The 69,509-nt window shown below is 47.6% G+C and overlaps 6 protein-coding genes across 10 annotated transcripts in view; 5 read left to right on the plus strand and 1 right to left on the minus strand.

The window, feature by feature from the left end:
* Nucleotides 1-3,650, plus strand: part of LOC112889931 (NAC domain-containing protein 75-like) — a 5,362-nt gene extending 1,712 nt beyond the window's left edge. The window contains exons 3-6 of the mRNA XM_025956734.1: nt 1-220; nt 1,632-1,913; nt 2,039-2,140; nt 2,752-3,650. The exon at nt 1-220 is cut by the window's left edge and continues 331 nt beyond it. Coding sequence (XP_025812519.1) covers nt 1-220; nt 1,632-1,913; nt 2,039-2,140; nt 2,752-2,841 — 694 coding nt within the window. The 3' untranslated portion in view covers nt 2,842-3,650. The remainder of the gene's footprint in view (nt 221-1,631; nt 1,914-2,038; nt 2,141-2,751) is intronic.
* Nucleotides 3,651-7,154: 3,504 nt separating this feature from the next.
* On the plus strand, nt 7,155-18,060 carry LOC112888616 (solute carrier family 40 member 1-like). The gene is made up of 8 exons (XM_025954881.1): nt 7,155-7,688; nt 7,995-8,145; nt 15,891-16,087; nt 16,192-16,635; nt 16,717-16,888; nt 16,981-17,229; nt 17,372-17,499; nt 17,624-18,060. The coding sequence occupies exons 1-8, from the start codon at nt 7,546-7,548 to the stop codon at nt 17,637-17,639; spliced, it is 1,500 nt and encodes a 499-aa protein (XP_025810666.1). The 5' UTR covers nt 7,155-7,545; the 3' UTR covers nt 17,640-18,060.
* Nucleotides 18,061-20,038: 1,978 nt separating this feature from the next.
* Nucleotides 20,039-22,655, plus strand: LOC112890672 (acid phosphatase 1-like). Its single transcript, XM_025957520.1, has 3 exons — nt 20,039-20,543; nt 21,312-21,521; nt 22,130-22,655. The coding sequence occupies exons 1-3, from the start codon at nt 20,128-20,130 to the stop codon at nt 22,305-22,307; spliced, it is 804 nt and encodes a 267-aa protein (XP_025813305.1). The 5' UTR covers nt 20,039-20,127; the 3' UTR covers nt 22,308-22,655.
* A 103-nt stretch (nt 22,656-22,758) lies between these two features.
* LOC112890673 lies at nt 22,759-24,318 on the minus strand. The gene is made up of 2 exons (XM_025957521.1): nt 23,753-24,318; nt 22,759-23,216 (listed from the first exon to the last, which is right to left on the minus strand). Exons 1-2 carry the CDS (start codon nt 24,133-24,135, stop codon nt 22,976-22,978), a joined length of 624 nt encoding a protein of 207 aa, XP_025813306.1. The 5' UTR covers nt 24,136-24,318; the 3' UTR covers nt 22,759-22,975.
* A 3,012-nt stretch (nt 24,319-27,330) lies between these two features.
* On the plus strand, nt 27,331-31,927 carry LOC112888650 (LRR receptor-like serine/threonine-protein kinase HSL2). Its single transcript, XM_025954924.1, has 2 exons — nt 27,331-30,085; nt 30,177-31,927. The coding sequence occupies exons 1-2, from the start codon at nt 27,451-27,453 to the stop codon at nt 30,521-30,523; spliced, it is 2,982 nt and encodes a 993-aa protein (XP_025810709.1). The 5' UTR covers nt 27,331-27,450; the 3' UTR covers nt 30,524-31,927.
* Nucleotides 31,928-62,503: 30,576 nt separating this feature from the next.
* Nucleotides 62,504-69,125, plus strand: LOC112888745 (nuclear poly(A) polymerase 4-like). 5 transcript variants are annotated; one of them, XM_025955059.1, is made up of 12 exons: nt 62,504-63,111; nt 63,236-63,316; nt 63,519-63,626; nt 65,308-65,370; nt 65,471-65,632; nt 66,192-66,305; nt 66,408-66,470; nt 66,549-66,878; nt 66,959-67,123; nt 67,472-68,350; nt 68,438-68,515; nt 68,613-69,125. In XM_025955059.1, exons 1-11 carry the CDS (start codon nt 63,007-63,009, stop codon nt 68,465-68,467), a joined length of 2,100 nt encoding a protein of 699 aa, XP_025810844.1. In that variant the 5' UTR covers nt 62,504-63,006; the 3' UTR covers nt 68,468-68,515; nt 68,613-69,125. The 5 variants fall into 5 exon arrangements, with proteins under 5 accessions (XP_025810844.1, XP_025810845.1, XP_025810846.1 ...); XM_025955060.1 differs by having other exon boundaries at nt 68,735-69,125; XM_025955061.1 differs by having other exon boundaries at nt 63,239-63,316.
* Nucleotides 69,126-69,509: the final 384 nt, after the last annotated feature.

Raw genomic sequence — 69,509 nt, forward strand, 5'->3', positions numbered from 1 at the left:
GCTCGTCGTGTCCAAGATCTTCTACCAGACGCAGCCGAGGCAGTGTGGCGCCGCGGCGGAACCTGCCGCCCCCGCCTCCTCTGACACCGTGGATGGAGCTGCTGACCCGGCGGCGGAGGCCGTGGTAGCCCCACCCGATGTCGGCGACGGCGGTGTGTTCCACGGCGCCACTGGCATTGACGAGTTCAACTTCGCGCAGTTCAGGAGCAGCTTTGAGGAGGTGAGTCTAATTTATTTGGTAACCTTTATTAACTAGCTCAGTACTCCACTCTAATTTGCTCATGGTCCTATTTGGTTGTACTGAGTTCTTTTCCTTGCATCACAAGGGCAGCTTCAATTAACAATTTATAAAAGAGAGAAGTGATTAGCTAGCGAGCAAGGGTCGAATTCTCTAGGATTTAATTTGAACCTGGGTGAGCGAGCAAACCGTGGCCCACATACCAACCACATGGCGGTTACCGGTTACTGCCTTGTTCTAAGTTTGTCGGGTCTCGGTATTAGTTGGTTATTTAAATCATTTACAGTGTGTTAATAAGGTATACGATGTGGTATTTGACACTTAAGAGGGGATTATTATTTGGACATGCATCATAAAATAACGCCCACATTAATCTTGAATATTAAAATGCGATAATGTGCTAAACTTGTGCCTATATTCTGTGGATTAATTGTTAAACAACTTGTCAACGTTTAGTATGCATTTAATGATTTTCAATGCTATTAAGTTTCTTGTTCATGAAGGGTTACTTTTTCCTATTCGCTGAAATATTGTGGTAGGAATAGATTGAGATGTTCTTGTTTGGGAGGGTGTATCGGCTTAGTCTGATCAATGAATTATAGAGAGAAAATTTAATTTGTTGCAGAAATGCAGTACTAGCTAGGATTGAGGCCTGAGCTCTTACCTAAAATTGATGGGTGTCCCCGACCAACATGCAATGCAGAAGTAACTTATTGTTCATGTGATCTATTATGTTTGAATAAGGAGAAAGATGGCTAGACAGCTTTATACAAGTATCCAATCTGCATGTATCAAATCAAATCCCCTAGTGCTGTAGGGTGGCATTATTTTTGTTCAAAAATCAAGAATAATCCTGATCTGAGGTTGCATGATGAGACAAGGACATCCCGGAAATTTGCTCGCCATGTAATCTACTTTCCTAATTGGGCCACCTTCCCTAACTTCCGATGTCTAATAAACAGTTGTTCCTTACAATAACTCATATTATAATGGTAGAAGCCGATGAATGGTTAAGTGACTGAATGTCCCACCAATTGTTTTTTGCCTATACGTAGAAATGTATATAACCATAAAATTAAGTATCGCTGTATTAATCATGAAAAATACTTCCACAAACTGTAGTGTGTCTAGAGTTTGATTTTACTTGAAAAATATTTTAAAATATTTTATCTCACAATTATTAAAAGTTTTCAAAAAACATGTTTGAACGTCTTTAAATTGTTACCGATAATAGAATCTTTCCTAATGTTTGGTAATTTTTCCTCATTTTGGTAAATTTTCCTGATTTTGGTACCTAGCTAGTTGTCTCTGTCAGTGAGACAACTTTATATTGCAAACACTACTTACAAACTACTAATTACACTTTGCAAGTAATTATCGGGCGTATACACAGGTGGGCGTGGGAACATCAGTTCAGGTTCCGGCTAGGGCTGACGAGGAAGTGCATACAGGCCATCTTCACCTTCACCAGGAGCATGATCTTCAACAACATCGATACACCAACCACCAGGAGCAACAGCGCATGGCTGCAGCTGCGGCAGCATTTCAGATCAGCACACCAGCAGAGCCTATAACCACGATGATCTCCTCATCGCCGATGGTTCACCATGGTTCAGTCATACTTCAACAGCAGGAGCCATATGACCATTCTGCGAGTTACCGTCATCATCAGCAGGTAGTAGTATTAAATGGTCTAATATATTTTGCATGATCAACGTTACAATTAATTTTTGTACATGATCTATTTTTATAAAAGTATTAATATTACTGTTTGGTTTGATTTTTGATAAAATGAATTAGGAGGATGAGCAGCCACACCAATCTAGAAATTTTGATGGTCGGTCAACTTCTGGGCTCGAAGAGGTGATCATGGGATGCACTTCCAGGAGGTCCAGAAGAGGGGTAAGCATAAACAAACATATTGAATAGCTCAAATTTTGATGGAAGCATTGTTCAAAAATTGTGCTAGTATACTACATGTACAGTATTTATTCATTCTTGTTGCTGGTGCTGTTTTTTTTTTTGAAGAAAGCTAGTCAAACGGTATCCTAATTAAATTCAGATACTACTCTCAAGCTGTAAATGTAAAATTTACCCGTATCTTTGTTGTTCTAAAAAGCTGATACCATTATGTAAAAATATATTCGCCATACTGTAGGAACCTTAAATTACCCATTCTTACATTAAATAAATAAAATAATCTACAACCGCAATGCATTTTAGGCATTTCAAATTCCAAAGCGTCACATTTTTTAAGCCTAAGATACTACAAACAAAGTTTAGTCAAAACTAAAATAGATGGAGCACACACATCAATAAGATCAATTAATTGGTACCAGAAATAGTCTTATTATGTATAATTGGAGGAGAGCAAATGCATCATATATAGATGTCACGTTTAAAAACAATAATAGGCCATAAACTCATTTTAGCTCCTTTTAATTTTTTTTCTATGGTTTGAACCTTCCGTAAACCATCATTTCTAGTTTCCCACCTCTTTTTTTTTCGTTCAGGAAGCATCAGGTTCAGGTGGTAACAAGGAGAGCAGTGACTGGCAGTACCCATCCTTCTGGCCATCTGACAGCCAGGATCATCATGGGTAGACGAGCAACAACCTGCAACCACACCTTGAGTTGCAGCCAACCTTGGAGAGGCAACCAAAAGCAAACCAAGAACCTGACACCATCATTACTACCATGATAGTGATCAGCATACATACACCCTATATCGTACTACCATATAGGCTACAAGACTGAAAGCAGGAGTGTCCATGGCTTCGAAGAAGCAAACAAAAGGCAAAGTTATAGCAACAAAATCCAAACCCAGCTTTTAGCGCTCTCTCTCTCTCTCTCTCTCTCTCTCTCTCTCTCTCTCTCTCTCTCTCTCTCTCCCCGCTCGCTTCTTTCTCTTCAACCTATGCGTCTGGATAACGGGATGGAAGTTTCATTTGAGTGCTCAAATTTACATGCATGTCTAAAGAGACAAAGATGATATTGGAGGATAAAGCAAAAGGGAGAATCAGAAAAGGAAAGCAAGAGACATAAAACAAAGGTGACGTCACATGAGAACGGTCAGTTAACCGTCGGTTGCGCACAGTGATCGATGCAGAATCATTACAGCAATGATAGTCCATCTTGGGCTGGGATTTTCTTCAACAATCCCCCTCAAACTGTTTGATACTACCGTTATACAATTCATTGATTTCTTATTGTACTTGTTTGCATATTGGTACACCATTTTCCTTTGGGTGTATACTGAGCAACTTAAGCGGCTAATTACTTTTGGGAAAAGAATGAAATTCAGGATGTAATTGTAAAGCATTTTATGTTGCTATATGGAGTTGATCCATTTTACTATATCTTTAATTATTTGAAACCATATTTTGCGGTTTTTATATGATTCACTTGGTATTTTTTTCAAAGTGTAAATTCATTTTTGAAGAAATATTCCCGGTGGACAATAGAACTGTAAAGATTGCAAGGTAAGGTGATGGCTTTAGTTTCAAAATCTTCCTTTTTCCGCGGGGATATCTTAGTAGGTTCCAAAATCTCATTAGTGACGTGCATGAGGACTTATTCTTTTGTAATTGTCACATGCAAAAGAACCAAAGCTTGTCATGTCTCCTACTATAAACGAAAAAGCTTGATCTCATCTCTTACTCCTATATATTTTCCTTTTCCCCCCTCTTTTACCTTTTGTAAAAGATTTTGATTGGACCATGCATGGCTGGCCCATTCTAGGCAGAACTTTATCTCAGTTGCATGCATGTGTCTATTTGGGTTCCGCGTGCATCCTGTCAGAATCGAAGCTAGCAAAGAATTTTTTTTCCCCCGCTTGCGCAGTGGAAGAAGCATATGAGCGCGGCATCCATGGACCTCATGTTATGCTGATACTGTACTTCGTTTTCACATTCTTCCATGCTGTGATTCCGAGAATTCATTACTGGAAAATATACACTTTAGTACATGCTCGAACTCTCATTAATACGGGGTATAGTACGGGGTACCAACTGGTACTTTTTTCGACAAGGGAATTTTATTAATTTTAAGCAATATCACATCAAGATGATACATCAGAACTTGAAAAGAATCGCATCATCTCCTTTAGAAGCATACAACCATACAAAACAGGAACAAGCACTCTAATGACCATCAATTCGTAGATTAGACCACCTCCCATGTGCCCGGGTAAAAAAGTCTATGACTATTTGCGCCAAACGCTAAGATGCCACTGCAACTAAATCATATGTAGTAGACCTCTGAAGGATGTCCCAATACAGAGCCAACATGATATTGTGAAGATAAACCGCAAAAAGTAAGTTTGTTTGTTTACAAATATAAAAGCATTGCGAGTCAACCATAAAGACCAACATATAGCCGCTATTCCAAATAACACAAGGAATTTAAATTCATCAATAAACCCCATCAGCCACCACTGACCGAATATATGTCTCATACTGCGAGGCTTCAGAAGGCCGAAAGCCGCATGTATAACCGCCCATACCAAGAAGCCTAAGGGTGCGTTTGGATGTCGATATTGGAGGCCTTGGCATTGAATTTGGTTCAATACCAATTGAGCCATGAGCCATAGTATTGAAATGACCCCAATTCGAATTCTATTGTTTGGATGGCTATTGCATTCCCTTTTGAAATCGTTAGAAGCAGTCAAATTCAATTCACGTTTGGATGTGCAAATGGAAGATATTGGACTTTTCTTATCTATCTTCCTCCACCATCCGACCCTCTGCTCGACGCGCCGCTCATCCTTGAGCTCCTGCCGCACGCCTCCACTCATCCTTGAGCTCCAGATCCGCCATCCATGGAGCAGAGGGAGGGCGTGGCCCGCCGGCGGAGGGAGGGAGGGAGGGAGGGAGGGAGGGTGGCGCAGCCAGCTGGTGGAGGTAGGTGGAACGCAGCGTGCTCACCGGCGGAGGGAGGAGAGGGCAGCGCGCCTCACCGGCAGAGAGAGGAGAGGGCGGTGTGGAATCACTGGCGGAGGGAGGAAAGAGCGGTGCGGCTCACCGACCGAGGGAGGGGGAGGGCGGCCCGGCCTACCGACGAAGGGAGGGAGAGGGGAGGGCGACGGGCAGCTCAAGCGGAAGGAAGGGATGAGAGAGACGCGAGGGACAGGAAGAACCAATGCCAACGAGTACGGAGGGGTCCGGCTCGGCATCGAGGATGACGGGGAGAGGGTGAGACAAATACCGCTTGGTACTGATGTTGATTTCCAATTCTAAATTTTAGGACATCCAAATAATTGGTATTCGGAGCTGCCAATGCTAATTCCAAAGTCCAAGCCTGAATATCTACATCCAAACGCAGTGTAAACGACATTCAAACAATAGATATTGAATTATCTCATTGTGGTGATGAAAAATAACAAAGTTTACTCCCTTGCCGGTTTCTCTTAACTAAATTATCTTTAGTTAGGATTCCAACCGGTACTGAAAGCCAAGGTGTCTAAAAAATTCCAAAGAGTTGTTTCAGATTTGGGAAGAAGCATTCATCAATAATATAATCTATAGTTCGCCTTGCTCCAGTCATAAGGAAACGAAATGACACGGCCCACTTGGAAAGGCCCAGTAGTAGAAAACCTAAAGTTAGAGAGCACGGCTCGGCCTCGCTGAACCAAAATTGAACGGGCCTGCAACCACACTAACAACAACACTTGACGAGAAAGAACATCATCTATCTGAAAACGTAGACACAAGCCTAGTTGTTGTGCCGGGAAACAGGCCCAGTGACATGCAGGTGAGCAGCCTTGTGTTGTGCCGGGGAACAGGCCCAGCGTGCTGCTGTCCCACAGCTAGCACCCGCCATGGATCTCCTCCCTGTCGTGTGTCTACGCATGTTTGTTGGAGAATCTTTACAACAAAGACTCTTGCGTTCAGGATTACCTATGATTGCGATCTGCAGATTGCACATGCATCTGATTTTATAAACTGATGTCTAGAGGACGGCTAACGGTGCAGATCTAGTGCACACTCCACACTTACCTACTGTATAGCTGAAAATTCAGTGATCACTAGAGGAAAGAGTTCAAAGAAAAATATATGTAGCCACTGCCAGGATTAATAAAGGATATATACCCTGACATGGATCCACTGATCCACATTTGGATCATCATCTGACCTCCTTCATAACCTCCATTGGTTTCAGCACCGAACTTAGTCAGACAAGTAGAAACCATACTAATTTCCTTTCCTTTCTTCACCATGAACTGTCATGGTCATCATCCCTAAATGTAAGACCTAAAGACCCATAAGTAGAGAATTACTATTTAAACTAGGACCTATTTGGATGGATTAAAACTAAAGTTTAGCTATGACTAAAGTTTAGACGTCAGTTGGCTAAAATTTGTCCTATCCTTTTTTATGATGTTCGGGCTAAACTTTAGGTGTTGTATTGTGAAAAGTCATTTATACCTATGTACCAAGCACATGTTGCGAGAGGATAGCGTTTGGGAAGGGTATTTTGCTATCCGCTACCAGAAATTAGCTCTCATTAACTGGGTTGGGAAGGTTAATATACTAAACTTTAGTGGGGGAGTTGCTAATTTTTAGCCCATATTTAGCCCCTCTGTTTGGATCATTTAGAGCTAATTTTTAGCTAACTAATCTTAAAACCCATACAGGACCTTACATTTGTTTGTATAACCTATAATCGAGTATACTACTAGAGCAGATGTTGGCTGAAGTTTGCCACAGATAGATTATCTTACTTCCACTATAATAGTGTAGTATTGAATTGAAGATGAGGTAGCAGGAACAGCGAATCTCTCTGACCCGTAGCTAGATCCATTTAATGATGTAAGAGTGAGTCAGCCAAACCAATAAAGCAAAGGAGACATACTAAAAGGAAACGCTGCCCCGATCGTCATCTATACTGCCGTGCATACATCGCCTGCTGGAGCAGGTTGGAAATGTTGGATGGATCCGCCGCGAATCCCAGTGCCGCCACCGCCGCGCCAGAGGTTTTTGGTTCTTCCTCCGGACAGCTCCTGTATCTTTCCTCTTGTTTTGAACTGCCTCAGGCGACGTGACAGTCCCGGCGCACGTCACCCTAATGCTTTTGTATCTTGCGAGTTGGGGGTTAGCGCTTGTTGGTCTGTCATCTCCTCCATGTTCCATGCCGCCTCGCCACGAGAGGAGGATCGAAGGCAAATCTGTCTCCTTTTTTATACGACCGAGGACTGATCGAGTGGGATCGGAAGAAGAAGCTGCAAGACAGGGCGGGTCGTCGCAGCAGTAGTTAATTGACAAGTGCGGATCAGGTCAAGGCGAGGGCGCGCCGCCCGCGGCTGCGGACATGGAGGGAGATGCAGCGATCGAGGGCGGCCAGCTCGCGCCTCTTCTTGGAAGCAGCTGGAGCGGCTCGGGCTCGCCGGCGCCAGACGCGTCCCTGCTCCGCCGCCTCTATGCCGGCCACGCCCTCGCCAGATGGGGCGCCAGGTGCGTTCAGTCCGTTTCTCGTGTTCGTGTGATCAATGGAGAGAGATCAAACCATCACAGAGATGAATCTTGGTCGGGAGATCCCGGTTGCTGCTCCAATGTGTCCAGCCTCGTCTCATTTCCTTTTTTTTTTGTTTCATTCTTATTTCAGAATTTCACCTTTCAAAAACATCTGACAGAAAGAAGAGTAGTCCCCTTCTGGTTGATTCTGAATTCAGATCAGCCAAACCCATGCATGAATACTGAATGCTTATTAACTCCTAACGCAGTAAGATAAGATCATCATTTCATTTTTGTGTGGCAAAGGATGTGGGAGTTCTCAGTTGGGCTCTACATGATCCGCATCTGGCCGGGCTCCCTCCTCTTCACGGCGATTTACGGGGTCGTTGAGTCATCCTCGGTCGCCGTATTCGGCCCAATGGTTGGGACACTCGTCGACAAGCTCACATACCTTCAGGTCAGCTATTGTCACCATGTTTTTACTATATTATGCTAGATGAATAAACGACGCCATGGAGTCATGGAGAAATTATTTCATGTTACTACTCTATTATAGTGCTTGGCTTGGTCTGATTGACGAAATAGCTTTGCAATTGCAAAATGATGCTTACAACCGAGCCATTCAACATTGGGGACACGCAGCCATACTGCAAAAGTAAACAAAATGAATTGTTTCCATTAGCATGCATGTACAGCGCTAGACATTTGAAAGGAATAAAGCCTGTTACATTCCTCATGACTGAAGAAAAATAACTTCATCTTCCAAAAGTAAGATTCATAGATTCAATGTGAGGAAGGTGAAAATGTTGGATGCAATTAAATTAATGAACAACGAACTGCTACGTACCTCCGATGACAGAGAAAGAAACTAGATAGCCAAGTAGAAAAATAGCAATACCAAACCATCCATACACAATTACACATAACTGAAAATGGAAACACAAGTTGGTGGTGAGAGCACAATACCATTATGTGAAGCAGTTTCCTTTTCCCTTTGAAAGAGGTGAGAATCTGAGAGGAGAAGGAGAGCAAGAGTTGGATCAACCGCACAATTCATTGATCACCGGAGTGCTGCTTATATATAGAGACGAGCTGCAACTGCAGCCGGGATTGTAGGCGGAGCGCGAGGCATCGTGCGGAGCGGGCGACGCGGGCATGGCGAGCGCGGACATGACGCGGAGGCGAGCGGGTCTTGCGGACGGCCGTTGTGTCAGTGCTAATACCCCCTCAATCTCGGCGTTGGCGACGTCGACGCAGAGGTTGTTCCGGAAGTCATAGAAGAGGGCCGTTGGCAGCCCTTGGTGAACACGTCCGCGAGCTGGCGTGCGCTTGGCACTTGGACAACACGGACCTCGCCTAGGCCCACCTTTTCCCGAACGAAGCGTATGTCAAGCTCGATGTGCTTCGTGAGCTTGTGGTGGACTGGATTCCGAGTCATGTAGACCGCCGATACATTGTCACAGAAAACGATCGTGGCCTTGGAGACGCCGGAGTGGAGTTCACCGAGGAGATGTCGGAGCCAGGAGCACTCTGCGACGGCGTTCGCAACACCTCGATACTCGGCCTCAGCGCTAGACCGGGAAACCGTTGTTTGTCTCTTGGACGACCAGGAGATCAGTGCGTCGCCGTAGAACACGCAGAAACCCGACGTCGAGCGTTTGGTGTCTGGGCGACCCGCCCAGTCCGCGTCTGAGTACATAGTCAGCTCTGGAGACGGAGCGGCGCGGAGGGCGATGCTGAGAGTAGGTGTCCCCTTGACATAGCGGAGGATGCATTTGAGCATGGCGAGGTGGACGTCCGTTGGTGAATGCATATGGAGGCAGGTTTGTTGAACGGCGAAGGTGATGTCGGGCCGTGTGACGGTGAGGTATTGCAGTGCGCCGGCCATGCTGCGGTAGAAGCTAGCGTCGGCGATCGGCTTGCCGTCAGTCATCGAGGTCTTGGGCCTCGTGTCGGCTGGTGTGGCGACGGGCTTGCAGTTCGACATTCCAGCTCGCTCGAGGATATCATCGACGTAGTTGGCCTGGGAGAGGTAGAAGCCATTCGCGGTGCGCCTGATGTCGATGCCCAGAAAGTACTTGAGGTTGCCCATGTCCTTGACGGCGAAGGCTGACTTGAGCTTTGCCATAATATGTTCTAGGAGGCCTGTGGATGACGCCGACAGAACCATGTCGTCCACGTACAGAAGGAGGTACACTGTGCCTATGGAGTAGTGGAGCACAGACAGGGAAGAGTCCGAGCAGGATTGCGAGAAGCCGATGGATATGACAAACTCGGAGAACTTGGTGAACCATGCGCGTGGGGCTTGCCGGAGGCCATAGAGTGAGACACCGGGGCATTGATTCAAGCCTTTGACCACCCACCGGGCCTTGTATCGCTCGAGGGAGCCGTCAGCGTTTAGCTTGTGCTTGAACACCCATTTGCCGGAGATGACCCGTGCGCCCGGAGGACGATCGACCAGCGTCCAGGTCCGGTTGCGGAGCAGAGCGTTGTGTTCGTCTTGCATGGCGGCGAGCCAGTGAGGGTCCTTTAAGGCGCTGCGCACCGACGTTGGTACCGGAGAGATGGTGGGTGTAGTCGCCGTCATCGCGTACTTTGGATTCGGCTTGGAAATTCCGTCTCGTGCACGCGTGACCATGTGGTGTTGACGAGCCTCGGGTGGGGAGACGGCTGCGGTGTGGGCGGAGGAGTTCGTGGCGGTGGCGGCGTTGCCGACGATGTGGCGTCGTTGGCGCTGGAGGGCGCGACGTCGTGGGTGTTGGTCGGCGGTGCAGCTTCGCATGGCGTGAGCGGTGCACAGTCACGATTTCGTGGATGGCGCGGTTGGGGTGGAACGACACGGGTTGCTGGCATTGCGTCATCTGCTGGTGACGGCGTGATTGCTGCTAGGGGAGGTGTCGACAGCGGGGGAGTACGGAACGGGTACTGGTGTTCGTCGAAGACCACGTGACGGGATGTGATGACGCATTTTGTGGCGAGGTCGTAGCATCTGTAGCCGCGGTGGTCAGGCGGGTAGCCTAGGAAGACACATGTGGTGGAGCGCGGGCAAAGCTTGTGTGTCGTTGTGGCTGAGAGGTTGGGGAAGCAGAGGGCACCGAAGACGCGCAGTGTGCTGTAGTCGGGCGCGACGCCAAACAGCAGCTCGAATGGGGTGATCGCGCCGGTGGCGCGACATGGGCGCCGGTTGATGACGTAGGTTGCGGTTGCCAGTGCTTCGGCCCAGAAGGAAGCTGGGGCACCGCTGTGGAGGAGCATCGTGCGCAGCGAGTCGTTGACAGTGCGCGGTATCCGCTCAGCCTTCCCATTTTGCTGGGAGGTGTACGGGCACGACAGCCGGAACGCAACGCCGTGGTTGTCCAGGAACAAGCGTAGCGCTGTGGAGTCGAACTTGCGCCCGTTATCTGTCTGCAAAGCAAGTAGACGAACCCCGAACTGGGTGCCAATGTAAGTGTGAAAATCGCGAAGGATGGGGAGGACGTCGGATTTCTGTCGCATGGGGAACGTCCGTACGTAGTGGGTGTAATCGTCCAGAAGAACGAGATAGTATTTGTAACCGGAAAGGTTGAACACAGGTGATGTCCAAACATCGGCATGTATTATCTGGAAGGGAAAGAAAGTAACAGTAGTGGAGGAGGTAAACGGCAACCTAACATGTTTGCCTAATCTGCATGATTGGCAGGTATATTGGTGTGTCTTATTATAGTGGAAATCAAAAGCTAACTGAGACAAAATGTGATGCCCTGGATGTCCAAGCCGCAAGTGCCAAGAGGTCTGCCTCCGAGGACACACTGAGAGCGAGCTGCGGAGGCAAACGCAGGGGGTAGAGGTCGCCTGTGCTTTCACATTGGAGCGTCACCTTGTGGGTTGGAATATCCTTTACAGAGAAGCCATGAGGATCAAATTCAATGGATACATTGTTATCTCGAGTAAGCTTACGAACAGAGACCAAATTCTTGACAAGGGAATTAGAAACAAGGACATTGTTCAAGAGAAGGGGAGAGGAATTTTTAGGAATGGAGGTGGAGGCTGAGTGAGAAACAGCCAGCCTGGCACCGTTTCCAACAGTGATAGAGGTGGAGGGATGAGCCAGGACGCGGGTGTGGAGATTACCGGAGCTGTTGGACATGTGCGTGGAGGCACCGGTGTCCAAGTACCAGTCGGAGGAGCTTGGCGGAGCTTGGGTCTGGGTGCCGGCGGTGGAGAGCGCGTTGAAGAAGGCGTTCTGGTCTCAGGTTAGAGGCGCTGGAGGTAGCTGGCCGGAGCTGTTGGGCAGGTGCTGGGCTGTCATGGCCTGCTGCGGCTGGAACGAAAGCCGCGGGCCCAGCATGCCGACTCCTGGCGCGCGGAAGGGCATGGGCCAGGCTTGCACAAGTCCGGTACATGGATTGTCGCCAGCGGCCCATGATCTGGATCCGCCACCACGCTTCTTGTGGCGCGGCTTGTGGCGGTAGGAGCCGGATCCGCCGGAGTTCTCGGTGGTGCCGTTGCTTGGGGAAGAGTTGTGGCCGGCGTTGTACACCTAGCCGGCCTCCGCCGCCGAGTCATGCTTGTCGCAGAGTTCCTCCAACAGGAGATATGAGCGAGCGCTCATGAAAGTGTGTGGAGGGAACTTGGAGGTGATGACAGGCTTGATGTGGCGGTACTTGGGGTGCAATCCGCGAAGGAGGTTGAGCACCTGGCTGGGCTCGGAGACGGGCTGTCCGAGATCACGAAGGCTATCAGCGAGGGTCTTCAGGCGGGCGGTGTAGTCGGTGACGGTCAGGTCGCCTTGCTGCAGGGTGCGGAACTCGGCTTCGAGGTAGACGGCACACTGCAGCTCGTTGTCACGGAAGAGGCCCTCGATGTCGTTCCAGATGGAGTAGGCGGAGGAATGTGGCTTGTAGACAATGTCGAAGACGCTTTTGTTGATCGTTGTGTAGAGCCAGTTGACGATGCTGTGCTCGTTCTGGAGCCACTTGGCATCGCGGTCGGCGGTCGGCGGCGGCGAGAAGACATGCGGCCCGAGACCAATTTGCTGAGGACGGAGTTAAAGAAGCACCTCCACTGGTTATAGTTCGATTGATTGAGGTCGAGAACTACAGGCACGTGGGAGCGGATGTTCACTTGCTGGACCACCGAGGCCGGAGTAGGGGGCAGGGCGACGGCGCCGGTGGTGGAGACGGAGGAATCAGAGTGAGATGGTGAGGAAGCCATGGCAGCGGAAGGACGTGAACAGGTATGATCGTCCGGTCACTGATACCATGAAAGAGGTGAGAATCCGAGAGGAGAAGGAGAGCAAGAGTTGGATCGACCGCACAATTCATTGATCACCGGAGTGCTGCTTATATACAGAGACGAGCTGCAACTGCAGCCGGGATTGTAGGCGGAGCGCGAGGCGTCGTGCGGAGCGGGCAACGCGGGTGACGCCGTGCGTGGTGAGCGCAAGTGACGCGGGCGTGGCGAGCGTGGACGTGACGCGAGCGGGTCTTGCAGACGGCCGTTGTGTCAGCTGCTAACACCCTTGTGTTTCATTTATTCATGGTTACTTGCTTGAGATAATTAGGCAGTGAGCACGGAATTTCTTCTAAGTGGTTACAGTTAGGACGTGCTTGGTACACCTTTTTCAAAATTGTATCTTCTCTAGCAAGTTTGATGAAATTCCGTGTGATTCTTGGCCACAATTTACACAGCCAAACTTCATAGATGAACCCTGAAATGATCAAAGTATCCGTGCGCGAGTCGGGGGGGGGGGGGGGGCAAAGGGGTATGGGCTCTAAAATTCAAATAAAATTAAAGAACCGTGCTTACAAATTCAGACATGTGCATAAGATGATGTGTCTAACTGGAAGACAAGTAATGATGATCATGATGTAATTAATCACTAAAATCGGATTAGGGAAAAGAAGTTTTTATATCTCATGCAATATTAGCACACTTGTTAAGAAAAAAATATACATAACATGTAGACATCATGTGTATGAGCATAAAAATAAATAAGCCCTAACACGTGGACAGATCATACGCAAGCTTCACATTAGAATCAGTATAAATAAATTTGTGAAATCTTTTGAGCACCTAAGTTCCTATACCTATTTCATGTTTTTCTTCAACATCATTGATACATTCTGGTCAATAATTAAACAACGATGACTTACTGTAGGCTTTGGGATCATTTTATATCTCTAAATAAGTTTTGATTTGGCACATTTTTTAATCAGATCTCTAACTCAAGCATAGGTGTTGATGTAGTCGTCCGCAATAGTCAGTCCAGATGCTTCTTCCTACGATGTTTGAAGCAACGCCCCTCGCTTAAGACACTACTATAAAATTGAATTTGTGTGTATTTCCAACACATTGTTATAAGTTCAAAATTAGTACAAAAAATACATACATCATTCTGGTGAAGTATCAAAGGTAAGTACAACTTTTCAGGCATAACTTTTACATTTGTTTATTTAAAAGAAATAGAATTCGACACTCTGTTGATTAAATCATGTTTAATATATCAAAAAGGTGTGGAAACTAGCCTACACTCTATATTGTTGGCAAAGACATGTCAATAGTTTGTCTTATAATAAGTACTGCGCTATTGGGGGGTGTTGGCAAATAGAGCTACTATTTGATGATTTTTACATGTCAATCATTCCTACATATAAAATATCCAGACTCAAAACACAGTCTAGATTTTCTATCTTTACATAGATATTTTCTTGCAGAATAGGAGGTGTTGCATCATTTAGGTCCTCTTTGATAGGGCTTCTCGCGATTGGATTCTATACCGGCTTTTGATGAAACCCTACCAAAGAGGTAACTTCAAAAGCTTGTGAGAAGCTTAAAAAACAGCTTACACTAAAGAGGAAGAGGGAAAAAAAATAGCTTCACCGGCTTCTCCTATCTCTCCTAGCAAGTGGTCATAAAATTACCCGCAATGATATTAAGAAGCCATTTTACAAAGCGTTTTCAAAAATAACTTTAGCTAAATAAAAAAAGATGCTTCACCACCAAAGCCAAAGTAAGAGCCATTTTAGAAGGAGCTGTAGTTGTAAAAAAAAAAGGGCATTATTAGGAGTAGCCTTTTCTACTCTCTCCGTTTCAAAATTAAAAAATTTAAGATATTTTAGTTTTGTTCTAAATCAAAATTTTCTAACTTTGATCAAGTTTATTGAAAAATACATCAATATCTACAACATCCAATTAGTTTCATTAAATTAACCATAAATAATACCTTGATGGTACATTTAGTTTTTTTTAAATATGGAAAGTTCCGGCTTTGATCATTCACAAACGAATGACTACAGCCAACAAGCGAGAACACATCACACATGCTGTCATAGCATAGCTAGGAAACAAACTCCGATAAACTGGCTAGTCAGAGCCAGGACAAAAGCAGAAAAGAAAAATTACATACATTTAGTTGGCATTGTAGATGCTAATAAAACTAATCTTACTTTTTGGAACGGTATGGTCATGTTCTTTTCCTTTATCAAATCATTTTTATGTCTTTTTAAGCGATATCAGTCCTTATAATCTCACTTTTATTTGTCATGCAATCTTTACTATGGATAAGTTCTCGCTCAATGGATAAAAGTTACAACAAAAACAGTAGGAGAGTATTCTAATGCAAATCTTTACCTAATAAGAAGGCAAAATCTAAACCGAGACTCCGAGGGGGCTCTCAATTTAAGCTTAATGCGAGAGCCTCCTCGATTTGGAAATACAGGATGCGGGGATAAAACTGTTGGTTGAGAATTTTGAAGAAAAAGGAAAAGAACAAGAAAGTAATAAAACTGATGAACGAAGTAATAACTCCAACTCCGGCTATGGGCGGTGCTCCGGCGATCTTAGAGTTCAGGTTCGGGATTCGGGTTGGGGGTTTGGAATTATCTGCGCTCCGGACCTAAAAGATTTCTGGTGTGGATCGGAGTCATTGTTTGCATAGCCTAGAAGAAGGCTCCGATGGGCAGAAAAAGGTGTTAAGAGCCCATCGTTCCAACTTCCAAACCGATGGAAATTTTCGTGTACTAGTCAAATATCATGAACACCACCTGGATGACTCGATCTGCAGCCCAAAACTAAAACAGTTTTCTGGACAACAAACAAATAATAAATACTTAATCTTTAAGATGAAATACTTAAAAATATGGAAAGATGTGAAATGGGGTGAGGAGAAGCATTGTACGACAGATATGATTAATCGCACCAAACAAATGTGTTTATCTTCAGGTTCTGGGCATATGGCTGCTAGTCCAAAGCTTATCCTTCATCGTCGCCGGAGCCTCAGTGACCGCCCTGCTCGTCTACGACGACCTGAAAGCAACCAGCTTCCCGGTATTCATGGCGGTCGTCGTCGTTACCAACGTGTCAGGCGCCCTTGCAGCGCTCTCAACTCTTGCCGGCACCATCCTGATCGAGAGAGAATGGTAATATCTCTCGGCATCTTCTTCCCTTGTTCACTGAGAACTTAGAGACCCAAGTGAACGCAAATGCATCAAGCCAGCAACACTTTACAATAAGCATCCCGCAGGGTGGTGGTGATCTCGTGCGGGCACCCTCCGGCCGTGCTGACGGGGATCAACTCGGTAGTCCGGCGGATCGACCTGAGCTGCAAGCTGCTGGCCCCGGTCTTCTCCGGCCTGGTCTTCAGCTTCGTGTCCGCGCAGGCCTCCGCCGCGGCGCTGGCGCTGTGGAACGTCGCCTCGGTGGGGCTCGAGTACTGGCTCTTCGTCTCTGTGTACAACGGCGTGCCCGCCCTCGCCGCGGAGAACGGCCGGCTGAGGGCAGCGGACGTGCTACTACCGTCGGAGGAGGAGATCGCCGCCCCGCCGGCCGAGAGGGCGGCAAATTGGAGGACGAGGCTGACGGAGCGGCTCTCGATCATACCCTGCTGGGAGTCGTGGGTGGTGTACGTGAGGCAGGACGTCGCGCTTCCCGGGGTCGCCCTCGCCTTCCTCTACTTCACCGTCCTGAGGCAAGCTAACTGAAACTCCGATGAACTCTGAACAACTCAGAGATGACGAACGCCTTTGGCGAATGCAATTTTTGTTTGCAGCTTTGGCACGCTGATGACGGCGACGCTGGACTGGAAGGGCATCCCTGCGTACGTGATCAGTCTGGCGCGGGGGTTCAGCGCCGTCGTCGGCATCGGCGCGACGCTGCTGTACCCGGTGGTGCACTCGCGGGTGTCCACGCTCCGGACGGGGCTCTGGTCCATCTGGATGCAGGTAATCCATAGGTGATTGGCAAACTGTCAGTAGCTCCCAACGAATTGTTCGCTGAATTTTACTGCGGCGTGGTGTGTGTGCGCGCCACGAAGTGGTGCTGCCTGCTGGTGTGCGTGGCCTCCATCTGGGCCAGCAGCAGCGTGGCGTCGGCGTGGATGCTGATGACCGGCGTCGCGGCGTCGCGGCTGGGGCTCTGGATGTTCGACCTCGCCGTCATGCAGCTGATGCAGGATGGCGTGCCGGAGGACGAGCGGTGCGTGGTGGGCGGGGTGCAGAGCTCGCTGCAGTCCGTGTTCGACCTCCTCACCTACATCATGGGCATCATCATCTCCGACCCCAGGGTGAGTGCCAATCCCATGAACTAAACATTTGCACTTGACATACCAACAAGAGAAGAGATGACGATTCAACACACTTTTTCTAAAAATAGGTTTCTAAACCCAGCCATATGAGATGGCTTAAATCTGTGCACACTTTGAACAGGATTTCAGCGAGCTGATCGTGCTGTCGTTCTTCCTGGTGACCTGCGCGGCGGCCATGTACACACTGCACGTCCACCGCGTGCGCAAGCACCTCTTCCACTTCGACAAGATCCTCGCCAGGATCAGCTGGTGAGCGATCGACCTGGCGGGCATGGATTACCTAATAGTCCACCAGTGACGGCATTGCTACCAACCCAGTTCCTGATGATGTCTGCATCTCACTTGCTTTTATTTTGGCTGCCGGCCGATGCAGGATCAAAGTTTCCTGAACTGATTCCGGACGGTTGATCAGAACGCAGTCGGCAAAGAATTTGCCCTGCTTCTGGCTACTGCCAATTGGTCACCTGAGACCGGGTTTGAAGCAACCAGACACAGAGTTACTGGCTGGTGTTGTAAACTGACAGTTCCGATGTCCACATGTGCAGTGTATACAAAGTTGTACGTGTAGCGACCGCGTCGCAAGATTGTGGGTTGTGGGGTGTGTGTGTGTGTGGTGGTGGTGGTGGTTGGGGGGGCGGGGGGCTGGGCTTGTACTCTGCTGGGAACAAGTTTGTTAGCTGCAGAATATATAGATAAGTGGTGGTTTGGGGAATCAACATGAATCTGAGCTCATGGTGAGATTTATCGTGGTTCCATGCTTGCAGTTTTGAGAACAAAATGCTGAAGCAACAGGAAAATCTACATTAAACATGGGATGAGATGCCACAGTAAACAGGTGCCCCTTGGGAGTTATGCAAGCCATAACTTGTGCGAGCCAACTGGGGACACAGTAAAACAAATTGGGCCCCTTTCCAGCATCAGTAATTGCTCTATTTGGAAGAGGAAGCACAACTACCTCGTTGATTGTGTCGATGTCCTAAATGCCTTATATTTTTCTACTCTGCAGCTTCTCAAGGTAATAGTGCTGGGGTCCTCTAAACCAGGATATCCACACCGAACTGCATCCAGCAGGGTCAGGCATCATCTCAGAGATGTATGGACGCATCGTCTACCACTGAAAGATTAGACAGTTGGCGGTGGGTATATTGCCTACTAGTAAAAAATAGCACCGGTTAAATTTTAAAATAAATCTAAGTAAATGCAAGCATTTATGCCGAGTCGACAACTCGAATCCAGATGGACAAGTTCCACCACTAGTAAGAGCTACCCCTGTGTGTTTTTTAATTAAAATGTAATATATGGGCACGTTTAGCTGCACTCGGCTCCCGCTCTGCGTGAATTGAGGGGAGTGCTGCCAAATAGTGTCCCACCGTTCCAATCATATTTTTCAACACGGGGGAGAGGATCCGTCTCCATTCTCCATTTCCGTCCCGTATGCGTCGCCCCTCTCCAACTGTATTGCCCATGCCTGCTCCTCTCACCTCCCTACTCGCCGTGCCTCGCTTCCCTCACCTGAACTCCATTCGTGGGCGGATGAGCTCGATTCACGGGACGAGAGCTCGGTTGACCGGATGCCGAACTCAATCCATCGGCGGCCAAGCTTGATTCGCAGGAGCAAGAGCTCGATATGCTAGCGGCAGCGGTGGCGGGCTCTCCTTTGGCACTCTTTTCATCCTTCACCTCCATGGCCTCCTTGACTTCCTCTACCGTGAGGCGCCGGCTCAAGGGAAGAGAGCGTGAGGGGAGGGTGAATGTTCTACAGCTAGCATGTGCCGCTCCAATTTCGTCCGCGCCCGCGAGTTGGAGCTGGGGGACGAGGGAGAAGCGCTACCAAACGGCTGAACCGTCGAGGTGGAGCGGAATGGAGCTAGAGGAACACCTAGGAGCTAGATTAGAGGAGAGCCAAGCACACCCTGTGTATTCTGCATTCTTCTTTATAGACATTTTATAGATAATATTATTATATTTATAGCATCGTGCGGATGTTTTTATATTAGGGTGGACACTCGGGAAGATCGGGTAATTCAGGTATTGTAAAATTCAACTTTTCAAAACAGCTATACGGTCTTTATCCGGAAAAAGAAAAATCCAAATTTTTGAGTACCTGGAATATCGGGTTTGGGTTCAGATTTTCCTAAAATACCTGGTCTCTCTGTCTCTCCCATTAGTCTACATGTAGCGGAATTCCTAAAATAAAACGCAAGATCAACATATCACTATCATTGTACAAATCAAACAAACCAGCGATCAACAAATCGGGCTAATAACTTTCCTATGGGGCTGTGGGGGTCGGATGAGTGTTTTGGGCCACGATCTATTAGATTTTTAATAATGTTCGTGTCAATCGAAAATTTAGGTTCCGGCGTTGAATATCCGAATTTTCCGGATTAAATTTAGGTTTCTTAACTTCCTATCTAAGATAGTGATTAGGTATATCGGATTTTTTGGATCGAATTCAAGTAATTCGGATTTGGAGTTCGGGTTCGGGTAATTCTGTCCAACCCTGTCGCACAGTGATTGTTTTGGGCCCCACCTCATGAAATCCCCGCATCATTTCGTGCCATCGGCAGAGTGCAGATCCATTCACCGATACCTTGTCCGGTTGTCCCAGGAGGCACCGGAGGGCCCACGTGCAGCGGCACTGGTCCCGCCGGCAGTGCTACGCGCGCAGCAGTCTTCGCCTCCTCTTTGGCCCTGCTTCCTGTGTAGTACGTCTAGTAGCTGGGTCCCACTGGTCAGCCACGAGTCACGAGTCACGACCCATCCCTCGCTTTAGCTGCAGAGCCCCGCCACGCCACGCCGGAATATCCCGTCCCGCCCGCACCTCCGCGGCCCACCCCCAATCCAGTGAGCACCCGCCTCCCCTGCGGCGGCGCTATGCGTCTCCTCCCCCTCGTCCTCGCCCTCGCCCTCGCGCTCGCCGCGGCGTCCTCCGCCGCCGCGAGCGCGAGCGGCCCCCGGTCCGTCCTCCGCACGGTCACGGACGTCCCGGCGGCGGTCTCCTCCGGCGAAGACGCCGACGCGCTCTTCTGCGACAGCTGGAGGCTGTCCGTCGAGACGTCCAACGCGGGGCCCTGGCGCGCCATCCCCGCGCGCTGCGCGGCGTTCGTGCGGGGCTACATGGAGGGCCCCCGCTACGCGTCCGACTCCGCCGTCGCCGCCGCCGACTCCCTCGCGTTCGCCTCCGGCGCCCTGGCCGCCGCCGGGGCGGGCGCCGCGAGGCCCGCGTGGGTGTTCGACGTCGACGAGACGCTGCTCTCCAACGCGCCCTACTACGCCGTCAATGGCTGGGGGTAGGTTGACTCCCTTGGAGCCATGGTTCTGTTTCTTGCTTGGCCGTAGTTGCTTGTCACGTTGGGTATTCCTGCCTGCGTTTGCCGGTTGGTGATTGAGAAGCGTATATTTCAGTGCAAATTGGTGTGATTTGAGAACTTTTAAGCATTTCTCTGGGTTATCTCTAGTTCTCCACTATGGGGTTTGGCATTGGTCGTTCAGCTAGTCAATGCCTTACATTATCGATCTCGCCTATTGCATTAAGATATGGCGGGATTTCTCGATTGCTAAGCACATTGCTGCATGAATGAAACATGCCATTTCAATGTTCGGGACAAAATTTACTTGCCATCTGAATTCTAAACTGATTGTGTGTTCCGAAAGTCAAACTTTCACTGTTCTCCACTATGGGGTTTTCTGCTTTCAGATAGGATTTTGGGGACTAGCTGTTGAAATTGAGAAGTAGAACCACTTTACTGTATCTTGTAAGGCTATCCTTAAATCCTATTCAGCATGACACATTGTCCAATTCATGGTAAGCGTCTGGTGAATTTCTGCAAGTAACTTGGAGGATACCCATAATGTTTATTCAGTAGAACAAAAGAAAGGCGTTAAATCTTTCCTCCAAGGCAACTCAATTGATATTGGACATACTTATTTTAAGAAGTTCAGGTACCATTGGATTGGTTGTTTGATCTAGCTCTTTCAATGGATTGCATGACAATGTTTAGTGTTCTGTTGGAAACTTGGAATGCTACTCCTGTTTACATTTTCCCCTGATTCTTCAGATCACAGGAATTCAATGAGACCTCCTTTGATGAATGGGTAGATGCAGCAAAGGCGCCTGCATTACCATCTAGCCTGAAACTGTACAATGAGCTTCGGGGACTTGGTTTCCACGTTATCCTCTTGACTGGCCGGACTGAATTCCAGCGTAATTCGACAGAAGCAAATCTTTTGTTTGCTGGATACCAATCATGGGAAAAACTAATACTAAGGTATTTCTTACAACTCTTGTATCCAAATATATCTGCAGATTTGTCAGTTGGAGACTTGGAGTATACTAGAACGTAGAAGAAACTTTTTGAGAAGTGCATGTCGTATGTCTAACCTGAGAAATTCCAGTGATAGGCTTCAAAGTTTCCCTGCTTGGGAAGTGGAGAATTTCTTTATAAGGGCTGATGCCAGATTTACGTGAAACCTCAGGCCCAGTGATGCTTTGATGATTATAATAGATCAATATCAGATAATACATTATAAACTCTGCTATATTGGTATTTCCATCTTGTCACAGTTGAGTATTACACTGTTGTTAAGACTGTTTGCCATGTCTCTCAAAGAGTCGCATATAATGTAATTTATTGTTACTCCAATGTTGTGTTACTTATCCTCAAATTATTTGTGCTGTTGTACTGGTTAGATGTACAACCATAAAAAAAAACTCTGCTTTAAGTGCCCATTTTGCAATTTTGATAGTGCAGGTTTCTCACATGGCATCTGGAGATTATTTTATAGTGCAAGCACTTCAAAAAAATGTGAAGTTATTGCCATTGTTATGCAAATCATCATTCTGTGTTTATTGATCAAAGGATAATTTTTTATGCAGGCAACCTTCTGATATTGGCAAGACTGCTGTGAAGTACAAATCAGAGAGACGAGCGGCAACGGAGGCTGAAGGATTCAAGATACTTGGAAATTCAGGGGATCAGTGGAGTGATTTGATAGGATCTCCAATGGCCACGAGATCCTTTAAGCTTCCAAATCCAATGTACTTTATCAGTTGATTTTGTTGGTGGAACGGTGGAGGAAATAGCTGTTCCTTTGGCAGGGCATTCCTACCATCATATTTGGTTGCACTGCTTTCATTGTAAAGATTTCATTAGTCATCAACTCATCATTCTAGACATAAATCTGGGTTTATCCTCAAGCATGTCAAAAACCGCTGGGGCGTGAGGGCATTGAATCTGCCCGATGATGGTTTGTAACTACTCATCTTTTTCCATACTGTGGAATTGTGGAAAGGATTTGTGGTTATGTAAGTTGTGTGGCCGTTCAAATTGCCTTCATTTGTGAAGCATCTATTTTCAAAGTTGAAGAAGATGAACTTTCAATTAAGTTTATAAATTTGAGTATATTCAGATATACATGCTGCTTCTCTCGTCAATTTGTGTGGTGTTTTCAGTAAGTTTACTGTAAATTCAAATGGCCGAAATTGTGCTGTCCTTGCCCCCGGGATTAAGCTTGACAAGAATGTACTCTGCTTTTAAGTTCAGCCAATCAAGGATGCAGACACAGACTGGACAGTGACCACAGAACATGAGAGGCAAATAAAACGATTTCAGAAAGCTCTACTGACGAGGGAACACAAGGAGGTCGCCGACTGAACGTGTTCTCAGTGCTGTACTCATCTCATTTCATTGGCATGAGCCGCCGACATTTTTTATGCCATGGCCTAGCATCTGTACATCTCTCTCTTGCCCTGGTATGCAGGTGGCTTGCCCCTCGGCGCCTTTTTGGCTATCGTCTTTGACAGCCGGTTCTTCGCGCCCAGCACTTCCGCGTAGCACCTGGGCGCCTGCTTCTTTCTTCTGGTGTAAGGGGCGGTCTTCTTCGCGAGATCCTCCACACAGCTAACATCGGCCAGCGACGTGAAGGACTGGGATCTTCCCTTGTAGTACTTGGACAGCCCTGTTCTGCAGTGAGCGAGTTTAATTAGCTGTCAGAGATGATGATACTGGTGTGAGGCATGCTATATTCAGGCTGTTTTCAGTTTGCTGAGACTGTAATTCCACGTTCAATAATGGAATCATGGTTGGGTAAATAAAATAGCGGGCGGTCACCACTGATCCAATGGTTTCAGTTGGGACTGTTTTGCGCAACGGTATGGTGTAACCTCTAGTTTGAATTCAACACAATATCTGAAATCTGAATTGGTGAAATCAGGTTTCCAACTATATATTTACGTCATAATTGAGAATGACTTGAGCTCTGGAGGAAATTCAGAAACTGATGAGTAGGTTTCCTTTTGTAAACCATTTTTTGCACTTATTTTGCACGAAGTTTAATGCTGAATCATCAGCCAAAAAGATCGGAGCTAACTGTTCAAGACCTATAAAGTACTAAATCACAACCTAAAGCTTATTCCTAGTACCCCAATTGCGCAGCAAAAACAGATCCTCAATCGCACAATGACCCTGATCGTAGGCTTTTTGAGGCGTGTATGTAGTACCTGAGAGCCGGAAGATCCTCCAGCATCGTGGACAGCGCGTAGAGCGGCCCGGCCGGACCCCCGGCGGCCCCGCCCATCTGCATCGTTTCCGACCCCGACGACGTCAAGGATGACAAGGACGACGAGGAGACGTCACGATCCGGCCGGGATGACGACGTCGCGCCGTCGCCGCCCTCCTCCTCGTCGGTGAGGCTCGACGTCGACGAGAAGAGCGACGACGTCGTCGCCGACGATCCGCCAGACACCGTCCCGGCCGCGGACCCCGCCGTGCTCCCAGACACCCAACTGCCGCCTCCGCAGCGGTCCCCTTCCGCAGCCGCACCCCGCCGCCGTCGGCCATGCAGCGCCGGCGCCGCCTCGCAAGCATCATCGTCGTCCCCCATCGCGATCGCCCCGGACGGAAGCAGACGGCCGCACGGCGAGCAGCTCGGAACGCACGGTCCCCGGCCGGTCGGGGTCCGCGCGCCCGCTTATATACGCGCGAGGCGGCCGGGGGCGGAGGGGATCATGGGCTGGCTGGATGGAAGAACCGGATTGGCAAGGCGAGAGAGAGAAGGGGGGAGTGGATATGCATGGCATGCACGTTTCCGTGGGCGGGCGGGTGTCCTCTCTCTCTCATCGTCTCCGGATAGGGCTCGGCGGCCTGATCGCCAACGGGAGGGGGGGGCGGAGAAGTGGAAAATGGATGGTGACAGGCGCCACGCCCGCCGCCACCTCCGGGAACGGATCCATCCAGCCGCGCGATGGCACCGTGGACGGTTCAGATCGGACGAGCGTCAAAATTCAAAGTTTCTTTTGTTTCACCGTAGTTTTGCTTTTCCTTACCGCGCGGGCTGCTTGACCGGATGACGGTGGGTCCCGTCCCTGCTTCCTCATCGCCTCGTGCGAGTAAATGCTTTTTCCTCCGCATTTTGTGTTATTATTATTTTTTTCAATTTTTTCCCAGCTAGCCTAAATATTTTCCCTGACCACTCCATCTATTCCCTTCCTTAATTTCGCTTGGTCGCGTCGACATCCCGCCGGATACCCAAGCAGCGACGAATCAGATCCTCTTCCACGTGGATCCCCTGCATGCATGCTATGTCCGTACGCGCGGGAGTGGATCCGGGTGGTGGTAATAAATTTGCCGTAGTTACTGCTACCTCAGCACGTACGGCTCGATCGAGATAGGCGTGGCGCCCGTACGTGCACGGCTCAAACATCTCGATCGTGGCTGTCGCTGCTGCAGGTTTAGCGGGCGAGCCTGCCTCTCTCTCTCTCTCTCTCTCTCTGGGTTAGCTAGCCAAGGATAATGATCATCGGTCCATGAGAGTTTATGATGTTTCGTGCTTATGATAATTAAGGAAGGCAGCCTACAATTTAATTTAAGCAGCTGGCCACAAATTTATCCTGCAATGTTTACGTTTCTTAAACCATCCAATTTAAAGTGCTGTGAATACTACAATGGCCAGCATCTCGTGATGGATAAGAACACACTAAATCATGAAACGTCGAGAAAGCAAAAGGAGGGAGACAAATAAAATGAAATGAAATGAACATCCACGTTGGCTCAAAAAGTTCGTCCAAGCACGCATGCGAATATCTTTTGACTGAATTAGCACCAGCTAGCGCTTCTCGTCACCATGTCGATCCTGACCAGCGAGGCGTCAGCACCTGGACGGCAACCCAACCAGCCAAAGCCCAGCTTGGCTGGCGGCGTTGGTGGTGGCCGCCTGGCCCCGACGCCTCTGGTGATGCGTGCTGCCTCGCAAGACCTGTACACGTACACACCTCTTCCTACCTTCCGTGTCTGCAGTTTTCCGGCTATGGAGTGGTTTCACGGCGGCGTGATTCTAAAACATCCAAGTACCGGAGCTAAATGAGGCAGCATAGCAGCTAAATTGTACGTAGACATGAGTTAAAAATCTTGGCATGACGTCGCGAGCAGTGAGCAGCCGTGGTAAGTCAAGACTGGCCTTTACTTACCTGATGAACCCTTGTTTGATCACTCTGGACCTGATGACTGGCTGCTGCTATTGGACCAGTGCTCACCGGAACAAAGAGACCTTATTACTAAGGTGGTCCTTTGGAGGGTGTGGACAGTCCACAACAATATCACGCTGCGAGTCTGGCTTGGGCAAACACCTGCGAGTGTCATTGGTCTGCTTGAGTCCGAAACTCCGAATGTAACTCTGTATCGCCAAGCTAATGAAACTCTCTTTTACCTCGCAAAAAAAAGGAAAGAAAACATATAAATAATATATAGGGCGTAGCTGCAAAATGGATAATTTGGAAACGTGGCGCCTATCTTTGGAAATGAATTTGTAACTATGGTTTCTTGTTATGAGTGAGGTCATAATTTCATTGGAGTCTCAAACGAAAAATCCATATAGGCTCTGTATGTACATGTATGTGAGTGTCATATTCCATAATAAAAAGGAAAAGTGCTATTTCATTTTTCTTAGCCGACTACCCCCTCCATCCCAAATCATTAATTATTTTGATTTTTTTAGACGTATAGTTTTTGTTATGCATGTAGATATATATTATATCTAAGTATATAACAAAAACTATATATTAAAAAGATTAAAATAGCTAATAATTTAGAAAAAAAAGTATTATTCATGTTCAGAAAAGGTAGTCGATGTTTTATTCCACGTGACCCCAACTCCCTAAGGCCCCTTCAAAAAGAGAACATCAGCCAAGGGGTGTTTGGGCCTTCGTTTCAACTGTCCTGATGATTAATTGGGCCTTTCTTTAGCCTGCTCACAAAGCCAACATACAGAACTAGAAGACAAGATCAGGCCACATTAGAAGTGAAGGTTAGGCAGCAATTCAGGCCCAAAATCAGAAATAGAGATGGCAACGGGTACCCGACATCCGAAACCCGGCAAATTTTTACTCTATTAGGGTACGGGTACGGGCTAATATCTATACCCGTGGGTTTCTTAATGGGTGATAATCTGTACCCAACGGGTACGCGGGTACGGGTATAGGATCGTAGCACCCGAACCCGCAAACCCACAGGTTTTTTAAACCCGACATAATATAAAGAATGCACATCATATACTCATTTTATTATGGTCCAATAAGTTTATTTTGGAACTTTGATGTCTAATGTAGTGAACTAGCGGTGCCATACTACGGATGGTGGACAGTAACCGGATATTAATCTAGTTGTGAACTTGTGATGTCTGATGTGATCAATGGTGTTATGATTTGTGGAACACTATCAGTCTTATTGATGTTTATCATGTATTATTGCCTCGGTATTATGTATGTATCTATTGGCTGATACATCTAAGTGGCTGAGTACTTAATAGATTGTCGGGCACGGGCAGCCCGCGGGTACCCGCCACCCGTGCGGGTATGGATTTGGGACATAATCTGTACCCGGTAGCGGGTATGGGTTTCTTTACGGGTGTATTTTATCGTGACGGCTACGGGTATGGGCAAGTCCGTCGCCATCTCGGTGCCTAGCGGGCGCGTGCCCGTTGCCATCTCTAACCAGAAACTAGGTGCCTTTTTCGCCCATCTCGGTGTCTCGCTTCGACCGTTGACCCATTGACCGGAGACTACAACCATTTCACACGTATAAAAGGCACGCCACCCCGTTGGTCACTCCCACGGCTCACTCCCTCCTCCCCCCTTCCCCACCTCAGCTGCTCGGCAGCTCGGCTCACCTCACCGCACCGCCTAGGAAGCTTCCAAGTAAAATAATGTCAGGCTCCAGCTCCACCGCCTGCTGCCGCTTCCCCGTGCTCCTCGTCCTGCTCCTCTTCCTTCTCTTCGCCGGCGAGAGCCGCGCTCAGCCCGCCGCCGGCGACCACGACACCCTGCTTGCCGTCAAGAAGGATTGGGGCGACCCCCCGCAGCTCAAGTCCTGGGACCCCGCCGCCGCCCCCGACCACTGCAACTGGACCGGCGTCACCTGCGCCACTGGCGGCGGCGGGGCCGTCACGGGAATCACCCTGTCCCGCCTCCACCTCACCGGCTCCGTCCCGGAGTCCGTATGCGCGCTCAAGAGCCTCGCCCGCCTCGACCTCTCCTACAACAACCTCACCGGCGCCTTCCCCAGCGCCGCGCTCTACGCCTGCGCGGCGCTTAGCTTCCTCGACCTCTCCAACAACCAGTTCTCGGGGGCCCTCCCGCGCGACATCGACGGCCTCTCGCCGGCGATGGAGCACCTCAACCTCTCCGTCAATGGCTTCGACGGCGAGGTGCCTCCCGCGGTCGCGAGGCTCACGGCGCTCAAGTCCCTGCTGCTCCACACCAACCGCTTCGCGGGCGCGTACCCGGCGGCCGAGATAAGCAATCTCGCCGGGCTCAAGGTCCTCACGCTGGCCGACAACTTGTTCGCCCCAGCGCCCGTGCCCGCGGAGTTCGCCAAGCTCACCAACCTCACCTACCTCTGGATGGACAAAATGGACCTCACCGGCGAGATCCCGGAGGCCTTCTCCAGCCTCACGGAGCTTACGGTGTTCTCCTTAGCGTCGAACAAGCTCACCGGCTCGATCCCGACGTGGGTGCTGCAGCACGCGAACCTTCAGAACATCTACTTGTACAACAACAGCCTCTCCGGCGAGCTGGCCTCAAACGTCACGGCGATGAGCTTGGTTGAGTTTGACGTGTCGACGAATCAGCTCACCGGAGAGATACCGGAAGCCTTCGGCGACCTCAAGAACCTCACCTTTCTAGCTCTTTACAGCAACAAGTTCACCGGCGCGATCCCAGCGACCGTCGGGCTGCTACCGCGGCTCAGAGACATCCGGATACAGGACAACCAGTTCTCCGGCGAGCTCCCGCCGGAACTCGGGAAGCACTCTCCGCTTGCCAACCTCGATGTGGGCAACAACGACCTCTCCGGCCAGCTGCCGGAGGGGCTCTGCGCCAGTGGAACGCTCTACAACATCGTCGCCTTCGACAACAGCTTCTCAGGCGAATTCCCAGCGAAGTTCGGCGACTGCGTCACGATAAACCACCTCATGCTCTCCAACAACCGCTTATCCGGCGACTTCCCGGCGAAGGTATGGTCGTTCCCGAAGCTGACCACGGTGATGATCCAGAACAACAGCTTCACTGGCACTCTGCCGTCCGAGATTTCCTCCAAGATCTCACGAATTGAGATGGGAAACAACATGTTCTCGGGATCCGTCCCGACGTCGGCAACGGGGCTGAAGGTGTTCCACGCGGAGAACAACCGGCTGGCCGGCGAATTGCCGTCTGACATGAGCAAGCTCGCCAACCTTACTGATCTGATTGCACCCGGCAACCGGATCACCGGCTCCATTCCGACATCGATCAAATTGCTGCAGAAGCTCAATACGCTGAACCTGAGCGCCAACCGGATTTCCGGCGCGATACCGCCGGGGAGCATCGGGACGCTCCCAGCACTGACGACGCTTGATCTGTCCGACAATTTGCTCACCGGCGGCATCCCATCAGATATAAGCAACCTGATCGACGCGCTCAACCTGTCATCGAACCAACTCACCGGCGAGGTGCCGGTTCTGCTCCAGATCGCGGCGTACGACCGCAGCTTCCTCGGCAACCCCGGGCTCTGCGCGAGGGCGGGCTCGGGCACAAACCTCCCGACGTGCCGGGGCGGCGGCAGAGGCGCCCACGACGTGCTGTCCAAGGGCCTGATCATCCTCTTCGCGAGCATCGCCGGCGTCGTTTTGATCAGCAGCATCGGCATCGCCTGGCTGCTCTTCCGGCGCCGGAAGGAGAGCCAAGAGGTGACGGACTGGAAGGTGACGGCGTTCACTCAGCTGGACTTCACCGGGTCGGACGTGCTGAGCGACATCCGCGAGGAGAACGAGATCGGCAGCGGCGGGTCCGGGAAGGTGTACCGCATCCACCTCGGCCGCGACGAGGAGGGCGCCGGCAGGATGGTGGCCGTGAAGAGGATTTGGAACCCGAGGAAGGTGGACGAGAAGCTGGACAAGGAGTTCGAGTCGGAGGTGAAGGTGCTGGGCAGCATCCGGCACAACAACATCGTGAAGCTGCTCTGCGGCATCTCCAGCCAGGAGGCCAAGCTGCTGGTCTACGAGTACATGGAGAACGGCAGCCTCGACCGGTGGCTGCACCACCGGGGCCGCGAGGGCGCGCCGGCGCCGCTGGACTGGCCGACGAGGCTGGCCATTGCCGTCGACGCGGCCAGGGGGCTCAGCTACATGCACCACGACTGCTCCCAGCCGATCGTGCACCGTGACGTCAAGTCCAGCAACATCCTGCTCGGCCCGGACTTCCAGGCCAAGATCGCCGACTTCGGGCTCGCCCGGATGCTTGCCAAGGCCGGCGAGCCGGAGTCCGTGTCGGCCAACGGCGGGACGTTCGGCTACATGCCTCCAGGTGAGAAGCGAAGCTCGAATTCATGGCGATGCCAGTTCAATTATGCGACAATCTGAGCATATATGTTGAGTTGGAGGAGAATTGTTTGCAGAATACGGGTACATGGCAAGGGTGAGCGAGAAGGTGGACGTCTACAGCTTCGGCGTCGTCCTGCTGGAGCTGGCGACAGGCAAGGTCGCCAACGACCGCGGCGCCGAGCTGTGCCTGGCGAAGTGGGCGTGGCGGCGGTACCAGGAAGGCCCTCCGTTCGACGACGTCGCCGATGTCGAGATCCGGGACGACACGGCCTGCCTGCAGGACGTCGTGTCCGTGTTCACGCTCGGCGTGATTTGCACCGGGGAGGAACCGCAGGCGCGGCCGTCCATGAAGGATGTCCTGCACCAACTCGTACGGTGCTGCCGGGTGCCCGCAGAGGCGGAGACCTGCAGAGTGGAGTAGCAGGCTGCTAGCAGCTCATCGAGGCGCCGAATGCAGCAAGCGCCGGAGGAGCAACTGAAACAATACCTCCCGTACATCGAAAGTTTTATGGCGGGCCGCGATTCTTAGCTCGAGCCCGCCCAACACATTGGCCAGCTATTCGTTTTGTTGACTAGCTCTTGCCTTGGTCGGCATAAATAATGGCGGGCCAAATTATGATTGGCCAGCTCCTGATTGGGTATTTATATGAAAGAACAAAATTCAAACACCAAAATAAAGTTTTGGTGTGCGGAGCTCCCATTGAGACCATGGTACTAAGGCTAGGCATCCCTAAATATTTGTTCATGTAGTTTACACTTCAATTATATGGGTCATGGAAAAATAATTTGCATGCTTTCGGATGCTCGATGCATACATAAGGAATGAAAAAAATTAGTATGTAATAGATTCTTAGGCATATTGATTTTCAACAAGATGTTTTTCTTCTTTGGTTGGCCCCCCCTATGTCTAATTCCTGGCTCCACCACTGCCTCCATATGTCTGAACCGCTTCTGTATAAATAACGGTTGCCTCCCATCTTCGTTTATTCAATGGTGGAATCTTGACAGTTACACCCTAGATAATCTTTACAGTGATGGTTATAGTTTTGATGCTCCTTTTATGCTGTTGCCTATGCCCTATTAAAACAGGGCAATAGAATGCTCTTTTACATCTTATTTGGCTGCCTGAATTTATTGCCCTTATACCATCTTTACCAAACATCTGCTGTTTGAATCCTCTAGGGTTCCACTTAACAAGGATTGAAGAATGGGATAAGTGAAATATCAATGGTTACATGAGTGTAGAAATAAATGAATATTTATATTTATTATATGTAGTTGAGTTTTACAACCTGCATTGTCGATATCCTATTGGTGATCAATAGCCGTTACACAGGATGCACTTTGCTTTGGTGGGACTTGGGAAAAGGAATGATTAGCAGCAACAGTTGTCTTCAAGTATGCATGGTGTAGAGTAGTGTAGGAAAGATACTCTTGGTCTTGCATACCCGTTCCTCATTGACCACAATCGAAGTCTAAATTCATGCTCACGTGGTGGAGCCCGCTAGGCCGCTAGGCTTGGTTTTTGCCATCTAAATGACCATATTTCATATTACTTCGTTCTGTACATTGCTGTCAAGTGGCTTCTAGGTCTAAGATGTATCTTTTGGAGGTAGGCAAGCCACTGGGAGGGATAACATAACAAGTTGTAACAGATGGTTTTACTGCCGGTAACTGCTTCTAGCGGCTTGTAGATACCATACCAGCCAGTAGGTGATTTAAAGTAGTTCTGATGTAACCTTGATGCTAACAGTTTTTAAGGATAACACAGATTATACTTTTGGGGTTTACATATGCAAAAAAGACAACAACATCACTAAACAAAATGAACCAGAAACATAGGATCAACCAACTGGTAAGTACCGGAGCTAAATGAGGCAGCATAGCAGCTAAATTGTACGTAGACATGAATTAAAAATCTTGGCATGACGTCGCGAGCAGGGAGCAGCCGTGGTAAGTCAAGACTGGCCTTTACTTACCTGATGAACCCTTGTTTGATCACTCTGGACCTGATGACTGGCTGCTGCTATTGGACCAGTGCTCACCGGAACAAAGAGACCTTATTACTAAGGTGGTCCTTTGGAGGGTGTGGACAGTCCACAACAATATCACGCTGCGAGTCTGGCTTGGGCAAACACCTGCGAGTGTCATTGGTCTGCTTGAGTCCGAAACTCCGAATGTAACTCTGTATCGCCAAGCTAATGAAACTCTCTTTTATCTCGCAAAAAAAAGGAAAGAAAACATATAAATAATATATAGGGCGTAGCTGCAAAATGGATAATTTGGAAACGTGGCGCCTATCTTTGGAAATGAATTTGTAACTATGATTTTTGTTACGAGTGAGGTCATAATTTCATTGGAGTCTCAAACGAAAAATTTATATAGGCTCTATATAGGCTACGTATGTACATGTATGTGAGTGTCATATTCCACAATAAAAAGGAAAAGTGCTATTTCATTTTTCTTAGCCGACTACTCCCTCCGTCCCAAATCATTCATTATTCTGGCTTTTCTAGACGCATAGTTTTTATTATGCATTTAGATATATATTATATCTTAACAAAAATTATATATTAAAAAAATTAAAATGACTAATAATTTAGAATAAAAAATATTATTCATGTTCAGAAAAAGTAGTCGATGTTTTATTCCACATGACCCCAACTCCCTAAGGCCCCTTCAAAAAGAGAACATCAGCCAAGGGGTGTTTGGGCCTTTGTTTCAGCTGTCCTGATGATTAATTGGGCCTTTCTTTAGCCTGCTCACAAAGCCAACATACAGAACTAGAAGACAAGATCAGGCCACATTAGAAGTGAAGGTTAGGCAGCAATTCAGGCCCAAAATCAGAAACTAGGTGCCTTTTTCGCCCATCTCGGTGTCTCTCTTCGACAGTTTATCCTTTTATAACATCCACGACAACGAAACCTGATGATCCGTAGGTCTGATGGTTCATCGGCCTCTCTCTTTCTCTCTCTCCTAAACTAGGCACCAAAGTTGTTGGTGCTAGGCTGTGAGCATAAGCACTTTCTCGTCCCTTCCTTTGTTTTTATTTTACTATTTCCTTTCTTTAGTGGAGCCCTTTTCTAGTCGAGTCTTCTGTAACCACTTCCGTCATCCCGTGGTCCTACAAGAACGCACCATCTGGCATTCGGTGCACTTAAAAAATGTGATGCTTTGACTTCTCTTTCTTTGGGTTTGGTGAAGTAGGACCTCTCTCTTTGAGGCCTGTCTGGTGGAAATCGCCGTTTCTGCATCTAAAATTCTGAATAATTCAGCGCGTCATACCACCAACTGGTGTTGTAGTTCAGTTCCATGTTTTCGTGACCACTTTTTTTTCCCGTTCACTCCAACCAAGGAGAGTGCTCGTCGTTTAGAGTAGTTCGCATGATTTTGTCCAAAATTTCTGTGTGACTCAAGAATTTACATTTTTCCTAACTTCTAAGACGTCTCTCGATTACATAATAATGCCTCCCACCTGTCAATAATCCCAAAATCATTGGCATCTAGCTACGGAAAGTACTTCAGCTTAGGATTCCACCTACCTATCAATATTCAATAATCCTAAATTATTGGCAACTTGGCAATGAAAAGAAGCATCCACCTTTAAATAGCTTAGGATTCCATCGAAAAAAACCCGACAATGAGAGCTTAAATGCTATCACATCAAGTTTCACTATTTTGACAAAAACAGAAACACTAGATCATGTTGAATAAACCTAATCCAAGCAAATGAAATGGCTTGACTTGACTAGTGGGGTCGTCGTGGCTCTGCATGTGCGGAAAACATACGAAAATTGATTAAGCACGGATTTATTAAGGTGGATTTCGCAACAGAATTAAGTAGGAGAGAGCATTTCCAATAAATTAGCTTATGAGGATCGCAAATAAAGGATGGGGTTAAGCACAAAGAGATGTGTGCACATCTTTCTATGTCTCTATATATTTTTATATTCCATTGGAATTCTAAAAATACTGGAATCCATTCAAATACATATGTTGCCAGATTCGCTACATGAGGGCTGGATCATTTCCCATGGCACCTTCAAAACATCAATCAGGCCTACTTGTTTTTTTAATTATACAGTACAACTGAGACACTCACAACGCACGTACACTCACCTCTTACCCCTTTAAATATACGAATGCAAACCCTATCCTTACGAGCATCTTCGAAGACTGAGCCGGTAAATCCTCGAGATTGACGAAGTCACCACAGGCGCCTCGCTGTTGACGAGAATGTCGCCTACCATTGAATCCTAGAAAACTCGTTCCCACGGAAAGTTAATTCCAGGAGGTGAATATATATGCCCATATCGTCCAAGGCATGGTAGTGTCAACAATTATGTAGTAATGGCCCTTGTTTTCCTAAACGGTATTAAACGGCCGTTTAGACGGGTCTAAACGGTAGATGAGGCATTGACTTTTAGTTTAGGCCCTAGGCGGAAAAATTAAACGTTGACCGGTTTAAACGGTCAGCGCATGTTTAAACGGCCGAAACGGAACGGTGCCTGGGCGATTTTAGACGCCGTTTGGGCCGTTTTTCTGTCCGTTTCGGAGTTGGGCCGTTTTCAACTCCCAACCCGCCACGAGCCCACGAGCGCCCTCCAGCCTCCACTTTTCTCAACCCCCGCCTGGCCGCCTCCATCTCCCAGCCTCCCTGGTGCCCGCCGCCACCCAGGAGGAGTCGCCGGAGCACAGGGCCACCGCCTAGGGAGGCGTGCCCGCCCAGAAGCTTTCCTCCGCGCCCTGCCGTCGCCCTCACCGTGGAGCTCTCCGCCGGCGCCCTGCCCTCACCCAGGCAGTCTACTCCGGCGCCCTGCCCACGCCCAGACCTCAGGCAGGGGCCCTCCCGCAAGACCCCAGGCAGGGAGGTGCGCGCGCCCAGGGGTGCTCCTCCGGCGTCCAGAGAGCTCGCCCGCCCAGTTGTCAGTCGCCAGGAGGCAGGAGCTCGTTCCTGCTGCGAGGTAATGCTCCTTTTCTTGCTCCTTCACTGTTTCCTCAAGTCTCCGCCTGGAGGTTATCTGAAAATCAGTCTCCACCCAGAATCTAGCTATTTTTCTTGAAGAGAATCTACCATTTTATAGGGTTTCCTCAAGTTGGCCATGACAGGCACAAATGCAACGCAATATTTTTGGCTTTTGTTGTCCTGCATATCTGAGAATAAACAAACAGGCACCTTGTGCGCCCTAGCCGAATGAATTCAATTTAGTATTGTATGTTTCAATTAAATCTGAAATATTCACCATGTTTCCAGTTTCTTCTTTGGCACGCAGCAAGTTAATCAACACATATATACAAGATTAATTCTAACAATAAATGATACAGATTATGACCTATATTTGTAATAACTAATAAGAACCCTATATTTGTATAATTGCATACTAGCTCATAGCATGTCTTGATGTTCTTGCTCCTATTGCTTGCATGCAACCTGTAGGATGTCATCTGCTGCCTCGAATCCACGTAGCCCTAAACCAGTGGACAAGCCAGCAGTTAAAAGGAATTTCGAAGACATAGGCTGGGAGTATGGAACCCTTGTTAATCCAGCTGATTTGAATGTGATAAAGTGCAAGCTATGTCCTATGGTTGTGAAGGCAGGGATTTATAGGCTCAAACTACATATTGCTGGCATAAAAGGCCAAGTCCGGTCATGCCCCAATGCAACTCCGGAGGATAGAGAGAAGTGCAAGAAAGCTTTTGGAGACTCAAGGAAAGCTAAAATTGCTAGGCTATCAGAAAAACAAGAGGTCATAGATGCTGTTGCGAATGAGATGGACACAGATGATGGCACGGGCCTTGATGATATTGGCAGCTCTCAACCACGGGCAGTGGGTCCTATGGATAAATTCACAAACGCTCTTGACTCTAGTTCTTTAGGTTCCAATCAAAGAAACCTTCTGTCAGACTCGGGGCCACCGGGCTGGGCACATAACGTGGTTCAAAGAGGTCTAAGAGATTAAGTCCGTCTTATCTCTTATTCATTTTATTTATCTCTTGTTTATCCTGTTTAAATAGGAGATAGAGCTAACTAACACGGAGGGGATCTACTCGAGATATGTTCTGGTATGATCCCTCAGCGGAGGTTGGTTAGCATCTTGGTAACTCTGGCCTCTCGGATATATAAGGGAGGTCAGAGACCCCTCTCAAAAGGAGATCTCTAGGTCATTCTATACCAAAGGGAATACAAACCATCATACAGGATGTAGGGTGTTACGCTCCGAGCGGCCCGAACCTGTTTAAGTCTTGTGTTCCTTGCACCTTCGAGTTCCTGATCTCGGCGTCTCCTCACCCAAAACTTACCACCTTGGGTATATCCCTCGGTGGGCAGCCGGCTAAACACCGACAGCTGGCGCGCCAGGTAGGGGAGCGCGTCGAAGATCCACTGGCGAGCTCGATGGCATCGTTCAAATTCATCAGGTTGGTTCCCTCCCAGGGTACGACATTCGTCTTTCGTTCATGGGTCTGCATCACAGATGGTGTGGGCAATTTTCGGTGATTTCTCGTCGATATGAAGCCAAAGACTCCCGTTGCGGATCTTCGCAGCAACCTTGACAAGTTCGTCGACGGGCTCGACAACTTGCCACTTCATGCCTCTGCAGCACAGATCGAGATGGAGTCTGCTCCGGTCTCGACTTCTTCTGGTGTCGCGACAACTTCCCCTGGTTTGGACTTGTTCCAATCTAGGGGTCTGCATAACCGATCTCAGCTCGGCTCGTGCGAATCGGCCACTGATCTTCAGGAGGCCAACGTCTCTGGGTCCCTCTCCATGTTAGAGAAGAACCTGGACTTGCTGCTCCAGGACGGAAAGCCTGAAGCCACCGCGTGTCGGAGGGTTTCGGGTTGTTCCAGCACCGGTGATTTGGTGGTCACCTCTTTGTCGGAAGGGCGCGTTGTGCACTGGAGGAGCATGATGCTCTCCAATCTACTTGAGGCAGAGGGTCGACTTGTGGCTCACCTTGAGCCCTTGCCCTTTCAAGAAGGCAGGCCATTGGCCACCGCGGCGGAGGGGTCGACTGAACTAGTCGACGAAAGCTCTCATGAGCTTTCCTCCAGCCAGGTGCTAATGGCCGAAGAAGGCGAAGACGGTGGGGACCTTCCCATCATCAACTTTGAAGCGATCTCCGAAGATGAGATCACGGCCGACGCCGGTGACGAGAACGACGCTGATCGTGAGGCGCGGAGGGCCAGCAACAGGGCCCGCGCAATCCGGCGGAGGAGGGCTAACGAGCGACGGCGATCTATGCATCGCGAGCTCGACCCTGAGTTTGCTGCCGTAAGCGAGTGGGGTTTCAGGACTCCGGTGGCCAACATCTCCAGGGTAACGGCCATCCTCGAGCGTAGCCATGATCCGGAGGTGCGTCAGGCACTCCTTTATGCACAGAGGGCCTAGATCCAGCTGGATCAGCACAACCCGGCGTCCACCATCAGGGAGGAGCGCGTGGGTGAGAGCCGGAGCCAGGCTCACAGCCGAACGGCTGGCGGCCGTCCTCCACACCAGCTCAGTAACGACAACGCTCGCGGGAGCCAGTCCCCTGGTGGGAGGCGGCAGCCACCGCAAGGGGGTCAACCGCGACAGGCCAATCATCGACTTCCCCCAGAGGACTTGCGCCAGCACATCAATGAAGGTCGCGACGCGCGGACCGTGATCTCCTCCAGGCGCAAGGTCCGCGAAGAAGTCGAAACTGAAGGTACTAACTGTAACGACCGGTTCCCTACTTTTTCTGCTCGTTTCAGCAGCTACAAGTATCCAGAGGGCTTCAAACCGATTGGCATTACCAAGTACGACGGCAAGCAAGCCCCTCAGCAGTGGCTCCGTTGCTACTCCACGGCCATTGAGGTCACAGGGGGTTCGAACATTACCAAAGTCGTCTATTTCCGATGGCTTTGGACCCTGCGCCGCTCACATGGCTGGAAAGCCTCGACAGCAACTCCATCGACTCCTGGGAACGCCTCAAAAAAGTCTTCATCGACAACTTCCAGGGAGCAATTGCTCGTGCAGGTACTCGTCACGATCTTGCTCAGTGTAAGCAGGAACGTAATGAGCTTTTGCGGTCCTACACACGTCGTTTCTTCGACGTTCGCGCCACCATCGCCAACATCTCGGAGGACGACATCATCGATTGTTTCTACAACGGCATCACCGACCCGGGCATCTACAGGGATTTCGGGCGGAACAGGCCGAAAACTGTTGCAGGCCTCTGTGATATGATGCACGATTGGTCCGAACAGGAGGAGAAGATGCGAGAGCGGTTCCTGCGGCGTCAAGATAGCAATCTGCGGCGCCCAAACGACAACCGCAGCGACAAAGGCCAGCGGGACTTTTCGGCTCCATCTCGGAAACGAAAGCCAGATGATGTCATCGCGGCTATCGATCGTCCTTCGCGGGGCAAGAAGTCGACGACGCAGGAGGAGTTCGAGAAGCTCCTGCAGAAGAAGTGCCCATGGCATCCGGGCGCCAGCCACGCCACCATCAACTGCTATCACCTTCGGAGGACATTCAGCAACTCCGGTGGCGGAAAGAAGAACAAGAAGCCTGCTGACAAAGAACCCGAGGATGATGATCAGGAGGATCACGGGCGCAACCTGAAGTTTCAAGACGCTTCAAAGGTTGTCAACGTCATCTTCGGAGGAGACGAGAATTTTGGTTCCAGGCAGGATCAGAAGCTGCTTCTCCGGGAGATTTTGTCCATCGAGCCGGCGGTGCCACGACCACTCCGTTGGTCGGAGGTCCCCATCTCGTTCTCCCGTGACGACCAGTGGACGAGCTTTTCGGAGCCTGGTAAGTTCCCCTTGGTCCTGGATCCTGTGGTGGCGGAGGTCAAGCTCACCAAGGTCCTCATCGATGGCGGGAGTGGGCTCAATCTCATCTTCATCAGCACTTTGAAGAAAATGGGCCTGGATTTCAAGGACATGCTGGTTCCCAGCAAGTCTCCCTTTTACGGCATCGTCCCAGGTAACGTGGCACATCTGCTGGGTACGGTGGTCCTCCCAATCACCTTTGGCACGCGGGAGAACTATCGTACCGAGTTCATCAAATTCGAAGTAGCTAACTTCGAATCTTCTTATCATGCCATATTGGGTCATCCGGCACTTGCCAAGTTCATGGCAGTGCCGCATTACATCTATCTGCTTCTTAAGTTGCCAGGACTCAGTGGAGTACTCACCCTCCGTGGCGACTTGAAGAAATCCTACGACTGCAATCAGGAGGCGATCCAATACGCTTCGACTACTCGCATGCCAGATGCTTCGGGAGAAGTACTCGCGGCCGCGCAGCAGCTGTCCCAGTCCGGGCTGGAGATTTCTTCCAAGAAGGCCAGCAAGTCGAGCATCCAGTCGACTGATGATGTGGCCCTCAAGACGATCCAGCTTCAGGAGGGAGATTCATCTAAGACCGCTGTCATCGGTGCGGGCTTAGGTGACAAATAGGAACTAGCGCTCGTCAGCTTCCTTCGGGCTAACCGAGATATATTCGCATGGAAACCAACGGATATGCCAGGGGTGCCCAGGGAGTTGATCGAGCATGCTTTGAATGTACACCCGAAGGCTACACCAAAAAAGCAACGCCTGCGAAAGTTTGCCCACGACAAACGTGAGGCTATCAAACGGGAGATCGCTAAACTTCTCGCGGCTGGATTCATTAAAGAAGTAATCCATCCAGAGTGGGTAGCGAATCCCGTTCTTGTAAAGAAAAAGAACAATGAATGGAGAATGTGTGTCGACTACACTGATCTCAACAAGCACTGCCCAAAAGACCATTTTGGGCTGCCGCGCATTGACCAAGTTGTCGATTCGACGGCTGGTTGTATCCTTCTTTGTTTTCTTGATTGTTACTCAGGATATTATCAGATCGCGCTCAAGGAGGAGGACCAAATTAAGACTGCTTTCATCACCCCGTACGGGACTTACGCCCACAAAACAATGTCCTTCGGGTTGAAGAACGCAGGAGCAACCTATCAGCGTGCGATCCAGATGTGTTTCGCGGATCAGTTGCACCGGAATGTTGAAGCTTATATGGACGACGTCGTCATCAAGACCAGGACGTCCAGCGACTTAATTGCGGATTTGGAGGAAACATTTAGCAGTCTGCGCAGATTTCGGTGGAAACTCAATCCCACCAAGTGCGTCTTCGGAGTACCTTCAGGGAAATTGCTCGGGTTCATCGTCAGCAACCGAGGCATTGAAGCCAACCTTGTAAAGATCACGGCCATCTCTGATATGGAGGCTCCGGCCACAATCAAGGATGTGCAGAAGTTAACAGGTTGTATGGCGGCCCTGAACAGGTTCATCTCCTGACTCGGGGAGAGAGGACTACCTTTCTTCAAGCTCCTGAAACGCCAAGATAAGTTCCAATGGACGGAGGAGGCTGCACGGGCCTTGCAGGATCTGAAACATCATCTTCAGTCAACCCCGATCCTTACAGCACCGTTGCTAGGGGAGGATCTACTACTTTACATCGCGGCAACAACTCATGTTGTCAGCAGTGCTATTGTAGTCGAGCGAGGCGAGGAAGGCCATGCGTTTGGAGTACAGAGGCTTGTCTACTTCATCAGCGAAGTCCTCTCCGAATCCAAGATACGGTATCCAGCTGTTCAAAAACTTTTATACGCAATCTTAATCACATCAAGAAAGCTACGCCATTACTTCGACGAGTATAAGATTACTGTGATCACGGATTTCCCGTTGGGGGATATTCTTCATAATCAAGATGCCACGGGGCGCATATCCAAGTGGGCCGTGGAACTGGGGGCTTTGTCAATCGACTTTAAGCCACGCACGGCAATCAAGTCACAGGCTCTAGTCGACTTCATGGCTGAATAGAGTGAGAATCAAGTCCCAACTCCAGTGGACAAGCCAGAGCACTGGACCATGTATTTTGATGGGTCCCTCAATCTTGACGGCGGTGGCGCCGGTGTTCTGCTTATTTCTCCACGAGGTGAACAATTAAAATATGTCCTTCAGATCATGTGGGCGGTATCCAACAATGAAGCCGAGTATGAAGCCTTGCTTCACGGCCTTCGTTTGGCGATATCACTAGGGATCAAGCGACTACTTGCATATGGCGATTCTCTTCTTGTTGTTCAGCAGGTCAATTAGGAATGGGACTGCAACAAGGAGACGATGGACGCTTATGTACAGGAAGTGCGCAAGCTGGAAAGCAATTTCTCTGGCTTGGAGGTTCATCACGTATTGCGGGAGCACAACGTTGGCGCGGATATCCTGTCCAAACTGGGGTCCACGCATGCTCAGGTTCTGCCGGGAGTCTTTGTCCAGGAGCTCAAGCAGCCATCCATCAAGTCTTCTCCGCAGGTAACCATCGGCGCGGGTCCCCAACAACCCGATCGAGAGGTTATGGTGCTGGGGGAGGACTGGCGAGAGGCTTTTATCGACTTCATTCAAGATCAGCGGCTACCAGCAGGGATCGACGCCAAGAGCGCGGAGGCGGCACGCGTCTTGCGAAGAAGCAAGGGCTTCATCCTGGTCGACGGCAAGCTCTATCGGCGTGGCGCTCGGTCAGGAGTTCTCATGAAGTGCGTCACAACGGAAGACGGTTACAACATACTGCGGGAGATCCACGAGGGCGTCTGCGGAAACCATGCGGCTTTAAGAACGCTGGTGGGGAAAGCATACAGGGCCGGTTTCTGGTGGCCCACTGCAGTGACCGACGCGGAAGATCTCGTGCGCAGGTGCCAAAATTGTCAATTCTTCGGCAAACAGACTCATGTTCCAGCTCATAGCCTCATCACTATACCACCATTTTGGCCCTTTGCTTGTTGGAGTCCCGACATGATCGGGCCCTTCACGACGGCGCCAGGCGGTTTTACCCATGTTCTGGTGGCTATCGACAAGTTTACTAAGTGGATCGAGTACAAGCCGATAGCCAAGCTCACGCCAGATCGGGTCGTCGACTTCATCTCAGATATTTTGCATCGTTTCGGCTTCCCCAACACCATCATCACAGACTTAGGATCAAATTTCACGGCAAACTAGTTCTGGGAGTTCTGCGAGAACGCTTGCATCGAAGTTAAATACGTCTCGGTTGCACACCCAAGGGCCAATGGACAAGTCGAAAGGGCGAACGGCTTGATCATTGACGGCCTCAAGAAGAGACTTTATGATGAAAATAGCAAGAAGGGAGGCAAATGGGTGCATGAGCTGCCACACATCGTCTGGGGGCTTCGGACTCAGCCGTCCAAAGCCACAGGTCAAACACCTTTCTTCCTTGTATATGGATTTGAAGCTATTCTACCAGCCGATATCATGTGGAAGTCTCCAAGGGTCGAAATGTACAATGAAGGAGAGGCGGATGAGGCGCGGCAGTTAGAGCTCGATTCTGTGGAAGAAGCTCGTTGCACCGCTCTTGTTCAGTCAGCTCGGTACCTACAGGGGATCCGGCGATATCATGATCGCAACGTCAGGGAGCGCTCATTCAATGTTGGCGAATTGGTCTTGCGTCGTATTCAGGACGAATCTGGCCTACACAAGCTCAACTCAAGGTGGGAGGGCCCGTTCATCGTCAAGCAAGTTACAAGGCCAGGGTCTTATTGACTACAATATCCTGAGGGCCAGGATGTCCCGAACTCTTGGAACGTTCAGAACCTGCGCAAGTTCTACCCTTAAGTCGAGGCCCGGTGATCGCTGAATCCCCGGGGGCTCAGAAGATCTCTTTTCCCCGAATCAATTTGGAGGCTATGAGCCACATGACTCGGTTTGTACATTCCTTCTTACTTGCACGACGGCCATGGTCACGTGCAAACACACATATATAAATCGACTTCTCGTCGTGAATGATGCGGGGGCTACGACCACGGTCATCTCCTTATGACTTCAGTTCCTGACGGAACCACCGGCTCCATCCAACTCCTCTACATATCGAGTCCCGCCGCGACCATGGATAGTCGCACGCGACAGTAGTCGCATTTTTTCCAACACAGTCGATCCGTTCGACTGGCTTACACCCAGTACGTTGGAAAGGCTCGCATAAAGAGCTATCTCGACTACAACCTGAGCGGCTGCACTTAGAACAGTCTTGTTTCTGCCAAAAGAACGGCAAACCCACGGCAACACCCGCACCTGCTCCTCGCAAGCTCGATCCGTCCGTCCGGGTCCTACCTAGCTTACGGAGCACGCTCACAGCATGAGCGACTTTCGGCTACGCTCAGTGTCGCCGCACTTGGGGTAGTCTTGTTTTTCTGCCCTACGCACGGCAATCCCGCGACGATGCTCGTGTTCTTTCCTAACAAGTTTAGACCCGCTCGATCGAGTTATGGCTAATCTGTTAGACGAGTATTAGCTACCCTTCGGGTCGTTGCACCCAGGGAAGCGTCTACTACTTGAGCCTTGTAAGCCTGGATCCAAATTCAGCTAAGGCATGCAAACAAGTACAGATATCAAGTGAAGTATTTACATAAGGGAATGACTACTTGTCTCTCACACCCTAATCCTGCAGTACACTGTGCACAATTTGTTCGGCTACAGGTTGGGCCTCTCGCAGGTACTCGTCGAATCGCTCATCCGTGCAGTCCGCCGCCATCCCCTGCGCAAAAATGTCTAGCTGCGCGTTTGGCAAGAAGGATTTCACATACGCAAGGGCATTGCTAACGCATGCGACTGGAGCCTCAGATAGGAATTTGAGCACTTTCTTCGGGGCTTCACGGAGTCGGCCCAGCAGAGGCCGCAGGCTCGCTTCGCCTTCTTCTGGGGGATCCACCATGTCCACCAGCTCCTGGGCGGCCCCCCTGAGGTCCTCCAGCTCCTTCCGCTGCTGCTCGTCCTTCTCGCCCAGCATTTTGATTTGCTGAAGGCAGTCGACGAACTGTCATTCAGTATTGCCGATCACCTTCTGCAGCCTTTCGACATCATCTGTACGACGATACAGCATATTCTTCACGTCAGTAAGCAACTCCTCTTTGTGTTTTATTATTTTCCTAAGCTCTGCGGTGAAGATACTTCAGCAACTCAGGGAAATTACTAAGGAAAAGTACTCGAGGTAAGCGAGGGCCTACCTTGGTGCGCTTTCTTCTCTTCCTTGAGCTGCTCCTGGTACTCCGCTTGTTGCTCCTTGAGCTGTTTTTGGAGCTCGGAGTTGGCCTTCTCGAGGTTTTTCAGGTCATTCTTGAGTAGCCAAGTCTCTCGAGTTCTTTCCTGCTTCAGTATGTCCAGCTCTCGCTGCAAATAGCAATTCTTCGTAATTTCTTCGGAGACGCGCTTGTCCACAGCAGCTAACTCTCACGCATCACTCACAACCGCGCTGAGCTTCTCCGATTTTTTCTAGGATTTAGTGATTACATGCTGCGCAAAAGGCGGAGATTGAGTCAACACAGGTCATCAATATGCACAACCGGAACATTACCCAAGTATTACCATGGAAAAATCGTATAACTCCTTGAAGGTGCTCTTGAAGGTCTTTAAATTTTCTGCCGTCAGCAGGGGGTCGTCCACCAGGTCGGTGGTGATGACGTTCTTGTACCCCGGCCCGCCCTTAGTATCTCACGGGGATTCCTCGAGGACCCAGCGATATCTTCGGGCGGTGGTTGCTGGACACCTGCAAGTACACAATGTTGTCAATATATTGCACCCAGATCTCGGTAGCCAGCCGCGGGCAGATAAGCGCGTACCTGTGCCATCAGTAGGAGCGGCATCAGGGGTTTTGACTTGTTCTCCGCCACCAGCTTCGGCTTCGTCTTGTCGGAGCTCGGGAGGCGGCAAGTCGGGGGGCGTCGCATCTGCTTCAGGGGCCAGCTCCGTGGGTACTGGTTCTCCAGGAGCCGATGGCTCGGAGGCTGCAGCAGCTGGGGCCGGTTCCGCACCGGAAGGATCAGCCCGGGTTGATGGCCCTGGGGCTGCAGTAGCCGTGCCCGGGTCTAGCTGAAGCTGCACCACGCTTGCAGCCCTGATGATGTCGAAGTCGTTGTTATACAAGCTGGCAAGAGCAAGATTTTTATGCGACTGGAGGTACACTCACAGTGTAGACTTCTTTTTGGCGGCCTTTTTCACCCGCAAGGCCCGTCGCGGAATCCCTGTTGTGGCGGCGAGGTTTGATCAGCCGATTGAGCGGTCCCTGCCACGGCAATGGTCACTGCCGCGACGACGGATGGGCCTGTTTCCACCTCTTCGGGTTCGGTCCCGGGTGGCAGAGCAGGAAGACTATAAGTGGATACTGTCAGTGTACAATGCTATTGATACTTGGCAACTCGTCAAAATAGCAAATCAGTACCTGGAGGACTCGACTTCTTGCGCCTTGCGTTTGTGCACCAGTCGATGGCCCTTTGGCACCAGTGGTAATGCGCCGGGCAGCTCCACGCTTTGCTCGGAGGAGTTGTCACGACGCGCCTCTCCTTCGGCTTCCTCCCATGCCCGAGAGCTCACGTCCTCGGCGGACCCGCTGCTGCGTTGAGCTGCAGCAATGCGGGCTCTCTTGGCCTCAACGGCGGCACTGGGGAGGAGGTGGTCTGGTCGGGGATGTCCGGTCGCGGCGGGTAGCTACGGTACAGCTCCGTGTGTCCCTGCAGGAGGTTCTTCAGTTAAGTAATGTGGCAACAGAGGTTGTCTTCAGCAAAAGAAGTCGAATACTTACTGGTTTGGGCGGATTTCGTGCTGAAAATAATGTTGGCACGTATGGCACGGCGTCCACGTCCATCAGCACCCGCTGAACTCGATGGAGTGCGGCTTCGTCGGACAACTCCTCTGCGCACATGCGAGAGGAATCTTCAGCACCTAAATACTCAAATCCACAACTGTGGCGTTGTTGGATCGGTTGGACTCGGCGTTTGAAGAAGGAGAACATAACGGACGCGCCGGTCACTCCCGTCGTCTTGAGTGCTTCTATGATTGTTAAAAGCTCCTCGACTTGATCCAGGTCTCCTCTGGTCAGTTCACGATTCCACTATGGCCTCACTACAGGTGGTCTGTTTATTTTCCTAGGGAGCTGGGGAGCATGATTTTCAATGTAGAACCAATGGTTCTTCCAATCGGGGAGGTTTGAGGGTAATTTGTATGAAAGGTATCTTTCGCCGGCCTGCTGTCGCAGTTGGATGCCGGCGCCCCCTACAACAGAAAGTTTCTTCGTGGTAGGCTGGGGTTTGACGCGGAAGAGGAAGCGGAATAGATCCCAGTGGGGTTCGATTCCGAGAAAGGCTTCACAGAAGTGGATGAAAATGGAAATATGGTAAACGGAATTAGGGTTGAGGTGATGGAGCTCAAGCCCGTAATAATAAAGAAGGCCACGAAAGAAGGAATAAGTGGGGAGGGCCAATCCCCGTTCGGCAAAATGGAGGAATGTGATGATTTTGTCGACATTTTCCATGGGGAAAGGTTCACGGTAAGAGGGGCGCCATTTGACAAGGTTCTTTTCTTGCAGCAACCCCTCAGAAACTAGTTTGTTCAGATTGTTGAGGAAGCACTTACTGTGTGTCCACTCCGCGGTCGATTGCTGCGCCTCTTTCTTCTTTTCCTCGATCTCTGACTTCTTGGACGCCATCTCCGATGCGCTGGCCACGAGATGCTCGGGGCTGCGGGGAGAGGGGCGGGGAGGTCGGAGCGGGAGGATTTCTTTGGGGGACGGCGGCGGCGCTTGGTCCCGATTGGGAATTTCGGCGGTTCTTGGCAAAATGCAGATTGAAAGCACAGTCTTTTCCATTGTTATCGCGGGGTTAAATAACCAGCGGGGTGGAGAAAGGTTACTGTTCCGAAGTCGAAGGGTCATTTTTTGGAATATTCCGAAGATGAGAGGTCATTTGGTGGACAGTTTGGTTTAAATATTCGATTAATTATTTTTTCAGGGCTAGTTAGCTCGAAAGAAGGGATTTTTCGAATTGGTGATCTAGCTTCTATCATTTGTATCATCATTTTAGTACTTTTTCAAGTTATCATTTTTAACCTGCATGCCACGGTTTTAGATCCTTAACTCCATATTCGTGGAATTTGGATTTAAGGCTCGGGGGCTGTGGGGTACGTGGCATTGACTACTTATTTTTCAAATTTCTTTGATGAATAAGGAGGATTACAGACAAATGGGACTCTCAGCCTGATTCTCCGATTCAACCTAATGCTCGGGGGCTACTGCATATGGAGTGCGATTTTTAAATCGCACACCATAATGAAAATTCAGGGCATGAGCACCTCATAACTTCGATGCAGCCAAGCAAGTACTCGAAAAAGGACTTCAAGACGAAGATCCAGAAGAAGTCGAAGACTGCTTCGAAAGTACTCGATAAGCATGCAGTACTCAGCTACGAAGAGCTCGGGGGCTTGTCAGACCCGGGGCCACCGGGCTAGGCACATAACGTGGTTCAAAGAGGTCTAAGAGATTAAGTCCATCTTATCTCTTATTCATTTTGTTTATCTCTTGTTTATCCCGTTTAAATAGGAGATAGAGCTAACCAACACGGAGGGGATCTACTCAAGATATGTTCTGGTATGATCCCTCAGCGGAGGTTGGTTAGCATCTTGGTAACTCTGGCCTCTCGGATATATAAGGGAGGTCAGGGACCCCTCTCAAAAGAAGATCTCTAGGTCATTCTATACCAAAGGGAATACAAACCACCATATAGGACGTAGGGTGTTACGCTCCGAGCGGCCCGAACCTGTTTAAGTCTTGTGTTCCTTGCACCTTCGAGTTCCTGATCTCGGCGTCTCCTCACCCAAAACTTACCATCTTGGGTATATCCCTCGGTGGGCAGCTGGTTAAACACCGACACCTTCACCAGCAAAAAATTTTAGAACATATAATGAAAGAAAAGCTGCACAAGTTGAAGAGATATATTGCAAGGTGAATTTATGTGCAAGGTAAATGGATAAATATTTGCTGGATGTTGTTATATTTAACTATTTAAGTATCTTGTTTGCTGCATTTTGAAAGAAATACCCTTGTACTTTAATTTCAGGAATACCTTTCAACATAATAAATTATGATGAGTTTAATCAAGTGTTGGAAGCTGCTGGCCGCTTTGGTCCAGGTGCAAAGAAGCCTTATCAACATGAGCTGCGGGAGAAGCTACTACATGAGGAAGTAGAGGATACAAAAAAGATAGTTAAAGATCAAGCAGAAGAATGGAAAAGAACTGGGTGCTCTCTTATGACTGATGCTTGGACTGATCAAAAGAGGAGGAGTATAATGAACTTGTGTATTAATTGTTGCATTGGAACATCTTTTGTTCAGTCAAAGGAAGTCTCAGCTGAGTCACACACAGGGGAATTCATTTTTGAGTTCGTGGACAACTTTATTGAGAAGTTTGGGGATGGCAAGAAGCACAATGCGCAAGTAGTCACGGACAATGCTGCAAACAATATGGCAACAAAGGATATGCTTTATGTCAAGAGACCCAATCTATTTTGGGCTTCATGTGCAACCCACACTATAAACCTAGTGCTTGAAGGAATTGGAAAGATGAGAAAGTTCAAGAACACACTTGATTCAGTAAAAAGTCTAACCATCTTTATTTATGCCCACCACAAGACATTGTCTCTAATGAGGAAATTCACAAAGAAAAGAGATATTGTTAGGCCCGGTGTGACCAGATTTGCTTCCACTTTTCTCACTTTGCAAAGCCCGTATGAGAAGAAAGATCAGCTAAGGATGATGTCCCAAAGCGAGGAATGGGAGAAAATTAGCCATGTGAAGAAAAGTGCCAAAGGTGTACAAGCTACAGCCACATTAGTGAAGCCTAGTTTTTGGAATGGTGTTTCTCTTTGCTTGAGAGTATTTGAGCCGTTAGTTAACGTTCTTCGCATGGTTGATGGAGATACTAAACCATCAATACCTTGGCTTTATGGTGAAATTCTTAAGGCTAAGGAAGAAATTAGAATAGCTGTTGAAAATGTGGATAAGAATGGGACTGGTTTGTACAAGAGCATAATATAAATTGTGGATGAAAAAAATGAAGAAACGGTTGGATTGTCCTATTCACATGGCTGCATATTGCTTAAACCCTTATTATAGCTACAGCAAGTCCTCTATCTTTCACAATGAGGATGTCATAGATGGGTTTTTTTGCTGCTGTTGAAACATTCTACCATGGTGACTATGCCAAGCAAAATCAAGTGCTCAATGAAGACTTCCACAAGTTCAAAGATAAAGCTGGATATTTTGGTAAAAATGTAGCTCAGTTGGGCTGCAAGGATTATAATTTCAATCCAAGTATTTAAGTTATTTGCATCAAATTTGGTAGTTGGCTGCTCAGCCTTGTTGTATAAATCTTAAGTATTTTTCTTGTGCAGCTAAGTGGTGGGCAAATTATGGAACACAAGTTCCAACACTGCAAAAGTTTGCTATTAGAATCCTTTCTTTAACATCAAGTGCCTCGGGTTGTGAAAGGAATTGGAGCTGTTTTGAAGGAGTAAGTTTACAAAAATTTAGTTGATCATTTCAGCATGTGTCATATTTTTCAGTAACACTAATTGCAGCTCAATGAATTTGATATATTGTAGATCCATACAAAGAAAAGGAATAGGCTCACATGTGAGAGGGTTGAACAACTTGTCTATGTTAGATTCAATCATCTTCATGCAAAAAGGAAAAATAAAGCTCAAAACAACAAAAGGGCCGACCCGCTTGTAGCAACCGAAGCAACCTTTGCTCAAGGATGGATGGCCCAAGGTGCAGATGAAGAGGGGTCTGATGTTGACCCTGTAATAGGTCTCACATGGAGATTAATTGCTGAGACGTGTGGTCCTGATGAGGTCACAAAACTTCGTAGGAGTGCAAGATTAGCTGTGGAAAGAGAGATTGAAGAAGAGCCCTTGTCCGAAACTGATGGAGAACCAATAAATGAGGAAGATATTGACTTTGAGTCGGAGCAAGATGTTGTGATCACAACTGGTTATGAGCTAGAGGGGGAGGAAGACAATGACAGATGATGGGTTAAGCTAGAGGCTTTGACCATCATCCATAATTCCATATTACCACTATCTATTAATCTCTACCTACCGAACTTATGAACTATTGCTTTATTTGTAAGAACCTATTTGTGGTGCTTGGTTTGTAACAACTATCTATGTTTGTGCTTATCACTTATTTACGGTGCTATATTATTTTCTGTCATTTGCTGATTTTGGAGCTGAATTGAGCATGTTTAATGTATTCTACTATTTAATCTTGTTCTTGTTCATATGCGGCCTGTAATGCATTATTATCTACACTTCTACAGTTCTACACCATACTCTAATAGCTGCTCCTTCTTTTTCAGGCACATATCTCAACTTGGGAGGATATCAAAATCAAAAGCTTCAAATTTACTTCACAAAAGGTTAGTAAAGTCCTCTTTAATCTTGCTAAAATCGTGCTACAGTAGCAAACCGTTTAGGCTGTTTAATTCCCGTTTAAACACGTCTAAACCCGTCTAAACCCTAAACGGCCCCTCGCCGTTCGTCTACCGTTTTCCGTCTAGGAAAACACTGGTAATAGCTACCATGCTATACCAAACATATGCAAATGACAGTGGGACCATGATTAATAAGGAAACCAAAAGTTGGAAACATATGATCAGTCATTTCATCAACGCAGTAGTAAAAAGCCACCTCACGGTAGCCATGGGTCTGTTCGTTTCCTACCCTCTAAACTTTAGACCCATCACATCAAAGAGAATCTTGCTATTTAGAAGTATTAAATAAAATCTGTTTATAAAACTTTTTGCACAGCTGGGTGCTAATTCGCGAGACAAATTTAATGAGCCTAATTAATCCATAATTTGCCACAGTGATGCTACAGTAATCATCCGCTAATCATGGACTAATATACCTCATTAGATTCGTCTCGCGAATTAGCCCTGGGGTTCTGCAATTAGTTTTGTAATTAAACTTTATTTAATACTTCTAAATGATAAGATTCTTTTTGATGTGACCCCTCTAAACTTTATTTAGCAGATTTTTTCAATTTTGGACGGAGCCACAGAAATATCTGTTACAATCAACTACTTCCAAACGTCGCGGTCGCACAATGCTGGCCGCCCGTTTGGCTCTGTAAGTCTGTACCAAATCGTGATATTATTGGGCTCATTGGCTTCGGCTCCAAACAGATACTCAAATCATTTAGTTTTGACTTTACGTTTCAAATTTTAACTAGCAATAATAATCTGAACAATTTCAGTTAAGCAAATTCGAAAAAATTGTAGGTTTATCATCAGAAGTCTAGGACAATATTATGCCATCCGATCAATTTGTTCTGAATGTTATATATTAAAGTAAGAATATAACAAAACACGTAGTTATCGAGATGATGGCGGCATGACATGGTTAGGTAATAATATATTGAGATGCTGACATACATAGATGAATAAAAAGATCAAATCTAACAATAACAAATAAAAAATCACTTAGAAGAAAAAGCTTGTACAAATACAGTTGTGCCTACCCTAGCCCCTCGGCATGAGCATTTGAGGAAAACTTCACTAGACATGCTCGTAAAGCATATCTTCTGAAAAACGTAAAGTTTGTCAGAATCTGCATGTAGATCTCATCATTTATCGGGTCGGGTTGTGTTGGGCCAAACACGACCCGACAACTGGGCTAGACTTTTCGACTTGAGCCCGACCTAAGTACCTAACCACCTATTGAGTCAGGTTGGTTAAAACCCGATAATATATACAATTTTCAGATTGGATTTTTACGGGTAAAAGAATTGGCCCACGCCTGAACCAACTTTTATGGCGGGCCGCAATTCTTAGCTCGAGCCTGCCCAACACATTGGTCAGGTCAGGTTACTTTCAGATGGATCGGGCTGTAGTTGATCAACATTACATGGTGAAGTCGATCACTAGCACTGCAGGAAATGTGCGTACTTCCGACGGCCCCGTTAACTTCCGACGGCTGCACTGCAGGCCGTAGGAGGTATATACTACTTCCGACGGCACTGCGTAGCCGTCGGAAGTTACAGTAGATTCCGACGGCTACTTCAGCGGCCGTCGGAAATAACAGTAACTTCCGACGGCAGGGGCTGAGCCGTCGGAAGTAAGCCAAACGCCGTTACTCGTTCGGCCGAACCCTAGCATACTACACGCGCCGCGCCGCAGCTCGCTTCACCTCTCGCGCGCCCCGCGCCCAGCCGCCGCACCCTGCCGCCCGCCGCTCCTCCCCGCCGCCCCGCCCCTCGGCCGCTCCTCCCCGCCGCCCGCCGCTCCTCCACGCCGGCCGCCCGCCGCTCCTCCCCGCCGCTCCGCCCCTCGGCCTCTCCCGCCCGCCGCCCGCCGCTCCTCCCCGCCGCCCCGCCGCCCGCCGCTCCTCCCCGCCGCCCGCCGCTCCTCCCCTCCGCACCCTGCCGCCCGCCGCTCCTCCCCGCCGCCCGCCGCTCCTCCCCGCCGCCCCGCCGCCCGCCGCTCCTCCCCGCCGCCCGCCGCTCCTCCCCTCCGCACCCTGCCGCCCGCCGCTCCTCCCCGCCGCCCGCCGCTCCTCCCCGCCGCCCCGCCCCTCGCTCCTCCCCGCCGCCCCGCCCCTCGGCCTCTCCTCCCCGCCGCCCGCCGCTCCTCCCCGCCCCCCCGCCCCTCGGCCGCTCCTCCCCGCCGCCCGCCGCTCCTCCCCGCCGCTCCTCCCCGCCGCCACGCCCCTCTGCCGCTCCTCCCCGCCGCCCCGCCCCTCTGCCGCGCCTCCCCGCCGTGCTTCTCCCCGCCGGCCCGCCCCTAGCTCTGCCGCTCCTCCCCGCTGCGCTTCTCCCCGCCGCCGCCCGCCCTCCGCTCCTCGTCGCCGCCCCGCGCCCTCCGGTCGTCCCCGCCGCCCCGCGCCCCTGCCGCCCGCTGCCCTCCGGTCGTCCCCGCCGCCCCGCGCCCCTGCCGCTCGACCCCGCGCTCCTGCCGCTCGACCCCGCCGGCCCTGCCGCTCGATCCCGCCGCGCGCCCCTGCCGCTCGATCCCGCCGCGCGCCCCTGCCTCTCGACGCCGCCGCGCGCCCCTGCAGGTACCAGAATGAGTGTTACTTCAATTGTTGTTATGTAGTTTTAAAGATTATGTTTCTATTAGGTGCTTAGATATATTATATATGAACTTCCGAGGGCTATAAATGATTAGCGTATATAATTTGTTAACTTCGGACGGCTTGAGATGATTAGTTTATATAATATGTTAACTTCCGACGACCTTACGTGTTTAGATATATTTTACGTTAATTTCCGACGGCCATAGGTGACTAGAAGTATTCTATGTTGACTTTCGGCGACTTTAAATGATTAGCGTGTATAATATATTAATTTTTGACGGCTTACGACAATTAGTGTATACAATATGTTTAATTTGGATGATTAATGTAGTCTATGGAGAATCGTCGGTGGATGTACGAAGGTTGGGCTCAAGATGGAAAGCACACTAGTGAGTGGGTTAAGAAAACTAATGAATTTGTAAAGCAAGCGTTCGCTTTATCAAGTACCGGTCGAGATGTCAGGTGTCCATGCAACAAGTGTCGAAATTGCATCTGCCAAAGTGAGTTTGATTTGCAAATGCATATTTGTCGGCATGGATTTATGCCGAATTATGAGGTTTGGGTGCATCACGGCGAGGCAATTAGGAGAAATGCATCGGAAGTTCGACCTGATCATAGGGCAAATCATGATAGGATGCAGGAGATGCTTGACGATATACGACCGGATATATTTCACGAGGAACATGAGGAGATGGGTTCTGAATCTCAAGATCCACCTACTCCGGAGGTTGTAGAGTTTTTTAAGCTCCTCAAGGCTTCTGAAGAGCCATTGCATGAACACACAACAGTGACGGTTCTTGCTTTTGTGACTCGGCTTATGGCCATTAAGTCTAAATTTGCATTCTCAGTAAATTGCTACAAGGAGCTCTTGAAATTGATCAGTGATGTACTTCCAGCGAATCACAAGATGCCTAAGGATATGTACCAATCAAAGAAACTGCTCACTGGTCTCGGCATGGATTATCAAAAAATTGATGTTTGTGAAGATAATTGTATGTTGTTTTGGAGGGACACCGAAAAAGATAAAGTGTGCAAGTGCGGAAAATCGAGGTACATACAAGTAGTAAATGATGATGGTGATACAGTAACAACGGAGATAGCACGTAAGCAACTCCGTTATATGCCTCTCACACCACGTGTGAAACGGTTGTTCCTCTCAAGAAAGACAGCTCAACATATGAGATGGCACAAAGAAGGTCGTCGTGATAACCCTGGAACGATGACCCACCCGGCCGATAGTGATGCATGGAAGGCACTGGATGAATTTGACCCAACGTTTGCTAGTGACAATAGAAATGTCCGCATTGGGTTAGCAACAGATGGCTTCTCACCTTTTCATGTAAATGCATCAACTTATTCTTGTTGGCCCGTATTTGCTCTACCGTACAACCTTCCACCTGCTCTTTGCATGAAGTACGATTTTACTTTCCTATGCCTCATAATTCCAGGTCCTGATCATCCTGGAACAAAACTCAATGTTATGTTGAGGCCCTTAATTGAAGAGTTGAAAAGGTTATGGGATGGAGTTCCAGCATATGACTTTTACAAAGAGCAGAAATTCAATCTTCGAGTTGCATATTTGTGGTCGATCCATGATTTAATGGCTCGAAGTATCTTTGCTGGTTGGAGTTGTCATGGAATTTTGACATGTCCTATATGTGGTAAGGACACAGATTGTTTCCGTCTTAAATTTGGAGGAAAGATTTGTTACTTCGATTGTCATCGACGTTTCTTGCCAGCGAATCATCAGTTTAGGGCCCAGAAGAATGCTTTCAAGAAAGACACTATTGTCACAAAGGGGCCGCCGAAGCGTCTTAGCGGTACTGAAATTGCCGCTATGCTGGATGATTTGAAATTAAATAAAGATCGTGATGGTTATGAAGGTTTTGGAACTGAACATAATTGGACTCACATCTGTGGATTGTGGGAGCTTTCTTATGTCAAGGCCTTGCTTTTGATGCACAACATTGATGTCATGCATCAAGAACGTAATGTTGGTGAAAGTATTATAAGCACATGTATGGACTTCGCTGACAAAACGAAAGATAATTTGAAGGCCAGAAAGGATTTAGCAGAAATATGTGACCGACCAAGTCTGCATCTGACAGAAAGTGGTGGTAAGCCACGTGCTTCTTTTTGTTTGAAGCCTAAACAGAAGAAAGACGTTATGAGGTGGTTGAAAAATTTAAAATTTCCCGATGGTTATGCTGCGGGATTCAGGAGAGCAGTGAATGTGAAGACAGGAAAATTAAATGGTTTAAAAAGTCATGATTATCATATAATCATGGAAAGACTTCTTCCTGTAATGTTCCGTGGGTATTTGAATGATGATGTGTGGAAAGCTTTAGCTGAACTAAGCTTTTTTTATAGACAACTTTGTGCTAAAGAAATTACAAAAGAGATGATGGAGAAGTTGGAGAAAGAGATCCCGATACTTGTATGTAAGTTGGAAAAAATTTTTCCTCCTGGTTTCTTCAATCCAATGCAACATTTACTTGTCCATCTTCCGTATGAAGCTAAGATTGGGGGCCCTGTGCAATATAGATGGATGTATCATATTGAAAGGACATTAAAAAGGCTTTGTGCAATGGTTGGAAATAAAGGGAGAGTTGAGGGGTGCATCGCCGAAGAATTTAAGTACAAGGAGATAGCATCGTTCACAAGTGTATATTTTGCCGAGGAACATAATGTTAATGCTCCAACGATGCGGTACCATGTAAATGAAGATCGTCCCTGTTCAAATCTGGGAATTTTTCAGAATAAAGGCACGACCGTTGGTGCATCTACATCATATGATTTGTCTGAAACAAAGCGAAAGGCTGCTTTACACTACATGTATGCCAATATGCCGGAGATGCATCAATATTTCAAGTAAGAGTTAGTTGCCTATTTAGTTACTCATCTTATTTGTAGATTTTGCTTTACACTCACTATTTTGCTTTATCAGGATTTTTGATGATTTTATTTGGCCTTCCAAGCGTAAACGAACCACACAACAAATTGAAGCATCACGACGAAAGGGATTCAATGGAAAACCTAATTTCCTCACTTGGTTCCGTGAACATGTAAACACCGATAACACTCCGTATTAGTATGTCACATTTTGGTTATTTTATTAATATTTTTTGTTGGCAGTGCGAACAAAATAATGTACACGAGGATTTAAGACAACTATCTTACGGAATAGTGTCTGCCCGAAGCTATGGTCGATATGATGTCAATGGATTTCGTTTCCGTTCTACCAAATTTGAAGCTGATCATCCTCTAGCAGCCACATCAAATGTTGGGGTTCTCGCTAGAACTATGGACACAACTTATTATGGAATCATTAATGACATACTTGAGTTTGACTTTGCTGGTAACAAAAATCTCAAAGTAATATTTTTTGATTGTGATTGGTTTCATCCCAACACTGGTACAAGGGAGAACCGATTTGGTATGGTGGAAGTCAAGCATAGGGAACGATTACGTGGCTATGATACTTTTGTTCTTGCCCATCAAGTTGATCAAGTGTATTATGTGAAGTATCCATGTCCAATTTTTGAAGCTTGGTGGGTAGTATTCAGAGTGAAATCTCATCAACTACTTGTCCCTAGTGCTGCCGATTATCATGAAACTGAGTTAGGGGAGGGGGTTGATCAAATTTATCAAGATGATGAACTACCAAGCTTCTTTAATGTCGAGACAGAGATCTTGCAAGACTCTTTAGTTGCAGATCGTGATGATGTCGTAGTCATGACGAAAAGGAAACGAGTGTCCAGAAAGAAAAAAGTTACATGGCGTCCTTTGAGAAGAAGAAAGCCACATGATCCTGATTATGAATATGATTAATGTATTTATCTTGTACTTAATTTTATATTTTATATGTTTATTATCATGTATTAATATTAAGGTACTAACTTCTTTGTGTTGATTTTGTTGAACAGGATGTCATCAAGAAAGATCAAGAATATTGCAAAAGCTTTTTTGAGAACTGCAAGTGGGTCAAAGAAGGCGACATATGAAGAAACCTTATTTCAAGGTAGTACTTCAAGCTCAAGTCGGCGCAAACAGTTAATGCAACAGTTAACACAAGATCAGCCAGGTCGCATTGTTTGTTTCCAAAGAGCTGAGGTATAAATTCTAAATTACTGCAAACGTAGTTATATATAATAAATTAAATATTTCTTACTATTTTGCAGAATGAGGAGGAAGAGAGTGAGGAAGTGGAAATGGAAGAAGAACAGGGACAAGAAGAGGAAGGGGGACAAGAAGATGAAAGGGGAGGGGGACAGGGACAAGGAGAGGGAGGGGGACAAGAAGAGGAAAGAGGAGGGGGACAAGGAGAGGAAAATAACCTTAACGAGCAGTTTGTTGAGGGGCAGGAGATGGGGAGGAAGAAGTGGTTGGGGGAAGAGCACCTCGGAAGAGGCATTGGAACATTCCTCCAAAAGTACCAGCTCAAGCTAACGATAGAACTACAATCCAACCAATTGGTGACAAGTAAGTGTATTTTGTCTTGATTGAAACTTCTTATTTCCTATAATTTCTAAATTATATTATTTTCTTGTAGGACTTGGCGTGATCTGGAATTTGATGGAACGGGTCACCGTACACAGGTCAACTCTATTATAGGTAGTCTGCAACGACTGCATTGGCCTGGGATGGTGACTTTGCCTGATGGACGGCGTAGACCTGCTACAGCATGGGAACACTATCGTCTTCATCGAGTTGTTGTTGAACCCGATCCTGAAAGAATAGTGATGCCTATTACTCAGGACGCTCAAGGAGCAGTGATTGCAGACTTTTGGGTATTATTCTTCTCCGCAATAGGATATGTCATCAAATAAGATGTTTTGTATGCTTATCTGTTTTTTTTTTATTTCAGGCTCGTCTAAAGCTGGCAAACAATGCCAATGTCGAACACGCTAAGAGGGTCTTTCACAACTGTGCTGCGGATGTTATGAGGGATACAATGTCCTATCTAAGAATTCAGGCCAATAATGAATATCTTTGGAATTCTGAAAGAAAACGACCAGAATCAAAGCGAGCATCGGGTGAAATTTACCTGACTGAGGAACAATATCATCAGGTACAATATTTTGTATGTTTTTATGATGTTATTATGTGATCACTTAATTGGAAAAGTGAAATCTGTGTTGTAGACGACAATTCCATCGTGGATGCAAACTCGTGAAGAGGGTTGGTATGGTTTGTGCCATTGGTGGGCTTCAGAGGAGTTCAAGTCAATTTCCATTAGAAACAGGAGATGTCGTGGAAAAAAAGTGTTGCACACCTACGGCGGCGATGGGCATATCCGTTTGGCGAAACGTATTGTAAGATGTCTTAACTGTATTTCTATGTAGAAAACTTGTTCAAACAAATAATTCTAACTTATAACTACAGGAACACAACACTGGTGTTGAGCCGAGTCCTGTCGAAGTTTTTGTTGCCGGTCACAAGGGCTCAAATCCGAGCAATCCTGATTTATTGTGTTCTCAGACAGCTTCAGATCGTCTGGTGAGATCTATGTACTCTTCATTGAATTGCACTAGTTTTTTTCCTCTAATTCAATGATATATTTTGTGTGTAGATGGCTTATGGTCAAGAAATGGTCAATCGATATGGAGATAATTGTAATTGGAAAGAACAACCAATTGATCAAGAGGTTGTTTATGCTATTGGAGGTGGAAAAGCTCATGGACGGTAAGACTTTAACATACGTACTAAGCAAAGGATGATTATTGTAAACAACTTCACCCTCTTATTGTGTTGTAGGTACGGCATGTTAAATGGAGTCATTGACTCGAGCCAGGTCAGAGGTGCACGATCATCGCGGACATCCAGCAGTACGTCTCGTCGGGCCTCCGAGCGAGACTTGGAGTTTGATCGGCTGCAGGAAGCACTAAGACAGCAACAACTTTATGCAGAGAGTCAGAGACAATATCAAGCAACTCAAAATGAGTATTATGCAACTATGCTGAAACAACAACAGGAGTTCCTTCGAGTAAGTGTCAAGTGTTATTTCTTTATATTTTCATGATATTTTTCTATAAGAGCAATACTCAGTCCTACATTGAACTATTTGGCACATAGAACTTAATTAATACAAAAAGGACGATGGTTCTGACCGGACAACAAAAAAGAGCAAGTCCTACTAGATTTAATTCAGTCAGCAAAGCCAAAATGATGCAAAAGACCCATTTCAGTTGGAAAGATGACCTACCTGATCTTTAGCTATTATTTGTTAGCATGGTCTATATTAGGCAGGGTTCTTGCTATCTTTGGCAAGCCCTTTTGGGTTTAGGGAGGTGCGGCAGCACATGCATGTTGCCTTGTGCGCCCACTCCTTGTAGAAGCTATCAAAGTGGTTACCCCTCCTGTTTAATATATTTTAACCAGTAGGGGCTTGCCCCTCCTGTTTCTATCAAAAAAGAAAAATACATGAGCTAGTAACAAAACCATACGTGAGCCATTCTACCTAAGCAATCCTAACAAATCGAGGCTAACAACAAACTATAGATGATATCTGAACACCATGGCCGATCAAGCTGCTGATGTCCCAGTGTTCTTCTTGGCACGTCGACTGAAGGTCTGGCACAGTGGCACCACATAACACCTCATGCCAAGGCAGATATGGTTCTATGACGCTCAGCTCTATGGTGTATAATCATTTAAAAAACTAAAATTGTAAATGCAAAAAATTTGAACATAGACTCTAATGTTGTTTGTAGTATAGTTTTATCTTTTGCATACTTCATTTATTTCAAATATTTAGAGATAGAAAGGGCTCAACTAAAAATAGCATCCTTTATTCCCTGATTTCCCTTATAAAAACAAACTAACTCCTAAATTTAACATTGGAGCTTGCAAGGCATATCTGATCACATGAAAGTAGTTCAGTCAGAACTCTTAAAACATGGAGGTTATGCATTTTGCTATTTCAAGTTTTTCACTAAGCCACAGCTAGTATTGCCTAAAGATATGAAATAGAAGTTTATGAGAAAATTTATGGGTTCAAGTTTTGTATTTATTCAGAAGGATAGAGATGCTCAGTTCAAATTTTCAGAAGGAAACATACCAGCGAATAACTGTGAGGCCATGCAAATTTTCAGCAGTTATTGCAAAAAAGGATTTTAAGAAAGAAATGATGGATTTCTGAAATGATAGTTTTTTTGGCCAACTTCTAAAGGACAGCAAACTTACTAAAATTATTGATGTAAATGATATTACGGAGTTGTCTTTGTTAGGCGTTGGTTGAGACTTGAGACATCTGAATACTACTTTCGCTTTCAACATTCTTAGGACCAGTCTGAAGTTGCAGAACGAAGAGCTCCTTCTCAAAGATGGACAACTGTCATCATTTTAGGACAAAATATTAACTTGAGTTTTCATAATTAAATTTCGATAAAAGCAACAGAAGAAATGACTTCATATATCACTAACCTGGGGAAGAGTCTGAACGGCTGGACTATCAAAATTTTAGGACTTTGGGACCCATTGGGAATACACATGCAACATGAATTTTAGGACTTACTCACTGCACATTGCTAGTTTGTCGATCATTTGATACACCATTATATGGAAGTTCATGGCCGGTAGTTGATGTTGAAGCTTCAGCTCCATAATTGCAATAGAATTTGATATATTGATTTTTATTGGCAGCAAATAGCACAACAGCAAGGATTACCTGCACCTTCATTTGAAATGCCACCGCTGCCACCTCCACCTCCACCACCACAGTTTGTTTGGCCTGCTTGGCCCCTTCGGTATGAAATTTGACTTTAAATACTTACTTTTATTTGATTGATACATTTAACAATTTTATTTGTGGTTTATAGGCGGTGAACACTCCTCCGGCAAGTATCCAAGCTCCAGGAGATGCAAATCAACTTGGAGAACAAATTGCAGCTCAACTTTTTGCAAGTCCAGGAACAGATGGTAGTTGCCACAACTCAAATCATCCAAGTGATCATATCCTGTAGTTTAGTTAAATTTTTATATCTTGTTCAACTTGAGATGGATGATGGATTGTGACTCTAAATTGTGGTTGGATTTTTTAGCTTTGTTTGTGGAATGTGACTGTTGGAATATTGAACTATCCTGTTTGGTTGAAATGATACAGCAGCCAGGGAGGGAGGCAGGTTACGGGTTAGATTAAGACAACTTCCGACGGCCAGCAGCGAGCCGTCGGAAGTAAAGGCTCCAACCGGTCCAGCCCACAGCCAGGAACTTCCGACGGCCAGAAAGGAGCCGTCGGAAGTAATTACTATTTCCGACGGCTAGATACGAGCCGTCGGAAATACGCGAGACGCCGTCAAGGCAGCCGTTTGAAGGATTGTGGGTCCCACTTTCGATTACTTCCGACGGCTTACAGCTGCAGCCGTCGGAAGTTATTATTTCCGACGGCTGCCGTCGGAAGTAACCTTTAACTCCGACGAGTATTTTCCGTCGGCTTTCTTCCGACGGTTTTCGGTCTAAGCCGTCGGAATTAGGTTATTTCCGACGGCTTTGGCCATTTTTCCGACGGCTTTGGCCGTAGGAAGCTGGCCGTTTTGCTGTAGTGTAGTGCTACAATTTATAGTCCATTGTAGAGTATACTACCCGTTTATCTCATAAGGAGTAGCAAGAGACAAGCTGTCAAAATATATGATGTCCTTTTTTTTTCATTTTATAGAAGCCTATATAGAGGGGTGGACATCAGTGTATCTGTCCACTAATTTCCAAAATAAATGTCTCAAATTCCATGTAAAAGATGCACAAACGCGGCATATTAAGCATTTGTGTTTTCAGCATGTTGACTTTATTGTTGGCTCATAGTGTCAAGACGAATTACTGCTCTTTTCATCTTTAAATATAATGACTTTTCGGAAGTTTTAGATAATTTAGCTATTTAAGAAGTGAGGGAAAAGTCTTTTGTGCCACCCATTAAAGCTCTTCGTTTGGTTGGCTAGCTCTTGCCTTGGTCGGCATAAATAATGGCGGGCCAAATTATGATTGGCCAGCTCTATATGAAAGAACAAGATTCAAACACCAAAATAAAGTTTTTATATTTCTGTGTTTGGTCATCAATCACCCATTAATAAAGCCAGTGTTTCATAAATAAACCAGCGGAGTGGCGGCTCCCCGCCTTCTAGAACATGCCGCCGCAGAAGGAAAGGTCCCGGCCACGCCGCTGCCGCGTCCGCGTTCTTCCTCCCACCCCATCAACCGCGTCCGCGCGGCGCCAACAGGTATACAGCCCACCACCCCCGTTTCCCCGCGTTAAATCGGAGCGTTTAGTTACCTTAATCGCACCAGCTGCGGAACCACCCCCCCGCTAATTCGCCCCCGGAAAATATCCGATTAACCCCCTCCGGGAAAAGATCTCCCTCCCCCCACCGACCGACGGATAGCCCACAGAACGCACGCCCCCCGCCCTCTCCCTTTCTCGCTCCACCTCCCTCCCTCCGCCCTCCTCTCTCTCTCCTCCCCCTACCTATTCGCCGCCCCTCTCTCCCCTCCCACCGCCCTCCCCCGCCCGCCGCCGCCCGCGCCTAGGGTTCCGCCGCCCCGGCGGTCCGCCCCGCCGCCTCCCCTGCCCACCGGCCGCCGCGGGCGGCGGATCGCCGGATCCGCCCCGATCCGGACTGGATGGTCCGCCCCGGCCGCGCCGCTCCGATCTGATCCGGGCGGCGGCGATCCGCGGGGGGTTTCGGATTCGGGCGGTGGAGTTTCCGGGCGGCGAGGGGGTTGGGCTGGGCTGCGTTCCGGATTCGTGCGCCAGGCGGTTACCTCCGCGCAATCCTACTCGGAGTCGCCGCCGCGCTCGCGCCGGGTATATGTAAGGGGTCGGGCGCTCCAGGTTGAGCCCCCCGGGAAGAGATCGCGCCGCGCCCGATCTCCGCGGGGAAGTTGCGATTTTGCGGCGGCGCGCCCGTGGGTTGACGGCGGGTTTCCCGGCGGCCGATCCGCGCCGGTTACTTTCCTGGCCCTCTGTTGCCGCGTCGCCTGAGGAGGGTTTTGTGCGCTCGTGCGGTTGGTCCCATGGCGGGCGGCGCTGATGCCCCGAAGCAGTACGGGATAACCAAGCCGTTATCGCTGCTTGGGCCGGTGGAGGCGGATCTCCAGAGGACGGCGGAGTTGGAGAAGGTTCGTAATTGCTTCAGTTTCGTGCAAGTAGCGTGGTCTGGATTCTTTGCCTTGAGGGTTTCGCATTCTCGCTTCTGATTGAGGTTGTAACTAAATACGTTATTTTTCCCGCCCATTGTGATAGCAGTTCTTGGTTGAGGCGGGCCTATATGAGAGCGCCGAGGAGTCTGCTAAGCGGGAGGAGGTGCTGGGGAAGCTTGACCAGGTGAGTTGTCTGGTGCCACAGTAGTTGCTTGCGGCCTTTGTATTGGGGAAAAAGGAACATGTTTTGATAGGAATCCGTAAATGCTATGTTCTTATTGCAAAATCCTAAAATCCTAAACAAATCTACGGTTTTCACTTGCTTCTATGTGTTATAATCTTTGGTAGCTTATTCATTCCTATGCACACTCTTTTGGCGTTTGCAGATTGTAAAAGACTGGGTGAAGCAATTGACTAGTCAGAGAGGATATACTGATCAAATGGTTGAAGAGGCGAATGCCGTACTTTTCACCTTTGGCTCCTATCGTCTAGGGGTAATTCCTCTACCACTTTACTTTTACTAGTTTCACCCTTTTTGCTCATCAGGAAATGAAAATCGAAATTTTTTACTTTAGTGCACCTCCATACAGTGGCGGAGGCAGGGGGTGGCCAGCAGGGGCCGTGCCCCCCCCCCCCCCCTACCTGCTGCTAAAAAATTTACACCTTTGAACCTCCCTCTATGTATTGTTCTGTGCTGTGATTTAGTAGCTCCATTGCCCACTTCTTATTTCTAATCCTACACTGTCATCCTGATCCCGAGATCGCAATCTTACTTCACACTAAACAAAACACGATAATGTGCGGAGCTCCCATTGAGACCATGGTACTAAGGCTAGGCATCCCTAAATATTTGTTCATGTAGTTTACACTTCAATTATATGGGTCATGGAAAAATAATTTGCATGCTTTCGGATGCTCGATGCATACATAAGGAATGAAAAAATTAGTATGTAATAGATTCTTAGGCATATTGATTTTCAACAAGATGTTTTTCTTCTTTGGTTGGCCCCCCCATGTCTAATTCCTGGCTCCACCACTGCCTCCATATGTCTGAACCGCTTCTGTATAAATAACGGTTGCCTCCCATCTTCGTTTATTCAATGGTGGAATCTTGACAGTTACACCCTAGATAATCTTTACAGTGATGGTTATAGTTTTGATGCTCCTTTTATGCTGTTGCCTATGCCCTATTAAAACAGGGCAATAGAATGCTCTTTTACATCTTATTTGGCTGCCTGAATTTATTGCCCTTATACCATCTTTACCAAACATCTGCTGTTTAAATCCTCTAGGGTTCCACTTAACAAGGATTGAAGAATGGGATAAGTGAAATATCAATGGTTACATGAGTGTAGAAATAAATGAGTATTTATATTTATTATATGTAGTTGAGTTTTACAACCTGCATTGTCGATATCCTATTGGTGATCAATAGCTGTTACACAAGATGCACTTTGCTTTGGTGGGACTTGGGAAAAGGAATGATTAGCAGCAACAGTTGTCTTCAAGTATGCACGGTGTAGAGTAGTGTAGGAAAGATACTCTTGGTCTTGCATACCCGTTCCTCATTGACCACAATCGAAGTCTAAATTCATGCTCACGTGGTGGAGCCCGCTAGGCCGCTAGGCTTGGTTTTTGCCATCTAAATGACCATATTTCATATTACTTCGTTCTGTACATTGCTGTCAAGTGGCTTCTAGGTCTAAGATGTATCTTTTGGAGGTAGGCAAGCCACTGGGAGGGATAACATAACAAGTTGTAACAGATGGTTTTACCGCCGGTAACTGCTTCTAGTGGCTTGTAGATACCATACCAGCCAGTAGGTGATTTAAAGTAGTTCTGATGTAACCTTGATGCTAACAGTTTTTAAGGATAACACAGATTATACTTTTGGGGTTTATATATGCAAAAAAGACAACAACATCACTAAACAAAATGAACCAGAAACATAGGATCAACCAACTGGTAACCTCCTGTTTACTGGCGAGCAACCTAGCTCTGGTTAAAATTGGGTTTATCGTTCAATAATTGATATTTGGATTTGTGATGGATCACAATGCCGTTTCTGTAGAAAAATAAGTTTCTATAGACAATGCTGATCAGAGCATCTTTTTATATACTTTTTTTTCCATATAGTAATTTGTTTCTGCACAATTTTGTGTTTCTTCTTTGTAGGTTCATGGACCTGGGGCTGATATTGATACTCTTTGTGTAGGACCTTCATATGTGAATCGTGAGGTGATATTTTCTTTCTGTTACACATGTTTATGTTTTAGATATATTAGACACAGCATCATTCATAGCGTTAGTGATGTCTAACGTAGGATATTGTCTGCAGGAAGATTTTTTTATCGTGCTGCATGAGATTTTAGCGCAAACAGAGGATGTGACCGAGCTGCAACCTGTGCCTGATGCACATGTCCCTGTTATGAAATTTAAGTTCCATGGAATATCAATTGACCTTCTTTATGCCAGTGTCTCCCTCTTAGTAGTACCAGCTGTAAGTTTCTTACTAGATATTTTCCATGTTGACAAATATCTATGTGTTCAACTTAGTATTTGTCTTATGTCATCATGAACCATAAAGGTATTTTCATTCAAGCTATTTGTTTGTAACAACACAGAATACTTGCTATTCAGTAGGGTATTTGTTGTCTTCATGGTGTTATAACATGGTTTAGATTGTCAGAGGTTTTATCTTGTGGGACCCGCACCTTGCAATACAAAATCAGTCTTCTTTGCTTCATTTTTGCAGTTTTTGTTCATAAATGTTTCTGAATTCTGTTTTTGGAATGCTAATATATATCAGTTCTTCACCTATGAAGTCTAAAAAGATTAAAAATGATTAATTTACAGGAATCAGCGCAGAGTTTTTTTTGAGGGTAAATCAGTGCAGAACTTCCTCTACTGTTGATTACACTCTGCTGTTGATTACACCAAATCCTTAGTATATTTTGCTTCGTGCCCTTGAATTATGAACAGTGGTTTACTGGATAGTCCTTTTGCCTTGTGCTATGCCATTTTATTCCAAGAGATAAATCTTTGGTTAACTACTGCAGGACTTGGATATCTCTCAAGGATCAGTACTTTATGATGTTGATGAAGCAACTGTCCGCAGTCTTAATGGGTGCAGAGTAGCAGACCAAATTCTTAGACTTGTTCCAAATATTGAGGTTGACTCGAGGAATCAACCATTCTTGTTTTGTCTTCTCAACTGTTTCTTTGTTTTGTTTACAATTTCACAATGTTCTGATTTAATGCATCTTTTCTTGCAGAATTTCTGCACAACATTAAGATGTTTAAAGTATTGGGCAAAAAGAAGAGGTGTATACTCCAATGTAAGTCTTCCATCATACAATACTCATGGGTAACTTTCTCCTCAACTTGATATGATATCCAATCATTTATTCTGCCAGGTTACTGGTTTTCTTGGTGGTGTCAACTGGGCTTTACTGGTTGCACGTGTCTGCCAGCTCTATCCTAATGCTGTGCCAAGTATGTTGGTCTCACGATTCTTTAGGGTTTTTACCCAGTGGCGGTGGCCAAATCCTGTTATGCTTTGTTCCATTGAAGAGGATGAACTTGGTTTCCCTGTTTGGGATCCACGCAAAAATCCTCGAGATAAATGTCATCATATGCCCATTATAACCCCTGCATACCCGTGCATGAACTCGAGCTATAATGTTTCTACAAGCACACTGAGGGTTATGATAGAGCAATTTCAGTTTGGTAATAAAATTTGCCAGGTAATCTTCTTTATCACCATTGAAATTACTATCTTCATAAATATTTACCCTGACCATGTTTTGTATGCATTCTGGTACAGGAAATTGAAATGAATAAGGCCAGCTGGTCTGCTCTTTTCGAGCCTTTCCAATTTTTTGAAGCATACAAGAATTATCTACAGGTTGACATCATTGCTGAGGATGATGAAGACCTTAGACTTTGGAAGGGATGGGTGGAATCTCGACTGCGGCAACTAACTTTAAAGGTAGTGATGTGCTCACGTTCTTTCTATCTATTTAATAATTACAGCGAATCAACTTGCTAGCTTTTGAGCCGTTTGTATTATGGGATAAGAAGCGGTGGGGGGAGGTGGGTGGGTGGGTGGGGAGATGTTGGTTTGGGTTGTCACTGTTACATAGTTTTGTTTGTTTGAGTCTTCTGTGTTGATTGCTGGAGTCAGGTGGCACCTTTAGCAAGATAGTTTTCTTCAAGGCCGCACCTATGTTTCTGTCAATCAATCTTTTGTCGTTTCCTTCATGATTTTGCCTAATATGAATGTTGATGCTCTTAATCATGTACTGAACTAAGATAATATGTTGTCGGCTGTGAACAGATTGAACGTGATACATATGGAATGCTGCAGTGTCATCCTTACCCACATGAGTATGCAGATCCCTCTAGACAGTGTGCTCATTGTGCTTTCTTCATGGGCTTATCAAGGAAAGAAGGTGTGAAAATACAGGAAGGTCAACAGTTTGATATTCGTGGAACGGTCGATGAGTTTAGGCATGAAATCAACTTGTATATGTTTTGGAAGCCTGGGATGGAGTTGGCTGTTTCTCATGTTCGGAGGAAGCAGATCCCAGCTTATGTATTTCCAGAGGGTTATAAGAGACCACGCCCTTCGAGACATGTCAACCATCAGCAGCAGTCAAATAAAAACGACCCTGAAGATGGCACAGCGACCAGATCTCCAGACAGTCAGCTGAAGAGAAAGCATGATTCTGCTGGAACTGATGATGCTGAACCTGGCAGATCTGCCAAGAGGTCATCAGTCAGCCCTGTTCATCCAAAAACTTCATCGCCTCAATCTGGGAATGTTGGCGATGAAACTGCATGTAACAACCAAATAAAAAGGGCTTCTAGTGATGCGAGTGGTGGTAGCCAGGCTTCACCACAGGTATCTGAGAGAAGCCCAGATCCTGTTGCGTCTGGGCCGAGGTGTGCGACAATGGGAGCATTGTGTTCTGATGATGCAACTAGTAAGCATGGTATTCCTCTTGTCGAGAACTGCACCACCCCAACTGTAGCAGTATGCACAACTTTAAAGCGGGTAGCTGAGAAAGTTGTATCAGAGCTAGTTGGAAGTGAAAGGTTGGGAAGCACCAACAGTGCTGAGTTACTGGAGAGTATGGAAAAAGATGTCCTCGCTGAAAATGTGCATTTTGGTGGGAATGGAGTCGCACAGGGTGGCCTTCCTGAAGAGTTAGAGGTGATGCTTCTTGTGCACCTGCTCCCTTCTTTTTTGTCAAGTCTAGATTTGATCTGAACATTCTTAATTATTTTTTTATGTATAAAGCCAAACCATAGGATTGAAGTGGTTTCTTAAGCTGATGCAGGTATGAACTCAGGATGCGTCGCGGAAGTCATTACTGAGGCATGATCTTGAACTCAACTCATGTGTATTCAGTATCTACATTGCTCTGTTTTCTTTATACTCGGCTGTTTGGTATTTGTTTGTTACTTTATGGCAGGGTTAGTGTGGCATCAACTGCATGAGATTTGGAAAAAAAAAAGATGTAGAGATGGACAGTTTCTGCCCCCTGCTGGAGTGAATGGTAAGTTGCTCAACTCACAAGTTTCCTTCTGGACACAGATCTGCAAGCATGGGGGTTTCCCAAGTGGAGATGTGGATGTTAATGTCGAGCATCGACATGGCAAAAGAACAAAAATCTCTTCGTGGACGGGCACAAGATGCTAGCTTGTACGGTAGATCTGCATGGACCTTCAGTCTTCAGTTTTTACTTGTTGAGCATCTGGCTCTTGTGTATGAACTGAGCTGTAGCAGGCTTCTCTGAGTTGACTTGTTTGATTCTCGGAGATACACGTTGCCCACCATGCTTTAGGTCTAGAATAGAACTAGATGTGATGCTGTGTTCCTTAAGGCCCTTTGTACCTTTCCTCCCCCTTGTAATATAAGATTTTGACTGACTCTTATGTGTTGATGGTGCCATCCTAGTTCTTGCAATGATTCTGATGATGTATGATTCGTGCTTGTTGCGTGTTATTTCTTAAGGTCACATTATGTTCTTGATGGCCTCATTCTATACTTCTGGGCCTTCAAGGTATTTGTCTCTGCAGCCCGCAATAGAAGAGGCTATTTTGCTTCTGCTTGGTGCGATGTGCTAGTCTCATGTGGGCCTGTTTGGATGTTGGTTGGGACTGGGGTGTCTTCCAAACAGTTATATGTTGGATACCACTTGGTTTTCCCAAACTATGCTTTCTAGTACCCTCAAAAAAACAACAACAAAAAACTATGCTTTCGAGTGATCTTCTGTTTCTCATGTTTACTTCCTCTGAAGAGATTATTGGTGTCCTTGAACTTCTGCTCATCTGGAGAGTGTTCACCTTCAGGTATGCCGGTTCTTGCT

This window comes from Panicum hallii, chromosome 4, assembly GCF_002211085.1.
Source record: "Panicum hallii strain FIL2 chromosome 4, PHallii_v3.1, whole genome shotgun sequence".
NCBI classification, from domain to species: Eukaryota; Viridiplantae; Streptophyta; class Magnoliopsida; order Poales; family Poaceae; genus Panicum; species Panicum hallii.

Bases quoted from the DNA above. Each gene is read 5' to 3' on its own strand.
- LOC112890673 (XM_025957521.1), bottom strand. From the start codon at position 24,135: ATGGGGGACGACGATGATGCTTGCGAGGCGGCGCCGGCGCTGCATGGC. The intron at 23,217-23,752 runs GTACTACATACA...CGCTCACTGCAG, and splicing joins GAGGATCTTCCGGCTCTCAG to AACAGGGCTGTCCAAGTACT.
- LOC112890672 (XM_025957520.1), top strand. From the start codon at position 20,128: ATGCGTCTCCTCCCCCTCGTCCTCGCCCTCGCCCTCGCGCTCGCCGCG. The intron at 20,544-21,311 runs GTAGGTTGACTC...CTGATTCTTCAG, and splicing joins TACGCCGTCAATGGCTGGGG to ATCACAGGAATTCAATGAGA. The intron at 21,522-22,129 runs GTATTTCTTACA...TTTTTTATGCAG, and splicing joins TGGGAAAAACTAATACTAAG to GCAACCTTCTGATATTGGCA.
- LOC112888745 (XM_025955059.1), top strand. From the start codon at position 63,007: ATGGCGGGCGGCGCTGATGCCCCGAAGCAGTACGGGATAACCAAGCCG. The intron at 67,124-67,471 runs GTAGTGATGTGC...GGCTGTGAACAG, and splicing joins TGCGGCAACTAACTTTAAAG to ATTGAACGTGATACATATGG. The intron at 68,351-68,437 runs GTGATGCTTCTT...TTATGTATAAAG, and splicing joins GCCTTCCTGAAGAGTTAGAG to CCAAACCATAGGATTGAAGT.
- LOC112888650 (XM_025954924.1), top strand. From the start codon at position 27,451: ATGTCAGGCTCCAGCTCCACCGCCTGCTGCCGCTTCCCCGTGCTCCTC. The intron at 30,086-30,176 runs GTGAGAAGCGAA...AATTGTTTGCAG, and splicing joins GTTCGGCTACATGCCTCCAG to AATACGGGTACATGGCAAGG.
- LOC112888616 (XM_025954881.1), top strand. From the start codon at position 7,546: ATGGAGGGAGATGCAGCGATCGAGGGCGGCCAGCTCGCGCCTCTTCTT. The intron at 16,088-16,191 runs GTAATATCTCTC...AGCATCCCGCAG, and splicing joins ATCCTGATCGAGAGAGAATG to GGTGGTGGTGATCTCGTGCG. The intron at 16,636-16,716 runs GCAAGCTAACTG...TTTTGTTTGCAG, and splicing joins CTCTACTTCACCGTCCTGAG to CTTTGGCACGCTGATGACGG.